The following is a 72,089-nucleotide window of genomic DNA, read 5'->3' as shown; positions in this document are numbered from 1 at the left end:
ATAATAAAATAAAACAATTATGACAATACACTATAATAAAAGTTATGTGAATGTCATCTCTCTTTCTCTCTCTCTCTCTCAAAATATCTTAATGTACTATACTCACTTATTGTCAGACTGCAGTTCACTGAGGGCAATTAACACTTCAAAATGAAAACCTCCAATAAGGGGGACTACTGTGATTTTAAGTCAAATATTCCAAGAAAATAATCCCAAGAGCACACAGAGGTTTTGTACAAAGATGCTCATGAGCAAGTTATTTTAGTGGTAAAAAATAAAATAAAATAAAATAAATAAAATAAAATAAAACTCTGAACTTCTAAAACTTGACCTCTGATCAAACTGCCAGGCTAGACCTTCCCCAACGCAAAATCCAAATAAAGTACATCTGCCTCATTATGTGGTATTGTAGGTAGAAAACTATTAGAAAAAAAAAAAAAATCTCAAAGTGACAAAAACAGAGCAACAGTTAAGTAAGTGATGGTACATTCGTAAAATACAATATTATAAAGTAGTTAAAATTGTTAGTATGGATAAATTGCAATAGTATATTATTCATATATATTTAAGTTCCATTAAAGTTAAGTTACATGAAAAAAATAGTGCAAACCTCATATACACACACACATACACATTGCCACACCCACACCTCCTCCCTAACCCCTATAATCCTACAGAACAGCACAAGATAACAAAGCCACAGGCTGCCCACAGAGTGATCCTTTCTTTTCTTTTTTGCCATACTTGACCTGAAACAAATAAAGTTATTTTTCCAAAGAAGTGGTGTGGTGAAAGGGTCCACCCACCTGTTTTAATAGGTTTCTAATTATTTAAGTGTGATAAGGCCAAGAAACGACATCACTGAAAAGATAGAGGTCACACAAGAAACCAGGACCCCCTCAGGAGGCAGAGGGAGGGGGATCTGTGGATGAACGCCTTTTTTGTGGCTTACAGGGAAGGAACTTGCCAGGCAGGGTCAAAAGGCATAGGATGGACTAGTTGGAATAATTTCAGCGGGCTCTGGGGCACAGGGGCTGGCCCTGCTTGTCTGGTACTGGCCCTGGGGTGATCGGGGTGGGTGGACAGTAGCCAGTGGAGGTAGTCAAAGCGTGAGCCAGTTGCCTGTCTAGGCAGGGAAACTGGCCTCCAGACAGGTCCTCAAAACTGGGTCAAGACATCTTTTAGAAAACAATATTATAACTCCTGAAAGAGGTTGCAAAATAAAGGTCATTACTTGAAATTCTCTAACACTATGGGTTGGGGAGGGGCGCACCCAGAGACTACAGCTGTGACACTATTTTATATATATGTTTTCATCCAAGGTTTCTGGCTCATAACTTCCATAGCCCTTGTGACAGTGTTTTATTGTAATGTTGGAGCACTTTAGATCCCAGAAGCAGGCCTGAGAAAATACAATCTCTCTCTGACCGTCTCCTGCCCTCCTTTCACCTGCTCCCTTCTTTTCCCAAGGCAGGCCTTAGGAACTAAAAATATACTCTAATTGTTCCCTACCTTTCTGTCTTGCACTGGCCAAAAAGAAATTCTCTGACCTACCTTGCCTGATTGTAGGTCATAAGACCCCATTTCAGAAGAGGTCCTGCCCCATTCCCAGGAGGAAGGAATGCTGCACAGAGAGGCCAAAAAGAATCTGAACAGACAGACCTTGCTGGGTTTAAAGCATACTCTTCTTATCCAATCACATTTCGACACAGTTGTCTCTGCTTCAATTATGGACAATCAATGCAGCCTCCAAAAAAGGCCCAAAGGACAGGGTTCGAGAGCTTCTGAGGCACTGAACACATGGAGGCTGGCAGGAAGGCGAAGAACTCGTCCACGTGCTAGAGCGGGGGCACCTATCCCAACTCCACCAGGACAGCAGCTCCTGTACTCAGGACCATTCCAGACCTCACCCTATGCATGTTTTCATGTGGCTATTTATTTGCATCCTTTCAGATATCCACCATAATAAACTGGTAAGCATAAGTAAGTGTTTCCCTGACTTCTGTAAGTCACTCCAGCAAATTAATTAAACTCAAAGAGGAGGTCATGGGAACCCCAACTTGAAGCCAGTCAGTCAGAAGTTCAGAAGGCCCGGATTTACGACTGGTAAGAAGGAAAGAGTGGTCTTGTGGGACTGAGCCCTCAACCTGTGGGATCTGATGGTACTTCCCAGTAGACAGTGTCAGATTTGAATTGGAGGACGCCCAGCTGGTGCCTGCTGCAGAAGCGATTGCTTGCTTGGTGTATAAGGGAACCCCCACCACCACATTTGGTCACAGAAGTCTTCTGTGTTAATTGTTGGGTGTGAGAGAAAAGGAAAAACAGAGTTTACTCACACTCAAGAGCAATACTTAAAATCTTTCCATTTATTTTCTTACCCACTTCTCTCACCTACCAGATCTGCTGTTCTCAAAATAACTGAGAAACATCTGCAAACCTCTAGTTAGTTTCTTCTCCGCAGTTGCTTCATTCATTTGTCCCCAGAAAGGCTGAGAACAAGTCTGGGAGAGTAAGATCCTCCTGACGGGGGCAAATGAAGGAAGAGACCGACTCTTCAAAGCTAAATAAACTCTGCCAATTGTACCAATGCCAATATCTGGGTTTTGATAATGTTCTATAGTCACGCAAAGTGTTACCATTAGAGGAAACTGGGTGAAGGGTACACAGGACCTCCCCCTACATTTTTGGTAATTTTCTGTGGAACTATAATTATTTTAAAATAAAAAGCTAAAACCAAAACATAATAATAATAAATAAAATTTAAAGAGAAAAGTTTTTTTTAAATCTTAACCTATCCCAGACCTTTTTTTTTTTCATCAACTCAGCCATTTAAGGAAGATAAGTAACAAAAAGTGTATTCAGTACTCCAGGGGTCTTTCAGAAGGTGTTGAAGTCATTCTCCTGGAAGATATGAAAACTGAATGTGTTCTTTTGCATGTGGGGTATGACTGAGGTATTATGATCCTGGCTAGGCAGACAGGAGGACTAATTCATCCCTCAGGGTGTCCTTTCTCCATACAATGTTCCTCTCAAGGGAAACTAAACAAATCTTTACTGAGAACAGAAGGAACTTGGATGGTATTGCCAGTTTAAAAGGGCTTTCCTTTCCCCACCTCAATCCATCCATATACATGCTGAGTACTGAACAAATTGAGAAATCAGATTAAAAAATACATTGAGGCAATTAAACTGTAAACTTATCACTGCTAAGGCCGATATTGGAAGATGTTGCTTATATTGCAATCCAGGGGCCTCGTAATACTGATCCTCTGCAGGCCTCCCCACGTAGACTGCATGCTCTCTGGGGCGAGTTCACACCCAAGAGAAAAAAAGAAGGGAAAAGGCTGATCTACAAGTGTCCAGTTTATCCTTCCCAGGTCAACAAGCAGATTTAAGTCATTCTTCCTCCCCAGAGTGAGTGAGTGGCCAGGTGTGTTACAGTGGAATGCCAATCACATGACAGCAATCAGAGTGAAGGAAACTCCCCCACCACTACTGTATCCACTTCCTAAGGCTGCCATAACAAATTACCACCAGCTGAGTGGCTTAAAGAACAGAAAGTTACTCTCTTACAGGTCTAGAGACTGGAAGTCCAAAATCAAGGTATCAGCAGAGCCATGCTCCCTCTGGAAATTCTAGGGTAGGATTCTTTCTTGCCTTTTCCTAGCTTCTGGAGACTCCTGGCAATCACTGGTGTTCCTTGGCTTGTAGCTGCATCACTCCAGTCTCTGCCTCCACTATCACATGGCCTTCTCCCTTCTGTGTGAGTCTGTGTGATCTCTTGGCCTTCTTATAAGGGCACCAGTCATTGGATTAGGGCGCACCTTAATCCAGTACAAATTCATCTTAACCAATTACATCTGCAAAGATCCTATTTCCAAATATGGCCACATCCTGTGATTCTCAGTGGCCATGAATTCTAAGGGAGCAGTATTCAAGCAGTCACCAGCCACCAACAAGAAGAAGTAGGTTTATCATCCTTTAGAAACATGTTTTTTTCTAAAGGGTATAGCACACAAAAGGCTACTGTCATAAATCTTTTCTCTCTTGAAGCATCTTTATATGGGAACTCTGATTTAAAAGAACATGACCAAGGTACCTACACTATCCATGAAGCAGTATTGTGTTCTTTGAAAGTGGGCTTGGATTCATTGTAAATGTATATTTCAAACTCTAGGCAAATACTTAAAAAAGTATAAAGATAAAAGGAAAAAAAAGAAGCAGAATAACGAAAATACTCAGAAAGGGGGAAACATGAAATCATATAAGATGCTCAATTAAAACCATGAAAGGCAAAAAAAGAGTGAAAGACAAAACTAGGAACAAAGAAAAGGACAACAAATAGAAAACAGAAACGAATATGGGAGATTTTAACCCAACTAGATCTATAATCACTTTAAATATCAATAGTCTAAATTCACCTATTAAAAGATGGAGATTGTCAATATGGATCAAAAAAGAAGATCAACCCATATGTTATTTATAAGAAATTCCTTTAAATGTAAATATGCATATAGATTAAAAGTAAAGCCAAGATCGCGCCATTGCACTCCAGCCTGGGCGACAGAACAAGACTCCGTCTCAAAAAAAAAAAAAAAAAAAAGTAAAGGGATACATTAATGTTCTTGTACAGAATACTATTGTAAAAAAAAAAGAAGAAGAAAAAGTAAAGGGATAGAGAAAGATATATCATGCTAACACTAATCAAAAGGAAGTGGAAGTAGCTACAGTAATTACAGACAGAAGAGAGCAAGGAAGTCATCAGGGCTAAAAAGGAGCATTACCTAATAATAAATAACTCAATTCTCTAAGAAGACATAACAGTCCCTAATGTGTATGTGCCTAACAACAAGCACCAAACTATGTGTGGCAATAACTTGCAGAATTGTAAGGAAAAATAGAAGAACCCAGTATTATAGACTTTCGCACTCCTCTATCAGAAATGGACAGATCCAGCAGGCAGAAAATTAGTAAGGACATAGTCAAATTCAACAACATCATGAATCAACTAGAATAATGGGCATCTATAAACTAATTTATCCAACAATGGCAGAATACACATTCTTCTTAGGCTCACATGGAACATTCATCAAGATAGATAACATTGTGGGCCATAAAACACACCATAACAAATTTAAAAGAAGAGAAATCAGACAACATTTGCTTTCAGACCACAATGAAATTAAACTAGAAATAAGTAACAAAATAATAACAGGAAAATCCTAAAACCTATGGAGATTAAACAACATACTTCTAAACAAACATAGGTCAGAGAAAAAAATTTCCAAAAAAAATTGTTTAATATTTTGAAGTAAATAAAAATAAAAACACAGTTTATCAAAATTTGTGGAATACAGCAAAAGCAGTGATTAGAGGGAAATTTATAGCATTGAAGGTATACATTAGAAAAGAAATCTTTCTGATTTAAATTAACAACCTAAGCTTCCACCTTAAGAAACTAGAAAAAGTAGAGCAAGTCAAATCCAAAGTAAGCAGGAAAAAAGAAATAATGAAAATGAGGGCATATTAAAAACAGAAAATTAATAGAGAAAAATAAATGAAACAAAAAGCTGAATTTTGAAAAGATAAATAAAATTGATAACCCTCTAGCAAATTCAAATTCAAAAGAGGATACAAATTATTAACATTAGAAATGAAAGAGGCAACATTACTACAGATATTATGGATATTAAGAGGATAATAAAGGAATTCTATGAACAACACCCTGCTCACAAATTTGATAACCTTGATGAAACGAACCAATTTCTTGAAAGACACAATCTGCCAAAACTCATACAAGAAGAAAGGGACAATCTGAAAAGGTCATCCTATTAAAGAAGTTGAATTAATAATTAATGACATTCTAAAACAGGAAGCAACAGGCCTACAATGGGATCACAGGTGAATGCTACCAAATATTTAAGGAAAAATTATACCAATTCTCTACAATCTCTTTAAGAAGATAGAAGCAGAGGAAGTACTTCTAAGAAGGTATAAGCAGAGGAAATACTTCTTAACTCATTCTGTCAAGCCAGTATCACCCTAATGCCAAAATCAAAGACATTACAAGAAGAGAAAACTAAAAACCAACATTTCCCATGAGCATAGATGCAAAATTCTCCACAAAATATTAGCAACTTGAATCCCACAATATGCAAAGAGGATTATACACCAGAACTGAGTGGGATTTATTCTAAGTATGCAAGGATAGCACAAAAATCAATCAATAGCACACAAGTTAATCAATAGCACAAAAATCAACCAAGTGGGATTTATACTAAGTATGCAAGGATACCACAAAAATCAATCAATGTAATCAATCACATCAGCAGGCTAAATAATAAAAAACAAATGATCACATAAAAAAATAAAGAAAAAGCACTTTGGGAGGCCAAGGTGGAGGATCACTTGAGGCCAGGACTTTGAAACCAGCCTGAGCAACATGGCAAGACCCCATCTCCATAAAAATTTTTTTTAAAAAATAGAAAACAAGTAAAAATAAATAAATGGATAAAAAGCATTCAACCAAAACAAATACTCTGTCATGATAAAAGCTCTCAGCAGCCGGGCGTGGTAGCTCACATCTGTAATCCCAGCAGTTTGGTAGGCTGAGGCGGGTGGATCACAAGGTCAGGAGTTCGAGCGAGACCAGCCTGACCAACATGGTGAAACCCCATCTCTACTAAAAATACAAAAATTAGGCGGGCATGGTGGTGAACGCCTGTAATCCCAGCTACTCGGGAGGCTGAGACAGGAGAATTGCTTGAACCCGGGAGGCGGAGGTTGTAGTGAGCCAAGATCGTGCCACTGCACTCCAGCCTGGGCAACAGAGTGAGCTCCATCAAAAAAAAAAAAAAAAAAAAAAAAAGCTCTCAGCAAACTAGGATAGAGGGGAACTTCCTCAATTTGATTTAAAAAAAATAAACAGCTACAGAAAATCTACTACTAACATCATACTTAATGTTGAGATACTGGAAGCTTTCCCACTAAGATTAAAAACAAGGCAAGGATGTCCCCTCTCATCACTCCTTTTCAACATTGTACTGGAAGTCCTAGCTAATCCAGTCAGACAGAAAAAGGAAGAAAAGGTATACCGATTGAGAGGGAAGAAATAAAATTGTTTTTGTTCACAGAAGACATGATTGTCTATATAGAAAATTTGAAAAAGCAACAAAAAAAATCCTGGAACTAATTACTGATTACAGCAAGATTTCAGGATACAAGGTTAAAATACAAAAGTGAATCACTTTCATATATACCAGCAATGAACAAGTGGAATTTGAATTTAAAACATAATACTATTTACATTAGCATCCCCAAAAATGAAATACTTGGGTATTTCATTTGGGATCTTATACAAAATGTGTATAAGATCTATATGAAGAAAACTAGAAAATGCTGATGAAAGAAAGAAAAGAGCTAACTAAATGGAGAGCTATCCCATGTTCATGGAAAGGAAGATTCAATGTTGTCAAGATGTCAGTTCTCCCAACTTGATCTATGGATCAATGCAATCTCAATCAAAATACCAACAAGTTATTTTGTGTATATTAAAAAACTGATTCTAAAGTTTATATGGAGAGGTAAAAGATAAAGAATAGCCAACACAAGATTGAAGAAGAAAAACAAAGTTAGAAGATGAATATTGCCTGACTTCAAGACTTACTATAAGGCTGCAGTAATCAAGACAGTGTGGTATTGGTGAAATAATAGACAAATCAATCAATGGAATATAAAAGAAAGCCCAGAAACAGCCCCACATAAATATAGTCAACTGCTCTTTGACAAAAGAACAAAGGCAATACAATAGAGAAAAAGCCTTTTCAACAAATGGTGCTGGAACAACTAGACAGCTAACATGTAAAAAAAATCTAGAGATAAATCTTACACTTGTCACAAAAATTAACTGAAAGTTAATCATAAAAGTAAAATGTACCTAAATTTAAAATGTAAAACTCTAGAAGATAACATAAGAGAAATTCTAGATTATGTGGGTTCAATAATGACTTTTTAGATACAACACCAAAGGCACAATTCATGAAAAAAAGGTATAAATAAGCAGGACTTTATTAAAATTAAAATTTTCTGCTCTGCGAAAGACACTGTCAAGAGAATGAAAAGACAAGCCACTGACTGGGAGAAAATATTTGCAAAAGATATATCTGATAAAGGACTCATATCCAAAATATACAAATAACTCTTGAAACTCAATAATAAGAAAACAAACCACTTGATTAAAAAATGGGCCAAAGATCTTAACAGACATCTCACTAGAGAAGATATACAGATAGAAAATAAGCATATGAAAGATGGTCCACACCACATATCATCAGGGAAAGGCAAATTAAAACAAGAAGTCACTACATGCCAATTTAGAATGGCCAAAACCCAGAACATTGACATCATCAAATGCTGGTGAGGATGTGAAGCAACAGAAATAGGAACTCTCATTGCTGGTGGAAATCAAAATGGTACAGCAACTTTAGAAGATACTTAGGCAGTTTGTTATAAAACTAAACATACTCTTACCATATGATCCAGCAACGTGCATTCCTTGATATCTATGCAACGGAGTTGAAAACTTATGTGACACAAAAACCTGCACACAGATCCTTATTGCAGCCTCATTCGTTATTTCCAAGATGTCTTTCTGTAGGTGAATAGATAAATAAACTGTGGTATGGCCAGACAACAGAATATTATTTACTACAAACAAGATATGAGCTATCAGGCCATGAAAAGACTTGGAAAAACCTCAAATACATATTACTAGATGAAAAAAGTCAATTTTAAAAGGCCACATACTGTATGAGTCCAACTATGTGATATTCTGGGAAAGGTAAAACTGTGGAGACAGTGAAAAGCCCAGGATTACTAGGGAGGGAAGGATGGAATAAGTAGAACATAGAGGATATTTTAGAGCAGGGAAAATACTCTGTATGATGCTATAATTGTGCACACAAGTCATTATACATTGGTTCAAACCAACACAATGTAAGACCCCAAGAGTGAATCCTAATGTAAACTATGGACTTTTGGTTAATAATGACATATCAACATAGGCTCATCAATTGTGACAAATGTACCACTCTGATGGAAGATGTTGATATGGGGGAGGCCATTTATGTGGAATTTAGAGTATATGAGATATCCTGCACATTTCTCTCAATTTTGCCATGAAACTAAAACTGCTCTTAAAAAAAAGGTTTTTTTTAATGACCAATAAAACTGAGGCCATAAACACTTTTAAAATGTAGTTACGTAACTGTAGCAAAGCAGAGAATGCTGTTGACATGAGTTAGGCATAGTCCCATCCAGGCTGCCTTAGTTATGGTTAGGAAGGACTTTACAGGCTCTGGTGTAGAAAGAGAAGGAGATGCAAGGGTTTGATGTGGTGATTACATATTGCTTATTCTGAATATTGCTATCAAGGAAAAGCCCAAATTATAATTTTATCAACCTCCATCTTGTTTTATTGTTAGAGGCAGGACTGTTGCACTTAACCAGACAGAGTTCTTTCCCTATGCATCGGACCTTACAAGTATAACATATATCACATACAAAAAAAATGAAGGTAGAAATTCATACCTGGTTTTGCCCAGCAGGGCCATGAGAATCTTAATTCTTAGAGTTATTTTAGGATCTATCCAGTCCCAGTACCTACCTGCTGATCTATTTACACACGTGTCTATCTATGAGCATGGGTCTACTCAACCACCCATCAGTCTCAATCAAAAAGGATAAATTCTTTAAGAGATTTTACGTAGATATCTAATCCTCAGTTTCCTCTGATTTTTCACTCCATCACATTTTGGCAATAAGAACATCACTTCTAGGCTCCTTTAGAAGCTTTTGATAAGCAGTCCAAAGCCCCATTCTGCTTGGTACAGTGTACACATGCATCTTTGGTGTCACATTTGTTATAAAAGTGTTATAATTCAAGGGTAGCACCTTGAAATTTTGGTGGGCACCATTTGGTTGGACCCCCTCTTACTTCTCATCCTCAACACTGCCACCTGTTCCCTGCATCAGTGGCAGTCCCACATTTTGCAGAGCTTAGAAAACTAGCCAGTAGTGAAACTAAGACAAAGCATTTGGCTATCAGTATCATAAAAATAGAGTAACAAACAGTGGATTACACTTACTGGGGTAAGGAGACATTTTTCTTACATAATAAGAAAGTCTGAAGGTAGGCTAACCAAGGCTGGTTCTTGTGGTCTTTCTACTCTAACTTCCTTAGTGTTCTGTGTTTTGCCCTCATAGCTGCAACATGGCTACCAAACCTCCAGGCTTCATATATATTTTCCAGGTGAGAAGAAAAGGAAAGGCTGAAAGGCCCCTTCTCATGAAGCTTTTATTTGAATTTTCCCCTTCATCTATCTCCCTTACACTGTTCATCAGAACAGGGTTATATGCAAACTCTTAGGCCAATCACTGGCTAAAGGGAATGAGAGTCCCGTAACTGATTTCAATGCTTTATCTTATATGGCTGACATAAGGGCCTATGCTCCTCAAGATCAACCTGCTACACTCCACCTGCTCCCTGAATAAATCAGGTTCTGTGAGCAGGAAAGAAGGGAGTTGAGGAAGAATAAGGCTCTGTTTAGGCAATAAGCAATGTCTGCCACAGAATGTAGAAGTGGGAGAGACCTGTGTAGCTATGTCTAAGTGGAGAGGCTGAATATGAGAATTTGGATGCTGTTGGCAGTGGCAGAGCACAAAGACGGGTGGATCGCTGACACCTTGGTGTCCCAGCCTCCTCCCCGCCCCTGCTACACACATACACATACACACACACCTATATGCATACACACATTCATGGCTGGTGGAGAAAGGACCAAAAAGCACGTGGTCAATGAGAGAAGGGTGACTCCTCACTCTCCAAGTGACCCATGGGCAAAATCTCCTGGCAGGGTCCCTTACAGCTCTACCCTCTGCTGGGCAGGGCAATTCCCCCTGCAAAGGCCAACAGCCTCTCCCCATCTCTGGGCAAGAACTTCATGTTTGCTGACCCATACTCACTTCTTTTGGCCAGAAGACATTTTTTTAAGACAGGGTCTTGCTCTGTCACCCAAACTGGAGTGCAGTGGCACAATAATAGATAACTGGAACCTTGAACTCCTGGGCTCAAGGAATCCTACTGCCTCAGCCTCCCAAGAAGCTAGGACTACAAGTGTGCACCACCATGCCCAGCTAATTGTTTATTTTTTGTAGAGGCAGGGTTTTGCTATGTTTCCCAGGCTGGTCTCCAACTCCTGGCTTCAAGTGATCCTCCTGCAACAGCCACCCACAGCACTGGGATTACAGGCGTGAGCCCCCACACCTTGTCTGATGTTGTTGATGCACAGATGTGTGTTGAAAAAAGTGAAGCCTGCTCCAGGCTTCACAGGGGAATTCATCTTACTAATCACACCTATTTAATTTTTTTCATTTTATTTTATTTTATTTTGTTCCAGGATACATGTGTGGGACATGCAGGTTTGTTACATAGGTAAACATGCACCATGGTGGTTTGCTGCACATATCAACCCATCACCCAGGTATTAAGCCCCACGTGCATTAGATATTTATCCTGATGCCCCTCCACTCCGCCCTTGGACAGGCCCAGTGTGTGTTGTTCCCCTCCCTGTGTACATGTGTTCTCATTGCTCAACTCCCATTTAGAAGTGAGAACGTGAAAACTGGCTAGCCATATGTAGAAAGCTGAAACTGGATCCCTTCCTTACACCTTATACAAAAATTAATTCAAGATGGATTAAAGACTTAAATGTTAGTCCTAAAACCATTAAAATCCTACAAGAAAACCTAGGCAATACCATTCAGGACATAGGCGTGGGCAAGGACTTCATGTCTAAAACACCAAAAGCAATGGCAACAAAAGCCAAAATTGACAAATGGGATCTAATTAAACTAAAGAGTTTCTGCACAGCAAAAGAAACTACCATCAGAGTGAACAGGCAACCTATAGAATCGGAGAAAATTTTTGCAACCTACTCATCTGACAAATGGCTAATATCCAGAATCTACAATGAACACAAACAAATTTACAAGAAAAAAACAAACAACCCCATCAAAAAGTGGGCGAAGGACATGAACAAACACTTCTCAAAAGAAGACATTTATGCAGCCAAAAAACACATGAAAACATGCTCATCATCACTGGCCATCAGAGAAATGCAAGTCAAAACCACAATGAGATACCATCTCACACCAGTTAGAATGGCCATCATTAAAAAGTCAGGAAACAACAGGTGCTGGAGAGGATGTGGAGAAATAGGAACACTTTTACACTGTTGGTGGGACTGTAAACTAGTTCAACCATTGTGGAAGTCAGTGTGGCGATTCCTCAGGGATCTAGAACTAGAAATACCATTTGACCCAGCCATCCCATTACTGGGTATATACCCAAAGGACTATAAATCATGCTGCTATAAAGACACATGCACACGTGTGTTTATTGCGGCACTATTCACAATAGCAAAGACTTGGAACCAACCCAAATGTCCAACAACGATAGACTGGATTAAGAAAATGTGGCATATAAACACCATGCAATACTATGCAGCCATAAAAAATGATGAGTTCATGTCCTTTGTAGGGACATGGATGAAACTGGAAAACATCATTCTCAGTAAATTATCGCAAGGACAAAAAACCAAACACCGCATGTTCTCACTCATAGGTGGGAATTGAACAATGAGAACTCATGGACACAGGAAGGGGAACATCACACTCCGGGGACTGTTGTGAGGTGGGGGGAGGGGGGAGGGACAGCATTAGGAGATATACCTAATGCTAAATGATGAGTTAATGGGTGCAGCAAAACAACATGGCACATGGATACATATGTAACAAACCTGCACATTGTGCACATGTACCCTAAAACCTAAAGTATAATAATAATTAAAAAAAGAAGAATCCAAAATGAGATGGATATATTATTAGAATAGCAAGACCTCAAAGGGAGACCTCAGGCAAGAATGATATCCAAAGGCATCTCTGATCCTGAAGGTTTCCTTTTTATTCACTCAGCCAATATTTGCTGAGCACCAAGTAGAGCCCTGGGAGACGGGCAGTTCTTTCCCTACTCTGGTGTGAACATAAGCCTGGGTTCTGCTGAGGGACCAAAGCTTCCTCTTAAAAGAATTTACATTTGTACGTTATAGCCTTTGGCTTAAAGTAGTGATACTTCATGAGTGTTTATGCTACAGAAGACTTTTTTCCTTAGGGAAGGTCTTGCATTTTAGACATCTTTGTGGCCTTAATACCTAGTATACTACCTAGAATGTGGCAGGTGCTCTGTTTATATTAGGTGAAGAAAGAAAGGAAGGAAGGAAGGTCAGCTATCTATAAATGGGTAAAATTTGCAAATAATAAATTTATTGATACAAAATGAAAAAAAAAAGAAGTGAGAACATGTGGTGCTTGGTTTTCTGTGCCTGTAATCACATCTATTTTAATATAAAAGGTTATATTTAGATGATTAGAAATTAGTAACCATACAGCTAGTAGAAATTATTGCTCTCTTTTCTAAAATTCTCATGATTGCAAAGATCGTTAACAGCCAACAGAGGCAAAGATAGTCCCTAAGTCCATTTTCGGTGTTTGAGCTTCCTGCACATTCCATCCAGAACGATCATCCAGCCCTTAACAGGTCAGCACACTTTCCCATCAGATGCTGCCTCGGGTGCAGCTCTGCAGCACTGTGTCCACAGGAATCACAAGAAATCCTGAGACCTTAGCAAAAACTGTACAATGGTTCTTTAAAATGAAAAAAAAAATGTAAAAAACGTGCATCAACACTATTTTGCATTAGCTGCGTCTATGCATGTCATGTAGGTTGGAAGTGAATCATCATTTAGAAATTATTTTGGTGCAAAAGCTAAACATAAAGACTCCACCAAATAAACAGTTTTTATAAAAAGGTTTTATGTGACAACAGTCCCTTCTGGGGCATCAACTCCCGGAAATGATGAAATGTGACTCACTAGCATGGAACAACTCATATTCCAAACAGAGACTGCAGTTACTGCTGGGGAACTTGTTCCCCAGAGCAATGTTCTTATCTCTCCACCTGCTGGCCAAGAGGCCAGCCTGGGTGATGATGCAGCATCCTTTGCTGTCTTGCCCTTATCTGATCAGCTTTTGCTTCAAAACTGAGCTGGATCATTTCCGCTCTGCAAAGGTTAATGGCCCAGCGTGATTCCCACTCCTTTGATGAAAGCTACAGAAATCCCTCAACCTACAGCAAGTTCTCTTTCAGGAGATCAAAGCACTAGTTCAGCTTGCTTATTGCCCACAACTATCCACTGTCTTAATAGTTAATGTCCTAAATAGTTATCTTTCCCTATAATTGGGACTCCCTGTTTCCAAATTCTAGTATAACAAGACTCTTCACCAGGAGAATTTCTTTGCTGGTTTATGTGAATTATGCAAAATGGAAATTACGTGTGTTGAAAACCAGGAAAATGGGGGAAAGCATAAGGAATAACAGAGAGTGGTGAAATGGATGGTAGAGAAAGGATGGTGGGTTCATAAGGATCATAGCAGTTAACATTAATTCTGTGCTTACTGTGTGCCACATACTGTGCTAAGCAGCTTGCATGTATTAACATTGAATCATTACTGTAACCCCATGAGGCACGGACTTCTCAGCAAACCCATTTATACAGATGAGAGTCTGGAGGGCTAGGAAGCACTGCAGAACCACCAACCATCTCCTCTTCTGGGTTCACAGCAAACTAGGCTTTTGTGGTAGGTTGGATTATTGGCCCCATTTCTTTCCCTCCCTGTGTATCCACGCCTGTTCCATGTGACTTTACAGCTCCTCACACTCCAGATAGAAGATAATTACCAATTGATGTGACTTGGTTTTGCCCATGAGATGTGAGCAGACTCATGTGTTTGCCTGTTTGGGTTTTCCCTCCCGTAGTGTGTTGAACCATGTCTCCTAAAAATTTGTGTCCACCTGGAATCTCAGAATATGACCCTATTTGGGAATAGGGTCTTTGTGGATGTAATTAAGGTAAGGATTGAAAGGACCTTATGATCATACTGTCATACTAAAGTAAGGCCCTTGTATGAGACAAGACAATAAAAGTGCCCTTGTATGAGACAAGACACAGAAACATGAGAAGAATGCCAGAGGACAGAGGTAGAGATTGGAGTAATGCTGCTATAAGCCACGGAAAACCTGCAGCCACCAAAAACTGGAAGAGACAAGAAAGGGCACTTTCCTAGAACTTTTGGGGGAATCACGGCCCTGCCTACACATTGATTTTAAACTTCTAGCCCCCAGAACTGTAGAAGAATAAATTTTCATTATTTTAAGGCACCAAGTTTGTAGTATTTTGTTATGACAGCCCTAGGAAACTAATACCTGTCCTATGCTTCTGCCATTACCTTGACAAGAGCTTCCTTCAGGTGACTGCTGCCTTTTGAGCCTATCATGATCATATGGGTGTAGACATGAGTCCAACTCACAGCAAAGGCTCAAGCCTAGCCAGGCTTGCAGCTGAAGCAGAGCCACCCAGTCAAGCCCAGCCTAGCTCAGCCAGGCTGCAGCCAACCTGCAAAGCCACGAGAGTAACAATGAATGCTTAGCATTATTCTGCTTTATTAGATTTCTTCCATAATGGGAACAAGGCAGGATAAACACCCTCATTCCCTGTGGGATGAAATGAAGTTTAGAAAGCTGGAGACACTGGGCAAAAAGGATAAGTAGAAGTCACTGCAAACACATTCACCTTCTTCATGATTTTGTCTGGGGACTCCCTGGCCAAGGTGATGCTTCTTTAGCTTTCTATACAGGCAGTCCTGCATTTATCCTCCACTAGCAAACTCAGTGGACTTGTTCACAGTGAGGATTAGAGCCTGTTCACAGCAATGGCTGGACAGGTCACTTTGGCCCAGCTGCTCTCCCTCAGTTGGTCACCATTGTCAGGTACAGAGCCACATTCACCTTGCTGGGAGGTCATCCCCTCCCAAACAGTTTGTCCATCTTTCAGAGAGAAGGGATGGGTCTCTGTGTGTCCACTTTGCCAAAAGTGGGTCAGAAATTTCCTCTATGCTCCATTTTTGCATCAACAGTCACTGCTGAGTATTGCTTCTTTCAAACTCAGTTGGCAACTGGGCCAATGACTAGAAGACCTAATAGCCAAGGAACTATAGAGAAATTGATAAATTTTCTCCAACCATTCATCATCCATCCATCTATCTATCCATCCATCCATCCGTCTTTCTTTTTTTTTATTATACTTTAAGTTTTAGGGTACATGCATACAATGTGCGGGTTTGTTACATATATATACATGTGCCATGTTGGTGTGTTGCACCCATTAACTCATCATTTAACATTAGGTATATCTCCTAATGCTATCCTTCCCCCCTACCCCCACCCCACAACAGGCCCCAGTGTGTGATGTTCCCCTTCCTGTGTCCATGTGTTCTCATTGTTCAATTCCCTCCTATGAGTGAGAACATGCAGTGTTTGGTTTTCTGTCCTTGCGATAGTTTGCTGAAAATGATGGTTTCCAGCTTCATCCATGTCCCTACAAAGGACATGAACTCATCATTTTTTATGGCTGCATAGTATTCCATGGTGTATATGTGCCACATTTTCTTAATCCAGTCTATCATTGTTGGACCATCCATCCATCTTTCCGTCTATCTATCTATCTGTCCATTCATCTATTATTTCATTCATGTGTCCAATCTACCACCTTACTCATTTCATTAATGTGTATTGAGAACTGTGCTCCTGTGCAGAACCCTGGTTAAATGCTGTGGAGGATATGGCAGTAAGTTAGATATGATCCCCACCATCAAGGAACATCTCCTTTAATGGGAGAGATAAAACATATGTACATTACATTTAAATAATCAGTGAAAATTTATTTATAATCCATTTCACCTGGATTACAATGGCAACATATTATGAATATGTTAAAAAGTTGAGGAAGACACAGTCTCTTTCTGCTTTCAATAAGCTTACAGAGTGTGGCTGGATTAGTCAAACATGAAAATAATTATGATAAAAGGCACACTATGACACATGATGTGAAAAAGACACAAAGAAAGTGCCTTGGGAATGAGAGGGAAGGTAATATATTTATTTGGATGGGGTGAGGGAGAGGAGAAAGTAAAACTAATGAAGAAAGTGGATTTGAGTGGAGTCATGAAACATAAACTAGATTAGGGAAGATGAAGATAATGGAGAAGCAAATAAATAGAAGGACACTAGGCCATGTTTAAGAAAGAATAAGGTATCCAGTTTAAATGAAGGATAGGATAATGTGTAGAGGGGAGTAATGGGAGAGTGGAAAGTTTGGAGTCAATGCGGAGCCATTGAAGGTTGTTGAGTGGGTGAGTAACATGGCAGGATCTGGAATCTGGGAAGATTAATGTGCAACAATTCCAGTAAGTAGAAGTCACTGCAAACATGTTCACCTGCTTCATACTTCTACTTCCACTTAGAAAGTCTCTGTCTTTCTAAACCTCATTTCACCCCACAGAGAATGAGGGTGTTCCCATTATGGAAGAAGTCTAAAAAGCAGATAAAAACTAATTCCCAATAATATGCTGGTGCCGTCTCAAGGGAATTATATTTTAAAACAGAATCATTGAGAAGGGACAATGTTGCAAATTATAATGGGTCTTAGATTTTAGTTAAAGATGATCATCAGAGCATCTATGGAAATCATAGGAAGGACAAGGTTTATTTTTAAACACTGTGTAGAAAAGTCTTTTTCTGTTCGTCACAAGGTTAACTGATTATCCTACTATCCCATATCTACTGGGGTAATTGGTATGGCAATTTAAAGACATGCCAAAACCCCAACATGCCTTCAGAATAATCCAAAAACATTAAATGCTCAGTGGGGTTTTTCTATTAATGAATTGTATTGTGTTCAAATTTTTGGAAAATTGCCACCCTATATGTATACATTATGCTACAAATGACAATTTTCTATAACCAAGTTATTTATTAATTAGGAAGTTAAGTAATATTTATAAAGTTAATTTTCTTTTTCTTTTAAATTTCCTACCATTTTAATCAAAAAAAGAAATCATTTCATAATCACGTGGTAAGGATTTTCACCAACCTGCTTAAGAGCCAGAGTGCAGGCTGATTGATAGATAAATAAAAGTACGCAAAGTCCCAGCAAGTAACTGCCTTAGATGAACCAAAGGAAAAAAATTTAAGTATAAAGTGTAGTCTGATCCTTATAAACTTCAATACTGCAATATAAGACATTGTTTTCCCTATCAAATTCACAGATTTCGGTAAATTTTACTTTTAACTTAATTCTTGCCTCAGAATTAGTTATTTGACATCACTTGTAAAATACATAAAAACAATGTTATGCTTTGGCCTCGTCAGTAAGGATAAAACAAATTAATTTTAATTAAGCTTTGTATCATTCAAATGTATGCGATCTTGTGACCTGTGTAGTCATTTCCTTCATTATACTAAATCTTATTGCATTATACTATTAAATCTTCTACCTTATTTCAGATTATGCGTTAATTCAAAATAAAGTGGCATGTTTCAAGTAGGAAATCTAAGGTTCTGATTATTGCTACAGACTAACTTATAAATTGGGGACCCTCTAGTGCTTGCAAATAAAATGAAGCTGGCACCACATCACAATAAAATGTGTTAATCTAATATTCTGGAGTTAATTTTCTATAACAAAATTGCTTTTAGATAGATATGTCATCTCTCATCCTCAAAACAACCCTGTAAGTTGGGGATTATTACTTTATTTTATTAACACCATTACTATTTTATAGGTTTGAAAACTATGCTAATCAACCTCCCTGAAGTCACAGCAGCTAGTAAATGATGAATTCTAGGGTCTTATAATTCAGTATTTCACATTCTTTTCACTGTACTATAATTATTTCAAAAAATCTTTCTGCATTTTCCCATTTCCTGCTAGGTTAGTGGTTCTGCAGACTCCTACATATAAGTCTTCTAAAAGGGACTATTACTTTCAGTAGTCCCCAAACAGCCATATACTAATCAGTGCACTCTGCCTAGCTCTGGGGCCCTCAATAAATGCTCATAACCCCAATAAATGTTCTCTGAATAAGTGAATTCATCTGCATTGAGACTAAATATGCTTACTCATAAAAACTCAATCATTTTCTAGGAAGGAGGAACATTTTGGAGTATAAATACACATATATATGCGTTTGTGTGTATGTGTGCGCACGCACGTGCATGCATGTGTGCACATACCAAATCACCTCTCTCAATAAATTACCACCAAACTCCTCCAGGGGTTAATCAGGACCAAATTTGTATGAAGTGTCAAACTATAATTTAAGGATCTCTGATGTTCATGAACCCCACAATTACTTTTAGTGACTAAACTAGAGGTGCTGACAGCCACATAAAATCTCTTGTTTTATCAACATCTCTGTAAAATACAGTGGAAACTGCACCTGCAACTTGAATTCCTTAATCTGTGTTGCTTCTCTCTTTCTCTCGCTCTCTCTCTCTCTCTCTCTGGACAATACAGCTCCATGTGTTGCTTTTTGAAAAGCTCTAATAAATGTCAATGATGTGATGGGCATAGATTATAGGCTTCTTTCTTCTCATAGAAAAATACTACTAACTACTGGCTGAAAACCAGCAGCGTGTCATTAACTAGGATTGTTAAGCCACGGCACTGCTTGCCACTTCAGACATAGGTGTTTATGAGGAACCAGAAGCTAAGCCTCTGTGTGTTCTTGGAAATCCATTCAGTCCCGCAAAAGCTCACTCGTAAACAGCACCAAAAGCTCACTCATAAATCAGAATCTGCATATACAATTGTATGGAAATGCAGTCATATTAGCCAGGGTTATTTGAGTTGCCCATCTCTTCAGGTATATGAGTCTCTGAAATTAACCTATTGACTCAAGTCCATTAAAGGGGGAGAGGCACGCATACTAGACCAAGAACACCGTGCCACTGTTTTTTAGAGATCAGGGTGGAGGGTTTCTCCCTGCAAGATCAGCTCCCACTCAAGCAGCCCTTCCCAGAGACCAATCAGGAAGTGCAGCACCGTAAAAAACTCACTATTCCTGTTCACCCAGAAATAATAACTGGAGGAAGATAAAACTTAGATCCAGGTTTCCCAGCTGAGAATTCAGCTTTCTCTTCAATACATAGGTGATTTTCAATGGAATTGTATCATACTCTAAAAAGGTGTTCTCGATTGTCACAATGACTGGGGGTGCTATTGGAATTTAATGAGCAGGAGTCAGGGATGCTAACCCCTGAAAACTAAGAACTTTTCTGGGTCACCATGACTGTTGAATTAAAATGAAAAAAAAATCTGTTTCTAATTATCTGAGCCTAGAATCTAACTCTAGTTTATATAAATATGTTTGTAATGTTTGCATATACATTTAGTTTTCCAGGAATACAACTACCACATAAATCCAGGGAAGATTGTGCTTGCTTTTATTCCCAACTATACCAAAAATTATTCATTTCAGAAGATTATGTCACAAATAGCAACAACTTTCATAGTATTTGAGTCACGAAAATAGCACACCTGTATTACTCTGCATTTTGTAGGGCTCACTCCACCATTAATCTAAGTGCACATGTGTATATGTGTACGTGCATGTGTGGGGACGGGGCATGCCAGGACAGCCAGTCACTTATGTAGATGCTTTGTGACCATTTTAAGAAGGCTCCAGTAGACAAAGTCCCAGGGGCCCACAGCTTTGAAAGAAAAGCAAGAGCTGCATCGACCACTGGTCCCTCTGCCAGGTGCCCTGGTGCAGCACAGACTGCTTACCCGAACACAGATGCCTGGATAGGAAGGTGCCGTGTTTCTCTCGCCCTTATTACACACTGTCACATATATTTTTTTTCTTTTTTTTATTGTACTTTAAGTTTTAGGGTACATGTGCACAATGTGCAGGTTTATTACATATATATCCATGTGCCATGTTGGTGTGCTGCACCCATTAACTCGTCATTTAGCATTAGGTGTATCTCCTAATGCTATCCCTCCCCCCTCCCCCCCACCCCACAACAGTCCCCGGAGTGTGATGTTCCCCTTCCTGTGTCCATGTGTTCTCATTGTTCAATTCCCACCTATGAGTGAGAACATGCAGTGTTTGGTTTTTTGTCCTTGCGATAGTTTACTGAGAATGATGATTTCCAGTTTCATCCATGTCCCTACAAAGGACATGAACTCATCATTTTTTATGGCTGCATAGTATTCCATGGTGTATACTGTCACATATATTTTTAAGTATCAACAATATCCAGTCGAATGTTGTCTGCTTCTCTGACAAGCATATTCATTATGTGCCAACATCTGTTTCCTTCTATATGACTTCTAATACAGCTGTGCCTGAGCATTTACATCATTTTATTTTACAGTGGTTTCCTTTTGTTTCTTCTTTATATTACAAATAGACTATTAGATTAATTTTTAAATTATATGTGTTGAGAATCTATAACCTACAAATTTCATTTCAGGATAAAGGGGTCATTACAAATATGTTTTAAAGGGTAGGCATTGACAGGGTTGAGAATCTCTGAACTACAGCAAGCTCAGGGGAGGTCCCTGGAGAGAGAGGCAGAAGAAGGAACCGGAACAAAACAGAGGATAAGCTATGATGGAGACAGAGAAGGACTGTATATGGGCAGAAGGAGAAAGCTAAGGAAGAAAGAGTCAGGGCAAGGCTGGGAGGGGAAGTCGTCTTCCCCAGCCTTCCATCTCTCCCCCTTCTCTCCCACTCTACAGCACTGCTCCTCTTGCTCCTTTATCACCCCCAGCCTGAGGGTGGCATGAGACACCCAGTGACAGCATATCCCTGGCAAGAACATCTACAAGCAAGTATCTTCAAGATCCTAAGCAAACTTCCCACTGGCTCTACCTCTAGGCTGCAAGATGATAACCATGCAGAGAGAATCAGAAGTCAGTGGCCAGTTGCAAGAAACGAGAAGAAACCCCTACTGGAATATTATAGAGTAATTTCAAAAGATAATCATGAAGACTAAGTAGGAATAGTGACATGTGTTAGGCATGCCTGAAGTCATGCAGCATAAAATGATGCAAAATACTTCATTTTGTCTCCCATGTTGCAACAATGTTTCTGAAAAATGCGTGATTTGGATTTAAAACTTGGTAAGGCAAGGACAGGATATTTTCAAAAAGCAAAAATAACTGCTGTCAGCCAGGTGTGGTGGCGAGCACCTGTAGCCCCAGCTACTTGGGAGGCTGAGACGGGAGGATCACTTGAGCACAGGAGTTCAAGACTGCAGTGAGTGATGATTGCACCACTGCACTCCAGCCTGGGTAAGGGAGTAAAACACCATCTCTTTTTTAAAAATTCAAAAGATAATAATAATTGCTAGGATACTATGGTAAGATTTGTATCTTTTTTTCTTTAATGTTTTTCTACTACAATTTAATATTTTCAAAATAATCTCCTCATTTTGCTTTTCTTCTACCTCCCTTATCAAATCATTTCTTTATTACTGGACTTTCTAAAACTTCCAAATAAATTGAGTCCTTCTTCCATTTGATGGTTCTTTTCCATTTCCATACAAATAGATTCTTAAGAGCTTTACTGGGATGTTAGCAATTAGTATCAGTTGCATCAATATTTCAACCTCAAAATTGTTTCCCACAAATTTCTCTTAGAATGCTAACATCCATCAAACTCCTCTGCCTAATATCAAAATAAGGCACTCAATTTTAATAAGAGGCGGCAGTAACGCTTTAACATAATAAAATCCTACAGAACACATACACCAGTTATATGCATCTCGGGGGAGGGAAAACCACAGCTGAGTTTAATTTTTAACATATGTATAGATGACAGTTAAATGTCTTAATCACATAAACAGGAATCATAGAAGAGTGTATTCGAGCTTGTGAAGGAGAGCTGACAATGGCTGACTCATAGTATCTGCTCTCCCTTAATCCAAGAAGAAGCTAATATGTAGTTCTACTTTACTGACCATAGAAGATTAGACACATCTAACCTGATTCTCCCTGATTTCTCCACATCCATGAAAACTGTTGACCATTCTCTCCTTTTTAATATCCTTTCTTCTTTTGATTTTCACAAAACTGTACTGTCCCAGTTTGCTTCAGGCTACTTCTTGTAGGCAAGAACAATTTCACTGTTCAGAAGGAGGAAACAGTGAAGGAACTACGTCTCTAATTGGAATTCTGATCAGTAAGAAATTGGGCGGTAAAGTTGAACCTCTGACTGGTCATCATAACGACCTAGGAAGGGATTGCCAGGCAGGGTCAGATGTTTACCTCTGACTGAAGCAAATTAAATGTCACAGAATTCAGAGAAAAAGGAACTTGTTCCCTTGGTCACAGACTCTAAAAACCGGTGAGGTTGACATTCCATGGATCCTTGCAGGGAATCTTCCACATAGCTAGTCCACCACAGTTGGGTGCCTCTAGTACCCCCAATTACTCCATGCATTCCCCAACCTCCCTCTTGTCTTTCAGACTGGAAATCACCTTCCTACACCTCCCACATGCATGAATCCTATCTTTCTTCAAAGTCCAACTCGCGGTCTTTTTCTATGAAATTTCCACTCCCCACCACAGCCTGGGTGATGGCTCCTCCTCTGAACTTCCTATCTGCATTTTTGTATTTGGCACCTAACATAGGGTAGGTTCACGTACTTCTCAGTTTTGCATGTGAGACAAAACTCCCAAACTGATCAGAAGCTCCTATAGCAGAAACTCTGCCCCTTCACTGTGTAGAATCCTCATACCCAAATTAAGGGCCAGTTGATGTCATAGCGATAACAATGGTGCTCACTGTCATTTCTCAACATCCCATTCTATGCCAGGTTAATTTGGAGGGAGATTTGGAACCCGGGGTCTGTATCTGTTCATTCCCCAGCCTCCCTTTCAGCCACAAGGTCAAACTTGGCGGAATTTGGTTTCTTAATCTTTAAGTGAGCCACAGATACAACATAGGTGTGGCTCACAGCTCAATGAGTAAGTCTTCATGAATGCTTTGAGTGCTTCTGATGAAAGATGCCACTTATTAATGCTGTTCCTCAGCGGATGTTGTCTTGCTCCTGGAGTGTTTTGTGGAAAAACAAACAGACCAGCTAGGTTCTCCACCTATCTCACTGACCCTGCTAGAGTTCCCCTTGGACTTCACGCTCTTGACCCGCTATGTAAATAAGACCTAAACTCATTCCTACAGGTGGCTGGTTCCCCTTCCTCCTCTTCCTGCTCAAGACAGTTATCAGGCTCAAACAGAGAGAATCAATCCAAAAGGGAGAGTGGACCCATATTCCAGGGCCATTCGGCTAAATCCCCCAAAAAAAATCACACAAAGAAAGTTTCTAACTGTAAGGAACATTTTAACTGTGACTTATGGCCTAGAGTACCTTACCCTGCTAATGACACCAGATGCAGATGCTCCAGGACTCTCCAAGGGCCATCGTGCCTGGGGGCCCATGCACATTAGAACAGACTGGAACTTTTTAATCAAATTAAGAAAAGTAATGTAAAACCTGAAACTATAATTTGCCACTCTGAAAATTTTCTTGGATAAATTTGTGAACCACCTTGAGCTTCAGGTCTTTGTTCTTTAAAAAGGGAAGAGTCTAAGCGCTTGTGAAAAGGGTGGCCAAAAATGGGTTTTAAAACGCCTTCTTTTGGTAAGCATTTTCCTCCTATCTACAGCTATCCTGTTGGACTGGGGATCATAGAAGCAATTCATCAGAGATGAGGATGATTCCCCCAGATTTGTTTAACAGATTCTCAATTAAACTAATAATACAAGTTTTAAAACTTTCAGACTTTTAGAAAATGCAGATAGATGTTTCACTTGAAGAGTGTGTTTTGAGCCCTAATTTGTTGTTTTCATTGTTGTGCGTTAGCCACTCTTTGAGGGTAATATATATTGTCCCAGTGTTGTATTCTTTGTCTTATTTTGACTCCCCATTCATGATGATGCAAGGCTACTATGTTGCCTGATGCTCTCTGGTTCCAGTGTTTAGGAGAGTTAACAGCTCATAAGCCAGGATTGGTGGCATGCACCAGTAATCCCAGCTACTCTGGAGGCTGAGGTGGGAGGATAACTTGAGCCCAGGAGTTTGAGGCTAGCCTGGACAGCATAGTGAGACCCTATATCTAAAAATAAATAAATAACCACATAGACCCTAAATAAATGTTAACAAACTGTCACTCATAAATTGTTTGAAAATGAGAGCATCTTTTGAGTTCATATTTAGTAAATATTCATATCTTGAAGAATATTAATTTTTATCATTCATGCAGCAAAAATTATTGAGTAACTTGATATCCTGGATATGGGATTGGGTACTATTGCTCCCTTCAAGGAACTCACAGTCTAGTGAGAAAGACAACCAGTAAGCAAGCTTTGCACTACAAATGGCATAAACAATGAATGCAAACAAACAAAAAAAAAAAAAAAAAAAACTAAGTGCTTAAAAGACACATCACATAAAAGATTTGGGAAGACAATCTGTCCCAATGGGGGACAGAGAAAAGTCAGGGAAGACTTCCATAGTTCAATGACTCCTGAATTGAGTCTTTAAAATAAGTCATAGAAATAATAATAATAGTAATAATAGCCCAACTGTGGACAAAGCATTTTCACATGTATCATCTCATTTGTCACGGTAACAATTCAGATAAGATCTCCATGTTACAGATGAGAAAACTAAGTCTTTGAAAAGGCAAGATACTTGAAAAGGATCACATGGCGAGTATGTGGTTCTTCTAAATGAAATCAGTGAACCAGCCAGAGAAACATGAACTGGGGCACATCCAGATTTTCCCTAACTCATCACCAAGGCCAGTTGAATCGAGCTCTTATTACTAGACACATTCAAAAAAGAAAGAGGTCAAAGGAGAAAAGGGGAAAGAAATGTATTTAGTGTTTCATCCCACCACTTGTGCCCACCTCACCTCGCCCCAAACATCCTACCAGGACCCAAGGACAAAATACTTTCATTCTGAACAATCTTTCCACGACAGATTCTGTGAGGTAGGTGAGATTTTATTTATTCAAAAGAAACCACTCAAATCCAAACTATATTCAATATCTTAACCTAAACTTTTTCAGAATGATTTTCACCCTACTTTTTCCAAAGGCAAAATTATATATATATATATATATATTTAGAATTCCCCTGCAGTGGTGAAAGTAGGATTTGAATCTAGGTCTGCTTGAATTCAGAGTCTTATAATAATCAGTTACAGACTTCCACCCGCCCTCTGGCCTGCTGCCCAGCTCCTGTGCATTTCACACCCACTGACAATGCCTGAGGCATGTCTCTGTCCATCTGAAAATGCTTGCAGCCAGCCTCCTGGCCATGTGCACAAGGGGCTGAATTACAGGTCCCACCCACCAGATCTGATAATACCTGAAATTCCACCAAAGCCTGGAGAACTCAAAATGGAGTTTTGGGGACTGAAAGAGCAACAACAAAACCTCACATTTCTCAGCAGTAGAAACTTAAGTAAAACTACCATGAATCTGCAAAGAATAAGCCTTAAGTGTGTATTTTTTATTTATTGAATCAAACTACTTGTCCTTAAGCACCTAGTCCAATGCTAGCTGCAAGAGGGGTGCTTGGTAAATATTAACTGATACATTGAAATTTTATTATAGTTTGACCACTGTTTCTTGGAAACTACCAAATGCATATCATCAGCTTCTTGAGTGTGATTCAGAAGATCTATAGTCTTGAATATTACTTGAGATAGAGTATTTGCTAGGATACCACATGAGTTGACTTGATTTAATACAGGTCAAGAGTAAAATCATTTTAAAATTAAAACAATCCATTATAAAAGCACTTGTTATGTATAAACACACACACACATATCTTGCCAACCACCTTTTAGTTTGTATATATATCAGTCCAATACCTTTATTCTTTTCTCCTAGATTCTGTTTTCCAAAACTTCAGTCATCTGTGTATCTGCTTCTGGCCCTCTCCATGGAGTTCATAGCCCTTGATGTACATATCCCAGAATGATCCACAAACACCATCTGAAAAATATTATATCGAGAGGTGGAAAAGAAAACTATAGAAAATAGATATTGTTGTATAAAACTTTTTAAATGCAAAACTAAATAATATATTGTTTAAAAATGATACATATGTGGGAAAATACAAAGAAAATCGATGTAATGATAAATACAGAATTGAGGATAGTGGTTTCCTGGGGAGGTGTGTGGAATGGAAAAGAAATGAGATTGGGGTGAAAGATTGACATGGAAGGAGCTAATTCTTATCAGTAATGTTCTAGTTTTTATGCTGAATATTGAATACATGAGTGCTATTTTGCTAGTCTTTATATTGTCAATATTTGCTTGTATGTACAAAAAATTCATAATTTTTAAAACAAGCCACTAAGTTGTTCACTGCAAGAAAAATATCAATATTTACCCTTTACACGGAAGCTTACATGTCACCATCTTGAAATCATTTCTACCCAGATGGTCATCAGGTAAAATCTCCCCAAAAGAAGCCACTGTGGCTTTGAGCAGACAAAACCCAGTAAAGGCTCCTGGTTGTCCATTATCACAAAACGGCTACTTTGACGACTGCTAAAACCAATACTGAGCACTACCGAAACGTTGGCTGGTTATTCATTCTATCTCCAAAGCATTAAAGAGGAAATATAAAATTTTAGAGGCTACTATCAACAGACAAGCCAAATGATACCCTTGATTTTTGTTTTGTTTTATTTTGTTTACTAGACTCACTTAGCCATCTGTGGAAAATTTTTCCGGGAACACAGCCATTATTTTATTTGGTTTTTTGTTCTTTGGCTTTAATAAATTAATGAGGTGCTAACCAAATTCACACATGATAGACCACAACAAATTCACAAGGTCTGAGAATCTGGACCACCCTGCAGACGATTATAACCATCCAGGTGTGTCTCTTCTCCCCCTCCTATAATGTTTTGATGTGCCAAACGACCAAAATCTATCATGCATACAAATCTTAAAAGAAATGTCCTGTATGTCTTACAGACTAAGAGTGCCTCATTAGGGACATCAATAATTTTATCACCTGCACATAATAAGCATGTTAGCTTTGCAACAAGTTTCTAAGGGAGAATGATAGAAAGGGGGAAATATTAAATAAGTGAAAAACTGAGTTCTGAACAAGGATCTTACATAAGAGGAAAGGTGAATTTGTTTTATTTATTCCATCCAGATCCAGAAAGCAGTGAACTTTCCTAGCCATCCATAGCGGGGGAAAAAAGCAGACTCTTTTTTGGCTAAGCCAAAGCAATCTGGCTCTAGTGGAGAGAAGGGCCCTCAAATCAGACCAAGCAATTTCTAATTGGTTCTACTGAACTCTCCCACCCTCATAAAGATTGTTTCTCTCACTACCCCACAGCCATCCAAAGGGACATACTTTTTTTTTTTTTTTTTTTTTTTTGAGACAGGGTCTCACTCTGTCACCCAGGCTGGAGTGTATTGGAGCAATTTTGGCTCACTGTAGCCTCTGCCTCCTGGGCTCAGGCGATCCTCCCACCTCAGCCTCCTGTGTAGCTGAGACTACTGGTATACACCACCACACCTGGCTAATTTTGCTTCTTTTTCGTAGAGACGAGATCTTACTATGTTGCCAGGCTGGTCTCAAACCCCTGGCTCAAGCTATCTGCCTGCCTTGGCCTCCCAAACTGCTGGGATTACAGGCCTAAGCCCCAACGCCCCATTGACTTTTTCTGGACATTTGAAAATAACTTTCCCACCAAACAAACATTCCTTCAATAATGCAGAGATCATTTGTTTTCTTATTGTTTGTTTATTTATTTTAATATATACCTACTAACATCAAGACATGATCTCTTTTGGGCCACAAAATGTGAGTTTTATTGATCAACTTGCATAGCAGAATTAATTATCCATCATAATCATTGTTAACATCAATAACTCATTTTTGAACACTGTGTGATTTTCAAAATAATATTATAAGGATGAAAAAATCTCTGGATTCAAAATTAAGTTTTCATCCAAATCACAACTACTCTTTTAAAAGGCATGATCACAAGGCAGACATCAGTCCAGTGAATCAGCCTCAAGGGATGTGTGAACACATGTTCGTGGGGACCCCGTATATAGAATGCAGTAAATATAAAGATAATATGTAGGTGTCGTGGGTGACCTTGAAGGAGGAAAATCCATTTCCTGTTTGATCCAAAGTAGCACAACCTGAGAGCAGATACTCAACCTCAAAACACAAGACTGAATCCTTGTCTTTGCCACATGAGGCAACATACTTGCCCACTGTGAGTCCCTTTCTCCATCTGAAAGTGAAGAGGTTTAAACCATAGGTTGTTGAGAATTAAATGAGATGGTTTATGTAGGGTTCTGGCAGAAAGTAGGTGTTCAAATGTGCTGATTATCCTCTGTGGGATTTCTTTTGCTTACTCACCAAGGCTTCCACCTGCAGACTCATTTTCAAATTATGCTCAAACTCTGTCTCTCTATTGAAGGACAGGACTCCTTCAATTGCAAACAACAGATACTCAACACAGAGTAACTTAAGCAAAAAAAAAAGAACATACAGCTGTAAAAGACTGAATATACAAACAGATCATACATAAAAGATGAACTCTGTCTTTACAACCTCTGCAGCAACCGTCCTAGAAAGCCAAACCACAACCTCTGCAGCAATCAGCCCAAAACATTCAACATTTGTTCAATAACTTCCAGCTTTCCTTCTTTCACCCTGCTTCCAACTTAGGACCAACAAGGAAAAAAAATATGTGTATATATATGTTCCCCTAGCCAACCTCAAAGGAGGCCCCACTTCTAGTTAGCCTGCCTCCAGTTTCCCCATGCCAGCAACTTCCAATCAGGAAGTCATTTTTCCATTGTAAAGCTTTCCCACTCCTCTGCCTGCCTGTGAGTCTCTGCCAAACACAAATGATGGTAGCTGACTCCTTTGCAAGCACTGAACAAATAGTCTTTGCTTGTTCTCATTTGAGTGGTCTTTATTCCCACAGCTTGAAATCGATGGAAGGATGAAGCTAGGGCTCCCCTGGATCCAGCAGTTCAAGTGAGGCCCCCAAAACTCTTTCTCTCCATTGCTTGCCTCTGAGTATCAGTGCTATTCTCCCCTTCTAGAGTCTGCCTTCTTCCAAGTAGGTGTGCAAAGTACCAGACTTACATCTTACAACTTAAGAACCAGATCAGAAAAAGAACTCTCCTCTGCCAGTTTCTCTCATTGGTAATATCCTCAACCACTGCTGTCACCACCAGCACCTGCCCCCTCCTCCAGCCTTAATTCTACCATCAACATATTAGAGAAGTGCACAGAGCTCCTGCTCCTGGAGGGATAGTTCCTTCCCCAGCCTCAACACTACCCGCCTCACCCCTACAAACTGCCTCAGAGAAGTCTCTGGCCAACGTCACCAATGACCTCCACTTTTCCAAATCCAGTGGTCTATTTACACTCCTCACATTATCCAAACTGACTGTCTACCTTACCCTAGGAAAGCACCACAGCTAATCCCACAGCCAGTGATCTTATTTCTTATTCCACTAAGAAACTAAAAGCAATTAATACAAAATTGCCTCATTTTCTTATCAGCAACTTTATCAACCTGGCTTCAACTGTACTGTATACTGTGACACATCCCAATGACAAAAAATAAGCCATACTTAATCCTACCTAAGCCCAAACTCTCCACTTGATACTGATTCCGTCCTCTCTTTACTATAACAGTTATTCCCTCTCTGCCCTACATCTTCAATTTTCCCCCTTCCTATGGGATCATTCCCAGCAGCATATATGCATACTGTAATACCTCCTTATTAAAAAGCAAAACAAAACAAAACAAAACCTCTCCTTTGTGTTCATTCCTCTTCCAATTACTGCTCCATTTCTCTGCTCCCCTTTGGAGCAAAACTCCTCAAAAGATAACTATGCTTCCTGCCTCCTCTTCTACAACCCACTCTCTCAATCCACTCTAGGGAGGCTTTTAATTTCCACCTCTCCACCAAAATTGCTCTTATTGAAGCCAATGACTTCCACCTTGCCAAATCCAATCATTAATACAGTCCTCAATTCACTTGACCTCCAGCATCATTTTCACAGCTGATCCCTCCACCAGGCTGGAGTACAGAGGCATGGCACAGTCTGCTCAGTGTAACTTCCAACTTCTGGGGGGATCCTCCCATCTCAGCCTCCCAAGTAGCTAGGATTCCAGCCATGTGCCACCATACTGAGCTAATTTTCTTTTTGCTTTTTTTTTAGAGATGGGGGTCTTGCTGTATTACCCAGGCTGGTCTCCAACTCCTGGCTTCAAGCTATCCTCTCCCCTTGACCTCCCTCTTTGCTTTCTTCACATGCCTTCAATAAAATCCATATTCTCCAGGCTATTGTGTTTGTTTTTCACTAAGACAGGGTCTCACACTGTCACCCAAGCTTGTTTGTTTTTCACCGAGGCAGGGTCTCACACTGTCACCCAAGCTGGAGTACAGTGGTGCTGTCCAGCTCACTGCAGCTTCAATCTCCCGGGCAGAAGCAAACCTCACACCTCATCCTCCAGAGTAGCTGAGTAGCCAGGACTATAAGCATGCACCACTGTGCCCTGGGGCTAATTTTTTGTTTGTTTTTTGTAGAGACGAATTCTCATTACATTGACCAGGCTGGTCTCTAACTCCTGGGCTCAAGTAAGCCTACCACCTTGACCTCCCAAAGTGTTGGGATTGCAGGCTTGAACCACCACACCCAACCTACTTCCCAGGTTTATTCCTAGCTCAGAATATTTTTCTCCTCTTCCTCATCTTTTAGTGCTGAATGATGCACCAGGACTTATTTTTTCCTTCATTTTAAATTTTATTTATTTATTAGAGACAGCATCTGGCTCTGTTACCCAAGCTGGAGTGTAGTGGCGCAATCACAGTTCACTGCAGCCTTGAACTCCCCGGGACTTCTTGTTTGGCCCTCCCTCCAACTAACAGAGACTAACCCTATAGATGATCTCATCCAGTTCTAGGTCATGCCATTTACTCAGATGACGTCTAACCTCTCCCCTGAGCTCTGAACTTATATATCCAACTTCCTATGTAACATTTCCTTTTGGATGTGTAACAGACATCTTAAATCTAATAGGACCCAAACTAACCTTCTGATTCTATTCACTTACTCTTACAGCAGGCTTCCTCCATTCAGCAAATGACCCAGTTTGGGTCACATACCAAATCCTGTGATCCACAGGGGAGAGCTCCCCCAATGAAAGAGGATGTTGTTACCAGAAGGGAGATGGGAAAGTCTGCAGGGCAAACCAAAAGCAAGAGTTGTCAAGCCCATTACTAACCCAGCTTCAACTATCCTTGCCCACTCAGCAGGCCACTTTTTCCTCCTGGCTCACTGAGAAAATTAAGACTATTTTACCTACACCTGCATCAGTTTTAATCTCCTTTCCTCCAACTCGAAGCCAACTCTCCACCTGAGCACTTGCTCTTGTTCTTTCATTTTTCTTCATTGGTACTGCTCTGTTGGTAATCTCCCTTTCCTGCATTTTCGTCTTTTCTCCCAGCTGATGCTCTCCTGCTAGCCCACAAACATGTCAAATCTGCACCATCCTAAAAAGTTTCAAACATCTAGCTCTTGTGTGTATTTACTCTCCTCTTCTCTGTCAGGCTTCTTCGAGGTACAATCCTTACTCTCTGCACTTGCTTCTCATTGTACCCGCAATGTCACAGCAAACTGGCTTCTGTACTCACTGTCCATCTGCTTCCAGGGACTTGAATCACGCAAAGCACTCTCAACCCACCTTCTCTAATACCCACACCATTTTGGCATTACCACTTTCTCTTCTCTCCACCAAGTGTGGACCTTTGGTATCCAGCACATAAAGTCATTCGAAACGAACAGAATGATTGGATTCTCAAAATAATAGGCCAATCAGCCTAATAGGTCAGCCTTGGAATAGCTGAGAAGTATTGCTCCAGTGTCTTCATGGATTAGCTGAGAAAAATATCATATAAACTCTTAATTTGCATTAAATTTATAATAAATATGACCACTAGAAATAGTAAACTCAACATAACTGACAAACTAAAAATGTACATAGAGAATTTTTAATAGATTTTTTTAATTTTTTTTTGCACACAAAACAATAAACATTTTCTAAAAATACATACAAACAAAAAGATGCATATCAAACATATTAGGAAGGTTGCACATGGGAAGATGGGGAATAGAAATGGGGAGTGGGAATTAAAGAAAATAAATAAGAAAGGGACTTTGTATGGATTAATGATAATAACTCAATCCTCTATGTCTTTGACAAAGAAGGAGAAGGAAGAGAAGAAAAAGAAAGTGGGATAAAGGATCAGAAAGGGAGGAAAATAGAAAAAATTAGAGTATGACTCCAGGGTAGACCTGTTTTGTTGTTGCTGGGTTGGTTGGTTGGTTGGTTGGTTGGTTGTATTTTTCATATGTTTCGCCATGTTGGCCAGGCTGGTCTCGAACTCCTAGCCTCAAGTGATCAACTCACCTCTGCCTCCCAGAGTGCTGGGACTACAGGCGCAAGCCACCACGTCCAGCCCCCACACTGCGTCTGGCCTCCGTGGTAGACCTCCCAGACGGGAAGGCCGGGCAGAGGTGCTCCCCACATCCCAGACGGGGCGGCCGGGCAGAGGTGCTCCTCACTTCCCAGACGGGGCGGCCGGGCAGAGGTGCTCCTCACTTCCCAGACGATGGGCAGCCAGGCAGAGGCGCTCCTCACTTCCTAGACAGGGTGGCGGCCGGGCAGAGGTGCTCCTCACTTCCCAGACAGGGCGGCCGGGCAGAGGCGCTCCTCACATCCCAGACGGGGCGGCCAGGCAGAGGCGCTCCTCACTTCCCAGACGGGGTGGCCAGGCAGAGGTGCTCCTCACTTCCCAGACACTGGGCGGCCGGGCAGAGGCGCTCCTCACTTCCCAGACGATGGGCGGCCGGGCAGAGACGCTCCTCACTTCCCAGACGGGGCGGCCGGGCAGAGATGTTCCTCATTTCTTCCCAGATGGGGCGGCCAGGCAGAGGCGCTCCTCACTTCCCAGACGGGGCGGCGGGGCAGAGGCGCTCCTCACTTCCCAGACGGGGCGGCCGGGCAGAGGCGCTCCTCACTTCCCAGACGATGGGCGGCCAGGCAGAGATGCTCCTCACTTCTTCCCAGACAGGGTGGCCGGGCAGAGACGCTCCTCACTTCTTCCCAGACGGGGCAGCCGGGCAGAGGCGCTCCTCACTTCTTCCCAGACGGGGTGGCTGGGCAGAGGCGCTCCTCACTTCCTAGACAGGGTGGCGGCCGGGCAGAGGCGCTCCTCACTTCCCAGACGGGGCGGCCGGGCAGAGGTGCTCCTCACTTCCCAGACGATGGGCGGCCGGGCAGAGATGCTCCTCACTTCCCAGACGGCGCAGCCGGGCAGAAACGCTCCTCACTTCTTCCCAGACGGGGCGGCCGGGCAGAGGTGCTCCTCACTTCCCAGACGGGGAGGCTGGGCAGAGGCGCTCCTCACTTCCCAGACGATGGGTGGCCAGGCAGAGGCGCTCCTCACTTCCCAGATGGGGTGGCCGGGCAGAGGCGCTCCTCACATCCCAGACGGGGCGGCCAGGCAGAGGCACTCCTCACTTCCCAGACGATGGGCCGCCGGGCAGAGGCGCTCCTCACTTCCCAGACGGGGCGGGCAGGCAGAGATGCCCCTCACTTCCTAGATGGGGTGGTGGCCGGGCAGAGGAGCTCCTCACATCCCAGACGATGGGCGGCCAGGCAGAGACGCTCCTCACTTCCAGACAGGGCGGCCGGGCAGAGGTGCTCCTCACATCCCAGACGATGGGTGGCCAGGCAGAGACGCTCCCCACCTCCCAGACGGGGCGGCGGCCGGGCAGAGGCTGCAATCCTAGCACCCTGGGAGGCCAAGGCAGGCGGCTGGGAGGCAGAGGCTGCAGCGAGCCGACACCATGCCACCGCACTCCAGCCCGGGCAACACCGAGCACCGAGTGAGCGAGACTCAGTCTGCAGTCCCAGCACCTCGGGAGGCCGAGGCAGGCAGACCACTCGAGGTCAGGAGCTGGAGACCAGCCCGGCCAACATGGCGAACCCCGCCTCCACCAAAAGTACAAAAACCAGCCAGAGGTGGTGGCGCGCGGCCGCAATCCCAGCCAGCCGGCAGGCCGAGGCAGGAGAATCATGGGAGCCGCAGCCGCCAGGCCGAAGCACGAGAATCACGGGAGCCGGAGGTAGGGAGTCTGCAGCGAGCCGACTACACTCCAGCCTGGGCAACAGAGGGAAGAAAAGGAAGAAGGAAGGAAGGAAGGGAGGAGGGGAGGGAGGGAGAATGCTTATTATATTTTTGAGACAGAGTGTCGCTCTTGTTGCCCAGGCTGGAGTGCAATCTTGGCTCACCGCAACCTCGGCCTCCCAAGTTGAAGTGATTCTCCTGCCTCAGCCTCCCGAGTAGCCGAGACTACAGGCATGCGCCACCATGCCTGACTAATTTTGTATCTTCTTAGTAGAGACAAGGTTTCTCCATGCTGGCCAGGCTGGTCTCGAACTCCTAACCTCAGGTGATCCGCCCGCCTCAGGCTCCCAAAGTGCTCCAAAGTGCTGGAATTCTTCATTTCTTACTTACGAGTAGGTCTGCTCCGTCATGGCGCTGCCTCTCGTGGGCTCCGCTGCAGGCTGTGGCCGGGCCCGGCTGCGGCGGGCTCGCTCGGGCCGTAGCTGAAGGTGCGGCCGGAGTCCGGTGCTTGCTCGCTCGCTGGCTCACTGGCTGCACGGCGGGCCGGGAAGGCGGCTGGCGGGGAGAGGCCGGGCTCCAAGGCGGCCCCGCTCCCTGGGCCCCGGGGCGGGGCGGGCTCCGCTCTCGGCCTCCCTCACCCGCACCCGCGGCGGCGGCGGCGGCTTCGCTGCAGCTCCAAACCCAACATGGCGGCGGCCGCGGCGCGGAGAGCAAGAGAACAGATTTATTTTTAAGCTTGGTTGAATAATCACATTTTCTCAATAACTAAAAACTGACATGGGGAAATATTCATCAAAAGAATATGAAACTAGCCACAACTAAAACTTCATATGGTAAACAGTTGACAGACAAGTCCTTCTTGACTAAATTTGGATCTGTAACATTTTAATTGGGCACATTGGGCTTCGTTGTCATGAAACAATATGACAATAACTATAAACTGGTAAATTGTCCTGTGAATTTCCCATGAAAAATAATGCTGGTAAAATCATAATAAAAATTGAAAATAATGGATAATTTTAACTGTCCAGAAGATAAAATTGATTAAGGCATTGAGGTAGCTTTACAGAATTAGCTCCACAAAGTATGTGGTCACGAAACGTTATCAAAATTGGTGTAATGCTGTTTAAAAGTTTACATTCACAAATACAGAAAAGGAACATCTATGAAGTCAAATTAGCGGGATAAAAACATATATTTGATTGAAACTGTGTAATTCACATAGCCTTCCCTTCCAGGTAGAGTTTCTTGATCTCTCAGACTGGCCTACTGCTTCGCTAACCTTTTTTTATTTTTAAAGCAATTACCACCTTGTGCTGAAATTGCCACCAGAATGTAAGCCCCTCAAGAGCAAAGTGGTTTTATTCATCTTTGCATCCACAATGCCTAATGCAGTGCTTAGCCCTTAGTAAATGCTCAGTGATTGCCCAACAAAAACGAACTCGGTGAGCCAACACCCGATTAAGAATTCTCAAATTGGAACGTGCATCAGAATCACCTAGGGAACTTCTTTCACATACAGATTCAAAGACCCCACTCCCAGAGATTTCTGAGTCACTGGCTGGAGCCCAAAGTGATTTTAAGGCAGGTGTTCTAAAAACCACATTTTGAGAAACACAGGACTAGGACAAAAAGAGTGATAACTCTGGAGTATCTACCATACATATCAGTTAAGAAGCATGCTTTCCGCTGTGAGTAACAGAAAGCCTGACCTACTGAAGCAAGGAGTATGTAATATTTAGGTTTTGGCACTGGTTCAGCAGTTCATGGATGTTAGGATTGGCATCTCTGAGATTATCTTGGCTTCTTGTTTGCTTGTCATCTCATGGTTGATAAATGCCTGCCATAGTTCCAGACATCACATCATGTTCAAGGCAAGAAGAGGAGCAAGCAGTGCAGCTTGCAACTGTCCCTTTTATGGGGAGAGTTTCACTTATGTTTCATTGGCTGTGTAAATAGCCATCACCAGCTGCAAGGGCAAACAAATGGGTAAATGTTAGCTTGTCTTGCCTCTGTGGTGAAAAGCTTGAGGAAAGAAAGGGATGGAGAATGACTGCCAGTGTAGCCAAAGAACCTCTGCCATATTGTAGTCCCCAGCAATTCTTCATCCACCGAGCTCACCAAAGAATAATCCTCCTAACTGGATAGATGGAGTCTATTACTATTCCTAACTTACAGAAGAAGAAACAGGCACAGATAAGGTAAGTAGCTTTCCCAAAGTCACTCAGCTGATAAGTGATAGAGTCAAATCCGGGCAGTTTAGTTTCAGAATCCATGCTCTTAACCCCTGAATTCCACGAATTTAGAACTAAACTCATGGTGACTGAGTCTCTAAGTAGCTGTGTCCAGCGCAGCTGTTGTCAACTTTCATTGCACTATAACATCTCCTAGTAAAACAGACCTTCAAATACCTACATTTATCTTTATGCCTTTCTTTGAAATGCAGCCCCAGGATAGGGCAACATTTTTAATACGCATTAAAATTCAAAACTTGTCCTACTGCCTGGTTTATTTTGGGTCTGGTTATCTTTCTTCCTACACCTTGGCACATGAACCCTGTCCAAACTGCAAGCATGCTAAGAAAGTGTTGCAAATGAGATCCCAAGACGACTGTAGGCTTGTCCTTATTATAGCCTGTCTTCCAAACTGGAGGACATATTCAAATTCTCAGTAACACTTAGTCCCTGAGGTCCCTCTAACAATGAAAGCCATTTATTCCAACTAGGCTGTATTCAGGAAGTTCAAACGTCCAAAAAAGATAACTTTTCCCTGGAGCTATGCACATGGCAATGAAAATTAAACAAGGCAAAATTATAAAAATAAGATTTACCTCCTTTAGAGAGCCTGAAAAGTTTTCCCTTCCCTAATTGTAGCTAAATGACATTATCTCCAAATTATTTCTGTGTTATGGAAATTGTAACATTAAGAATCAGGAATGTGGCCGGGCGCGGTGGCTCACACCTGTAATCCCAGCACTTTGGGAGACCAAGGTGGGCAGATCACCTGAGGTCAGGAGTTCGAGACCAGCCTGACCAATATAGTGATACACTGTCTCTACTAAAAATACAAAAATTAGTCTGAAGTGGTGGTGCTTGCCTGTAGTCCCAGCTACTCAGGAGGCTGAGGGAGGAGGATCACTTGAACCCAGGAGGTGGAGGTTGCAGTGAACCAAGATCACACCACTGCACTCTAGCCAAGCGAGATTCCATCTCAAAAAAATAAAAAAAGAATCAGGAATGCATGCCATTGTTTCTCATTGTAGAAAAGGAAGAGTTGCTACACATTTTTTTTAACTAAAAATAACTTTCCGTACACATTATTTCATCACAAACCCTTGAGTCACGAGTTTACCCATACAATAAACCTGCCCATGTACCTCTGAAACTAAAAGTAAAAATATTTTTTAAATAAATAATGTGTCCCCCAAAAGTTCATGTGTTGGAAGCTTGATCCCCAATGCAGCAGTGTTGAGAGGTGGAACACTTGGGAGATGATTGGATTATGTGGACTCTGTCTTCACCAGTTGATTGATCCATTCATGAATTAATGGATTAGTGGGTTGACATGTGAATGGGTTATCAAAGGAGTGGACTGGTTATCAAGAGGGTGAGTCCGCTGTAAAGCCAGTGTGGCTGCCTATCATAAGTCCCCTCACCATGTGATGCACTGCACCATCTCAGGACTCTTCAGAAGGTCCCCACCAACAAGAGACCCTCCAGATGCAGCCCCTTGACCCTGGAATTTCCAGCCTCCAAAACTGTAAAAAATAAATTTCTTTTCTTTATTAAAAAAATGAAAACAACTTTTTTTCTTATAACAAAAGTAATGTATATGTATTGTAGAAAATTTAACACAAAAGAGTAAAAAAGAATAAATATTTTTAAATCCACAGTCACCACTGCGAATACCTGCTCATTTGCCCTCTACTTGTTCTGAGAAAAGGGCAGAGCAAATACAGTTGGCGTTCATTCTGAACAACAAGAAAAGGCTAGGACTGGGGTAGAGACCATTTGATGTGGGCCAGTGGGTCATAGCATCCAGATCATCATCATGACTGAGCCAAATAAGGTGAACATATGGTTGTTTTCTGGCATATTCTAATCATTAGGAGTAGAATGGACATTACCTTATCATCCACCGTGCTGCCTATGGTCCCTATGTCAGGTGAACTTGCCAAAATGTCATTTCAGGCACACAGTATCAATACTCATCAGCTATTGTCAGAGTGGAAGCCTGATGAGCCAAGTATACTGGAACCAGCAAGAGAAACCCCCTTCCTCCAGCAATGCCCCTCCAGGGCTCAGCATCATCATGTTTGCTGCAGAGGAGAAATGCTAAAAAGGGTCCAGGTTCATTATCTCAGAGCAGGTAATGAAGGGCTCATATGGAACTGAGAAGCAATAAGTTGATAACTTAACCAACACCCTTCAGAGGTTTGTAGAATTTGAGTCTCTTTTTCATGTTTCTGTTGTTATTGTTGTTTTAAGGAAAACATTTCGATGTCTACAAAGATTTTCATTGCCAAACATTTCACTATCCTCAAAGCCGTAGGGTCATCTCTAGCCCTTGAAATGTGAGTGTATTTTATCTTGAAGTATGTGGATTCCAACTACCTCCTCCCACTTCCACCACTCCCACCCTGGTCCAAGCCCTGGTTATCTCTCACCTAAATTGCTGCAATAGCCATCTGACTCATCTCCCCGCTTCTACTCTTGTCATTCTGTCCCCTAGAAACTAAATCAGTTCATTATGTTCATCATCCACTCAAAGCCCTTCAGTGGCTCCCAATTTCACTCAGAGTAAAACCCAAAGTCTTACAATGGCCTACTGAGGCCAGTAATGATCTTACCTCACCCCACTAGAATATAATCTCTGAGAAAGCAGAGATTTTTGTCAGTTTTATCTATTTTATCTATTTCCATGTTTCTAGCCATGTTTCTACAATGCCTGGCTCATGGTAGATATATTTGTTTAATAAGCAAATGTCCCATGCCTAGAACTGCCTCACCTCTGAACTTCTCATTTGTGAAGTCATACCTGTCTTTATCAAAGCACTCGACTTGAATAAGACACTGTGTTACTTGTAGCCCATTGTATTCTAATTGGTAAAATGAACATCATATATACTATTCTATGTAATCCCAGGAAATCACCCAAGTAGAATTTACTAGATGTCATTGTTCTCTATAAAAATAGGTAGAAATAGAAAGAAAAGAAAAAAAAACATTAGTTTGACCCAAAAAACTTTCTAGTATTTGGCCATTGGATACTTCATTTTCCAATAGGTGGTGTTTTCTATAGCCTGGAGCCATTACTGAAGAGTTCAGTGTCACAAAGCAAGGTAAGCAAAGAACTAATGGAATAGAATTTTAAGTATTCAGACAACATATCTTTTTTTTCCTTTGCCTCTCATTCAAACACTCCCTTCTACTTTACCTAAAACATTTATCTTATAGTTATATGAGACTTTCATTATAAATAAATGACAATAGATATTTATTCTATTGTCTTCGGTTGATCTCCATATGTAAATACTGTTCACAGTTCTGCTCATATACCCATCCTACTAGCCACTGTGGAACATGCACTACACCCAGCCCCACAGTTTATCACATTTAAGCAATATTAATCACAATGAATGCCTGAGAGTCATAATTTTACCTTTCGCAATTACTAATGTGAGCCAATTATCAAAAGTCTAGGAATATACCTGTAATGGAGGCTATTATTACTTTCTAGAGAAGCAGTAGGAAAATAATGTTGGCCTACTCGAAATCATTTGTTCATCTAAGTAATATTTATTGAACACATAATATATGCTCTAATGAATAAAACAGAAATATCCCCTGCCGTCATGGAGTTTACAATCTAGAGAAGAGTCAGCATAATTTTTCTATAAAGAGCCAGATAGTAAATATCTAAGCTTTGCAGTCCATGAGGTCACATACTCTGCCACTGTAACATGAAAGCATCCATAGACAATACATAGATGAACAAGCATGGATATATTTGCAGATCATACAAAGTAGATGGGATGCCCAGTATGGCATATGGCCATAGTTTGCCAATCTCTGTTCTACCAGAACAGAGATATTAATTAAATAATTAAATATTAAATTAAATGTTAATTAAATAATCCATGAAACAGGTATATAATTGCATACTGTGATGAGTGCTACAAAAAAATCATAGGGTTGAAAAAACTGGCATAGACATCCCCACAAAGCTAAGATGCAATTGAGGAGTAGTTGTCAGGTAGGTTTCCTGGAAGAGTGAGCAGCATGTGCAAAGGCCCTGAAGCAGGGCAGGCCTAACCTATTCAAGAAAGGTCAAGCTGGTTTTTGCCCAATGCTCAAGCAGGAGAAGAGGAGAGGAGCTAAAGCTAGAGAGATTATATGGGCCAGTGTGTACAGGGCCTCATGGGTTGTGCCACAGATTTGCTCCGTATCCTGAGACCAGTGGGAAAGCATGGAAAGGGAGTAAGACCTTTCATGGAACAAATGCTCAGTGCATGCCTACCAGCACCAGACACTCATCTACAGTGAATAAAACAAAGTTCTTGCCCTCATGGAGCTTATATTCCAGTGGGAAAGCCAGACCATAACCAAAAAATATGCAACGTAATGTCAACTAATATATTTGTCAAGTCTGTCAAGCAAAATAAATATCAAAAAGAATATGCTAGAATCAATGACTAGAGAGGGGTGGATAATGCTATAATTAGATTTGTGTTTTAATTGTTCTGTATAGCACAGGGTATACTAGTGAGATCAGAAAACTAGTTAAGAGATTGTTGCGGTGGCCCAGTTTAAAAAAATACGTATGTATATATGTGTGTGTGTGTTTTAAAAGATATATATATATATATATATATAACCACTTGAATCAGAGCATTGGCAGTGGACATGAGAGAAATAGATGGGTTGGAGATAAATTTATAAAGTATAGCTGACTGGCCTTGGTGATAGATTCCAAAGTGGTGTCGAGGATGGCTTTCAGATTTTTTTGTTTTATGCAACCATAGAAACCATGGTACTCTTCTCCAAGAAAGGAAAGCTGGCAGGGGACAGCTTGGGAGAGGAAGATGCTAAGCTTACTGTTGGACATTTGAGTTTGAGCATCCTTTAGGAGCTCCAGACAAAAGATGTTGAGTAGCCAGTCGAATAATCAGTGGACTTGTGTGTCCATGAGCAGTGTTCTAACCAAGTCAGGCAATGTCCATGTGGCAAGAACTGCTCTGCCCTTGGACTGGGCTGAGAGGTCCCCACCTGAACTGAGGCTCAAGCTCAAAGATAGAGTCCTGTAGCTAGGGATGTTGGCTAGAATCATGACAAATGCTGTGGTTTCATATTTAATATTAATATGAAAGCAGCTAAAATGTACTGAGTGTTCATTATATGTTAGACACATTAATTATCTTATTAAATCTTAACACAGTCCTATAAGATATAAACTATTTTCTCTTTTTAGAAATAAGGAACCTGAGCCTGAGAATTTAACCAGCAAAGTCACTTGGCAAGCAAGAGAGGCAAGATCTACCCCAAGTCTGTCAGACCACCAAATCTGAGCTATTACATGCTGCCAGCAACCCAGCTAGTGATGCACTCACAAGAAAGTTCTGGTAGCCTGGGCTAGGGGCAAAGCTGCGCCATGCAGATGAGGAAGCAGACAGTGAGGGGAGCCAGAGCTGGGAGCCATCAACAACAATGACAGCTTCAGAGGGGACACTTCCGACATTTGGGAAGATGAGGCCTCTTCATTGCTGCTAGTGTTATTTTGACACAGATTCCTCCGTTTTAGCACACTTGGGATGATGGAGTCTGGAGAAAAACCTGGTAATATGTAGGCAGACGCTAAGGATTAAGTTAAAATGAGGACCCCTAACCTAGTGGTTATTAAACTTTAGCATGCTTAAGACTCCACAGGGAGGTTGTTAACATTTTAGATTCCACAATCCCACCTCTAGAGAGGCCCACTCAGGGGCTCCAGTATCTGCATTTTTTACAAGCACCAGGTGATCTGGACTGGACAATACTCAGTACTTTGAGAGCTTTCTCTTCTTGGCCTTTCATCAAGAGCAGTTCCAGGCCCCCTGTTAATTCTGGTGAGGTTTTCAACTTATCCCTATGTACTGATGGAGAAGAAGGAAATTTGCAACAATGTGCAACAACATTCACAGTAGTAGGGAGTTGGGTCTCAGAATCTCTTGCATAGCCTAAGTGGTCCAAGCTTACGATAAAGTATCACAAGGACTTTCTTCCTCACAGAGCAAAAAAGTCTCTGGTATCTATGGATCAGTTAATGATGCTCAGAAATGATCAACAGTATTTCTGGAAATTCTTTCACTGACCCATGGGAAAGAAATTTCAGTTGCGGAAGTCACTTTTTTAACGGAATAACCTAGAGTCTAAGTACCCAGGAACTGGATTCTAGATTGTCAACTAAATGGCAGGTTCTCTTCCTGGTGGCTGGCAACAGGGTGGCCAACTCAAGATGAATAACAAGTACGCAGCAGATTGAGCCTGCCACAGCTCTCAGGTGAACAACGACTGGGTGTCTCTCTTTAGTGTGTAGACTTCTCCTTTGCTATGTGTCTATTTGGTCTTCCCCATCTGCCACGTAGGCATTTTTTCCAACGTGGCAGCGCATAAGGGTGAAAACTGTTTGCTTCAAAACACAGGCAACTTAGTTTCATCTTTGTAGTAGGATTTCTTGTTCTGGTAGATTCAGGTACAAGTTATGTCCACCAATCCATCCCAAAAGAAGAAAAGTAAAATGAGTCAGGCACAGTGGCTCACGACTGTAATCCCAGTGCTTTGGGAGGCCTAGGCAGGAGGATCACTTGAGCCCAGGAGTTCAAGACCAGCCTGGGCAACATAGTGAGACCCTGTCTCTATGAAACAAAAAATAAAAAATTAATCAGTCAGGCATGGTGGTGCTCACCTGCAGTCCCAGCTAATTGAGAAGCTGATGTGGGGGGATTAGTTGAGCCCAGGAGTTTAGGCTGCAGGAGTGAGCTGTATTCACACCATTACACTGCAGTCTAGGCAACAGAGCAAGACCTTGTCTCAAAAAAAAAAAAAGAAAAGAAAAAGAAAAAACAGTAAAAAGAGGGATAATAAATAGGAGAGCAACAGCTCATCGAAAGCTATGAAGAAATAAAATGAAAGCACTAGCTTTATTCTCCTAATTAAGCAGCCAGTGCCAGCATTCATTTACTTGGCTAAACAGTTCACAGCATTTTGTACATGGGGCTACCTAAAGTGTTGTTCTCACACCACTGCCAGTCCCCACTAGTGATCTGCAAAATGGCAGTGCTTAGAAATGTCTACAGCAACTAGACCGTGACACGATACCCAAGTACAAACTCCAGCACATTCATCTTGTTGAAAAAGGTATAGGCCAGTTCAGGTGTGGAGCTTTCTTGGTGAGTTTCAGGTAGGGTGAACTGAGTATTAGCATTGGTGTGTGACAGATTGGGAAAAACCAACCTGGTCCTCTAGCAGAGCCATAAATAACACACGGTATCAGAAGAGCTGAGGCGTTGTGATGTTGTGAAATAGTGAGGCACTATCAGAGGAGCTAAAGACTAGGAATGTAGGGACTCACATTTCTATTATACATGGTGGTTTTCTCCAACTTCCAATTCTCAAGTATTATCTTGATGATTTCATGTTCCAGAAAACAACATCCGATACTTACAAGAGAGAAAGCTCTCATGGCCCTGGTTTAGGAATTATGGGGGAAGATGGGAAATAACCTTATGATCCAGAAAGCAAATTCCTAATCCTCAAGCATAATGTCAGGCAGAAGAAGGGAAAGACTTAGGGGCCATGCACGGTGGCTCATGCCTGTAATCCCAGCAATTTTGGGAGGCCAAGGCAGGCAGATCACTTGAGGCTAGGAGTTCAAGACCAGCCTGACCAACAAGGCAAAATTCCATCTCTACTAAAAATATAAAAATTATCTGGGCGTGGTCGTGCGCATCTATAATCCAAGCTACTGCTTGAGAGGCTGAGACATTAAAATTGCTTGAGCCTGGGAGGCAGAGGTTGCAGTGAGCCGAGATAGCTCCACTGCACTCCAGCCTGAGTGACAGAGCAAGACTCTGTCTCAAAAAAAAAAAAAAAAAAAAACACCAAGAGAAAGACCATAGATAGAAAGCAAAAGCGGATCAAGATTAAGTGACAACTTTAACACCAGAAGTAAACCAGAAATGAAAGGGCGAGCTATCCAAAATCCCTGCTTCCTTAATGAAGTCATTCTCAGGAGTAATTTAACCTGCATGAATTATTTTTGTCACATTGATACAAAGGTTAAGAATGTGGCTCTTGGGTAAGCTTAGCTGCCTTGCTTCAAATCCCGGCTTGGACATGTACTCTATGTGTGCTTGTGGGTAAATTACTTAACCCTTCTGAGACTTAGTTTTCTCAGCTATAAAAAATGGATAATAATAATACCTCTATGGCCAGGCGCGGTGGCTCAAGCCTGTAATCCCAGCACTTTGGGAGGCCGAGGCGGGCGGATCACAAGGTCAGGAGATCGAGACCATCCTGGCTAACACGGTGAAACCCCGTCTCTACTAAAAATACAAAAAAATTAGCTGGGCGTGTTGGCGGGCGCCTGTAGTCCCAGCTACTCGGGAGGCTGAGGCAGGAGAATGGCATGAACCCGGGAGGTGGAGCTTGCAGTGACCCGAGATCGCGCCACTGCACTCCAGCCTGGGGGACAGAGCAAGACTCCGTCTCAAAAAAAAAAAAAAAAAAAATACCTCTATCATAGCTTTATTGTGAGAATTAATGAAACATTACACAAAAAGTACTTAGAATGGTAACTGGCCTTATTTAGTAAATCACTAAATAACTATTATCTATTATTATTAGAAAAAAATCCTATAGTAAGAACTTTTTAAAAACACCTGTGTTACTTTTAAGATCTAAAGTGCAAAGAGATTGTCTTTTATATTTAAAAAGCTAAAATAGGCTGGGTGCCGTGGTGCACACCTGTAATCCCAACACTTTGGGAGGCCAAGAAAGGTGGATCACCTAAGGTCAGAAGTTTGAGACCAGCCTGGCCAACATGGTGAAACCTCATTTCTACTAAAAATACAAAAATTAGCCAGGCCTGGAGGCGGGCACCTGTAATCCCAGCTATTTGGGAGGCTAAGGCAAGAGAATCGCTTGAACCCAGGAGGTGGAGGTTGTGATGAGCCAAGATCGCACCACTGCACTCCAGCCTGAGTGACAGAGTGAGACTCCATCAAGAAAAAAAGAAAAAAAAGCTAAAATATACCATTTAGATTCCCAAAAGCAAAGCCACAAAGATTAGGTATATTTCTCACAAAACCCCAAGTGGAATTACTTACCAACTTCTCCAAGCCCACTTCTCTAGGGTATTTCCACTGTCTTATATTTTTTTAAGTCCATCTGGGAAGGGGACAATATACATTTATGCTTTAAAATGCCGAGAATATCCCAAAGAAGACATGAGAAACAGGGAATTGTGGTCATATCCAGAAAGGGCAATACATTCTTAAGAGAGTAGAAAAGAAGGAAGAGGGCTTAATTTTGGCTATATATCCTTTCGTACCTTTTTAAATTTGAAACCATGAATACACATTATATATTCATTAATAAAATTTTTTTAAAGAATGTGAATGCTCAAGATGATGCAGTGTAAAGTAAAAAATGCTAGACCAGTACCCAGGAGACCTGGACTCTATCACTTACATGTTATGAGATCATGGCGAGACACTTAATATCTTCTGGGATTTCGTAGCTGTAAAATAAAGGAATGAATGCCTCCCAAGCCACCTCACTGGGTTTATGTGAGGGTCAAATGAGATTATAGAGCTGCTTTCCAAAGTACAAAGCATTATACAAATATAAGATATCACTATTATTACTGGAACCAGGTCTTCCTTGCTTGTTTTGGCTCCTGGAATCACAAAAGAAGACTGAAAAATTTGGCTTCAAGAATCAGGAGTCACCTAATAGAGGGAGTAGATTATATCCCTTTTCAAGTTAAAGCCCACATTATAACATCCTTCACTTCCACTCCCTAATCCCATCACCATAGAAAATAATGTCTAGGCGGGTACGGTGGCTCAAACCTGGAATCCCAGCTCTTTGGGAGGCCAAGGTGGGAGGCCAAGGTAGGAGGCTTGCTTGAGCCCAGAAGCTGCCTGAGCAACATGATGAGACCTCATCTCTACAAAAAATTTTAAAAATTAGCTGGCCATGGTGGTGTGCACTTGTAGTCCCAGACAAAGTATGATTCTGGAAAAAAAAAAAAAAAAAAACTTTGGTCTAAATCCTAATCCTCCCCCAACATATTTAACACCAATAGATGCAATGTCACAATGTGCTATGTACCAATTAGAATAGAGGTGAAAGATCCCAGGTCTATCTGATTTCTCTAATCAGAAGAGGATGCTGTGCAAACATTCAAAGGCAAAGAAGAATACCTCTTTGCCAGTTGGCCCTGTCGATAAATAGGAAAACTCAAGATGTCAGAGAAAAGGGCAAAAGCCAAGAATAGTTTTGAACCCTCTGGGGATCAGGCCTGTGCCCCTGGAACTGAATGTCATGTGCAATTAGCCTCAAGCCCAGCTAACCAACTCTCTCCAGCCTCCCAAACAGTTTCTGCTGCATTAAAAAAATCTATTGTAAGCTGGTGCTTGAGAGGCTCACCTATTAATCTTTTCTGAAAATGTCACTTTTACAGGTTTTGCCTTGTAAGAGTAAACCAATATTTACTCAGCATTTATTGTGTGTAAGGCTCTTTCAAATATGTAATCTTGTTTATTCATCAAAACCTATAAGAAAGCTACTATTCACCCTATTTTACAGTTAAGAAGCCTGAGATTCTGAGAGTCCCGACGGAACTGCTTCATGATTGTTCTGCCAAGGTTTGAATCCAGGTACCCAGCACTAGATCCAGTGCTTCTTCTCTTTGTCTTGGTACTCCCAAAATTAAATTTGCCATAGAATATTCTCAAACATTGAGACATCATATGTGAAATATTTAGCTGCAATATACGAAGAGCTACAGTAAAAGCAAAATTCACACCATGAATCAGATATTTGAGGTTAAGGCATAAGCTTAAAATGCAGGTAACCAGACGCAGTGTGGGCAACGGTTAAACTCCACCTTTTTCTGCCCATCGGTACTGGAGGTGATTATGGCCCCTCCTAGGGTCACTGCACACAGTTGTGCAGGTTGCATGCCAATTCACAGTATATATGAATGGTGCCCCCTGCAGGTATCCGTGCACATCCTCAACAACTGTCTGCAGCAGTCCAACTTCCCTTTAGGTATCACTTGCAATTGTGACTACGAAATGTCAAAGTCTAATTCTGTTTGGAAAGATAAACTCACCAAACTCTACATTCAGCGAATTTGCACTGTTATTTACAGTATGTTGGGGGAGACAAAAAAAAAACTGTGGAGTTTTGCTCTTGTTGCCCAGGCTGGAGTGCAATGGCACCATCTCGGCTCACTGCAACCTCTGCCTCCCAGGTTCAAGCAATTATCTTGCCTCGGCCTCCTGAGTAGCTGGGACTACAGGCATGCGCTACCATGCCCAGCTAATCTTTTGTATTTTTAGTAGACAGGGTTTCATCATATTGGCCAAGCTGGTCCCAAACTCCTGACCTCAGGTGATCCACCTGCTTTGGCCTCCCAAAGTGTAGGGATTACAGGCATAAGCCACCACTCCCAGCCAAAAATAGTTTTTAAGACTAATTTTAGCCTACAAATTATCTGTGATTTTGTTATTTTAGGTAAGTTGGAGAGGCTGACTAATAAGAGATATAGAAACAACCATTACTAAGTCACTTATTCAAATGAACACTGAAGCCCAACACATCACTTTACAAACAAATCACAGTCCTTGTCCCAGACCTAGCGCTCCAAATTCCCAAAAATCAAATCAGTATTTTTTCTTGTTGTTGTTTGTTTTGTTTTGTTTTGGGACAGAGTCTCACTCTGTCACCCAGGCTGGAGTGCAGTGGCGTGATCTCGGCTCACTGAAACCTCTGTCTCTTGGGTTCAAGCAATTCTCCTGCCTCAGCCTCCTGAGTAGCTGGGATTACAGTCATGTGCCACCACACCTGGCTAATTTTTGTATTTTTAGTAGAGACAGCGTTTTCCCATGTTGGCCAGGCTGGTCTCAAACTCCTGACCTCAGGTGATCTGCCCACCTCGGCCTCCCAAAGTGCTGGGATTACAGGCGTGAGCCACCGCGCCGAGTCCGAAAATCAATGTTCTAAACTCATCCAAATCTCTGACACCCAGAAGAAATCAGGGAATTAGGTCATCATTGTCAGGGCTTTGCATTTACCTCCTGAAATTCAGGGCTAAAGGAACTGAACCAGGGTAATTCCAATTTCTCAAACTCTATAGCAGATAACATCTTCCATGAAAATGGGAGTATCTGGTCCCCGAACATCAGGGTTCCACTGAGAAGCAGATGGCACCCTTGAAATAGCATACTCTCAGGAGGATATACTTACAAACCTGTAGGCATAGAGGAGCCACAGAGATAGTGCAGTTTAATAGTTAGTAGAACTGTGACTGACTAGGCCTAAAAAGAAGAGGAGAAGTTACCAAAGAAGAGACTATGCAGAGACCACACCTTGAGAAGAGCTGTGACCTTCCATAGATGCACACAGCAGTTCCAGGCAACCTAGCAGGCAGGAAGCCAGGGGAACCAATATTTGACCTCATTCATCCCTTCCTTCTCATCTCCTCCTGGAATTCCTTCTTCACTGGACAAACCCAGAGGATGAAGACATGGAAACCCTTTGTGGGTCCATATGGGCCAGTTTTTCTGAGCAGAAAGACAGATGCAGAAAGGTGGAGAATGGGAAGGGGAGATGGAGGGACCAGGGGCAAAAGGAGGCTGGCACAGCAGTTGAACTATCTTTAGAACAGAATCTGTCCCTCTTGAATTTCTTCATCTGTCTCTGAATCTCTTTCCCACCTTTATGTATATGACCTGTTAGCAGACTTTTAGAGTTAAGTACTAAGTTTATTCTGCTTTTTTTATTTTTTCAATGTTGAGGACAGAGGTCTAAAGACATCTCACAAATTCACGCCACACTCAAGTCATTTTTCCATCAGCATATGGCCCTCGGGAAGATCATATTTGAAAAGGGGTATTTTCAAAAGAGGTATTTCAAATACTTTCAAAAAGATCATATTTCTTGCCATTTGGGGAAATAGGTGTGTGTAAGTACCTTCAACTCTTCCTAAATAAAGTGCTTTGAATCTGCAGCCTGGGTCTGAGGGGCAGCCTTATTGGTAATTCCCTCCCCAGCTTACCCAGCAGGGCCACAGGACACAGGTGGTCTTGCACTGAAAGCTTGGAAGAAAACAGCAGTAATGCCCTGGGTTGAATGTTCCTCTCCACTGAATTGTTACTTGATTGCCCCCTAATTTCTTTCTAGAATTATATTTTAAGGCCTATTCTGTTATTCCATCAGGACCATGAGATAAAATGTTCAATTACCCCAGCTAAGGAGAACATTCCTGGGGCAGCAGTCTTCTCTCTACACCAGCACATTCAGCAAGCCTTTGGCCTCTGAGAGGTCCTAGACTCCCCTGGAGGTTCAGTAACTCATCAACTTTCAAATTTCAAACACTTAGAGTATGTGGGATCTGGGGCTGGAAGAAGGAGACTTAAGAATCACATCCTCCACCAGCCTGGAGATGAATGCTATGCCTTTGCTTCTCTGTAAATTCGCCAGAGAGGTAAGACTGGAGTCAATAAATGGGCTAGAGCCCAGAAAATAGCATTCTAGAAAATACCATAGCTCATCAAATCTAAGATGTCAACAATTTGTAAGGCACACCATTATTGTATGTGCCACTAAGAAAGTAAAAAAATAAAAAACACTGCCAATCAATGACAACAACTCCTTGCTTCTTTGAAATTTCTTTGATTTATTCCAAAGGATTTGGGAATTCCTACTTCCTTTAGTCACATTGCTCATCCTATTATTGGCAATCCTTTTGCACATATCTCAGTAACACATATAACTCAGTTCCAACTACTTATGAGTATCTTCCTTTTTTAAGTCCCATAAAGCCTTTTAAAAAATATGGAATTTCCTCCATTCTGCCAAGATGGATATTTGCTTCACTGACATCAAAATTATGCTTTGCTGCTCTGTTTCATGCCTCTGTGTAAATAATGACTTCATTCCAGAGCTGAATCATAATGTAAACCTACCAAAATACTTTAAACACCATTGAGTAGTACCAACAACAAACATAACCCCATTAAAATGAGGACTCCGTGACCAGCAACGAATGACCAAGTTCATACATGCACAAGAAAACACCCACAGATGCCAAGCCAGTGGCAAGAGTAAAAGATCACCATTTGCAAATCTCATCCTGATTTCAGAGGTGCTAAAATATGTGTGTGGGGGGTACATCTTAGAAACATTAAAATATGATGAATATTAAAATATACCTGCATTTAGCTGGCTAGTGCCCTAATAACCAGGGTACATTTTTAAAACATTTGATCTTAGAGAGTATGTGGGTAGGGTCCCAGTAGGAAATAGATGGCAGACACAAAAAGGGGTGATTTTAAATAATTTCGATGAAAAGACTATTTATCAAAGTGTGGGCAGGATCAAGGGAAACCAACAAGCACCTCTGGGCTAGAAATAGCAGAAAATTGCTACAATCCCCGACCTGAAGATGTAAGAGGAAAGAGAGGTCACCTGAACCCAGAGAAACCAGCAATGTAGAGGAGGCCACCACAACAGGAGCTGTGGCCTTTGGTAGAGAAAGGTGGCTGGATAGGGAGGAAGCAGAAGGAATACATAGCCTGATCTCTCAGTCTCTCTGTCCTCCAGTCTCCTGTGTTTGGCCACATCATCCAGCAGTCAGAAGGGATGTGGTCCGTGGAGGTCAGCCCCCAGCACAGACAGCAGAGTACAGAACAAAAGGAGGTGGAAGAAAATGTCCAACATTGATAGTTTTAGCTTAAAGTTTAGTATTCTATGGTGGCCTTGCATGAATTTTATGACCAAAGTGGATATTTCATAGCCCCTGGATGAAAATGATAACAACAGCAAGGACCTGGGAACTTGGAACTTGACTGCCCATTTGTCTGACTGTTGGATTAGATCCAAATTTGTGTTCTGAGAAAAATCTTAACCCTACCTCTGGCTACTCCAGTTATATATAAAGATGACTGAGATAGAGGTAGGCAGACAGGTAGGTAGAGAGACATAGGCACACAAACACAATCTGACCTCACCTTGTAAGGCAGCTCCAAGTGGCTATGGCAAGAACAGCCAAAGTTAGAATAAGGTGGGCTCAATGGCTTTGAAGCCAGCTTTACATGTAGATGAATAACAATGTGCCCTGAACTTGCTGTGTGCTAGACACTGGGCCAAGTGCATTATATTCAGGCCTCAATTAACCCTCACACAACCCTCTGAAGTAGGTACTATGGACTATTCCCACTATACAGAGGTTTAAGAATAACAGCAAGCACGAATGTCTTTTAAAATAAACTGGATTATATCACTTTCCTGCCGAAAGTGCCTTCTTCTGCACTTAGAAGAGACTCTGAAGTCCCCATCAGAGCCCACACAACTTCATGTGATGGGACTCCAACCTGGCTCCTGGCTTCAGCTCATCCCCAGACATCCTGTTTCACAGGCTCCAGCTGCACTGAGCCTCCTTCGCTTCCTTGGGTGCTCCCAGTTCATTCCCTCCTCAGTCCCTTTGCATAGGCTGTTCTTGGTTATCATATTGAATGCTCTGCTCCTGTTGCTGAAGGGCAGCCTTCTCATCTTCTATCAGCTCGATGGTCGCCCCCTAGAGGCCTCCCCTGACCAACCCACCTAAAGTGGATTCATCCACCTGCATCCCCGGCCTTTTTCCTCTCTTAGGCCCTTGTTTGTTTTCTTTGCAGCATTCCACCACGTGTGCAGGTGTGTATGTATGTCTCACTCCCACTAGGACATGAGTCCCCTGAATGTAGCAAGTATATCTGACTTGGTCCTCTTCCCAGCTCACCCCAGCCTCACTCTTTCAGCCCCTCAGTGTCCTTTGAAATCTTTATTAAAATTTGCCATTCTTTTCTTTTCTTGCTACTTATTCTTAGACTGTTTCCCCGCAAGAACCAAAGTTCCTTTGTTCACCACCCTATCCTCAGCACTGGAAATTCTCCCTGGCAATTTGATAGTGAAATATGCCCAAGGTCTTGGGATCACTGAATGGGCAGGATCTGCACCCAGGTCCTCTTTCTCCAGAGCCCTGCCCCTGCTTCAGCTCAGGAGACTATGTTCATGAGACTTCCTCACCCTGCAGGGAAGCAGGACACAAATGTCAGGTAGTCTTCCCATGTGGCCTGCCCCTATGGATGAAGAACAGCAGTCACACTTCTATCTCCAGTGTCCCCCAGCCGAGTTGGTAGAACTAACTAAAAAGGCACTGAGCCAAAAAAAAAAGGAAATCCCTGCACCTTCTCTTCAACCCCAGCTATTCTAAGCTGCATGGAAACTGGTTATGTTTCTCCATTAGGCAGAAGGGGTGGCTCCTGTCAGCATTAAAAAGGCACAGACGGAGGCAGCGTCATTACCCCAAGGTATCAGGCTCTGGTCTTCCTTCAGCTTTCCTGCCTTCCCAACATCATTAATTTTTTTCAGTTTAATCACAAGAAGAAACAGGATATACAAAGCCCCAAACAGCATTGTCTCCTTCTCCTGGGGAATATATCACCATTTCATTTGTATAATGTACTGAAGCTTTCATGTACATCCTTCCTCTGGTGCTGCCTTCTGCTTTTCTCTGCCTTTCTAACTCCTCCACCACTTTCTTTCTGCCAGGGAATTTGTTCAGTGTAAGCACATGCACACGTGTCTTTTAAAGCACAACTCTAGCTGCATTCCTAGCAAAGGAAGAAGAAGCCTTTGTGGCCCAACTAATTCAACAGGATTCAATTACTCATGGAACATTTATTAAGTGGGAAGAAAGCAGTGGTCCAACCATTTGTTATTAATCCCATGATCTGTCACCACAGAGGTCACTTTATCCTCAAATGCGGGAGTGGTTAATAACCAAAACTTGGAAACTGTTTTACAAAGGAGTCATAGACACACATCATTTATGCCTCATGATACAGATAGAAAATAGGCTTTGTGGGAGGGGGAAGATGACAAGCAGAGAAGTAGCACAGGGCACATAGTTCCCTGAGGCCTCATTATCCCAAAAGCTTTGGTCAGGCATAGGTAAGTCCCAAGCCCATGGTCAATTGTTTTGCATTCTTTTATGAAATGTTCAGCCAGGTGCCCACCACAAGAGAAGACAGAGGAGAGGCTCAGGAAAACAAAGTGTATTATACTCACAGTTCCTAGAGACAGGAGCTACAGCAGGCCACTCAGGGCCACAAGGAAAGACACCCGGGTGGTCAGGAAGCAGAAGATAGAAGCAAGTAAATGGTTTATGCTAGAGTCTTTATTGAAGTTTCCATAGGAAAGACAAACTAGGATTGGCTAGTTTGAATAATTTCAGCAAGCTGTAAGCTATAAGCATGTCCCTAGTTGCCTGGTACCTGGCCCTGGGATGATTAAGGCAGAGGAATATTGCTTCCTGGGGTGCATGGACCAGATAGAGGAGATATGGCCCTGGATTGGGCAGTTGGGATACCTAGGGCACGCTCCCAGCTGAGCCCTTTGCTGTATCCCAGAATTGGCCAGCAACGGGAGGGGCAGTCTATCCTAAGATGGAAACATGTTTTTGTCTTTTTGGTTTTTTTGTTTTACAAGATAGAGTCTTGCTCTATTGCCCAGGTTAGAGCGCAGTGGTGCGATCTCGGCTCACTGCAACCTCTGCCTCCTGGGTTCAAGCAATTCTTCTGCCTCAATCTCCCAAGTAACTGAGATTACAGGTGCGTGCCACCACTCCTGGGGGGTTTCACCATGTTGGCCAGGCTGGTCTCAAACACCTGACCTCATGATCCACCCACCTTGGCCTCCCAAAGTGCTGGGATTATAGGCATAAGCCACCATGCCCAGCTGGAAACATTTTTTAAGATGCCAAAACATTAGCATACAGAAATTTTAAATATATATACAATACATGTGATGCTTAATTTTATGTGTCAACGTGACTGGGCCATGGAATGCCCAGATTGCTGGTTAAAGTTTTTTTTTTTTTTTAGATGAAGTCTCACTCTGTTGCCCAGCCTGGAGTGCAGTGGTGTGATCTGGGCTCGCTGCAACCTCCAGCTCCCAGGTTTAAGCGATTCTTCTGCCTCAGCCTCTCAAGTAGCTGGGACTACAGGCACCCTCCACCACACCTGGCTAATTTTTGTATTTTTAGTAGAGACAGGGTTTTGCCAAGTTGGCCAGGCTGGTCTCAAACTCCTGACCTCAAATGATCCACCCGCCTTGGCCTCCCATAGTGTTGGAATTACAAGCAGGAGCCACCGCACCCAGCCTGATTAAACATTATTTCTAAGTGTGTCTATGAGGGTGTTTCTGGAAGAGATGAGCATTTGAATTGGTGGAATGAGGAAAGCAGATGGCCCTCCCCAATGTGGGTGGGCATGATGCAATCTGTAGAGGGACCAAATAGAAGAAAAAGGCAGAGGAAGGTCCCATTCACTCTCTGTCTGACTGCTTGAGCTGGAATATTGATCTCTGCCCTTGCCACTCTTTGTTCTCAGGTCTTCAGACCCAGACTGGAATCTACACCACCAGCTCTTTGGCTCTCAAACATTAGGACTACACCAACAGCTTTCCTGGGTCTTCCGTCTGCAGTCCCGTGGCAGATCATGGGACTTCTCAGCCTCCATAATTATATGGGCCAAGACCATAAAATAAATTTCTTCCTAGATACAGATGTAGATATATGGGATATAGATACGTATCCTATTGGTTCTGTTTCTCTGAAGAACCCTGATCAATGCAATACATTGGTGTTCTGGTAGAATAGAGCTCAGCAGCATCAAGCTCCAAACATTTTTGGGGACAAGGACAGGAAATATCTATATAGCTATAATACTGGATGCTGTCTTGTCAAGGAAGTGTGCTTATTGGAAATGGGGCCTCTGGAGCCCAGGGCTGGAATCAGCCTGTTCTTTAATCAAGCTAGTGCAGACCCACTGAGCCAGATGTCTGCTAATTTACTGAAAGATCAAAAGAAATGAACCCCTAGGGCCATCACATTTTTCTTTCCTCAGAGGTGGAATGGTAATCTCCTGGGAAACAGGGCCTGAAGCTATTGAGTGCACTGGAGAAGCAACCAAACGAGAATGAATCATCCACCAGCTCTTCAATCTCAGAACACAGTCACTGCTTGGTTTGGGATTACTGGTATTTGGGGTTTGGCCTGAATCCCCAGGCTGATTGCAGAAACATGCGAAACTTAATCCACATGAATGAAGGATTGAATCCATGCAAGGGGCAACGATCTGGGACTCCTCAACAGGGTGACAGAGAAATCTACCTAGCACTTGAACTGGGCCCTTATTAGTACAGAGGATTCAAAGACCGAACTGGAGATGCAGAGCTGGGAATGGGAAGGAGGCAGGAGGAAGGGAGGGAAGAACACATTTCAGGCAGTGCACATGGTATGAAGATGAAGAAGCAAAAGGGAGTCCTGGTACTTGGTCATCAGAAAAGCCATTTCTTTCCTCCAACCCTTTTGTAGATTAAATATTTAATATGTGCAAACAGAATATTAAAACAAATGTCTGAGGTAAAATGAAACACCCCCCACTACCTCTACCATGTTAAATGAAGTGACACCTCTACAATGGCCAGCACCATGACTGCATGCAGCAATGCCCACTAGAGATCAGCTTCTGGCTCGCCCCTTCTCCTTCTTCCCTTCCCTGATTCTCCCCTGCCCCTGCCCTCACATCCACCTCTATCCACACCAAACCTCTTGTTAATCAGCCAGTACCATTCTTAGTGAGGCAGAATCTCCTGTTATGGATTGAATGTTTGGGTTCTGCAAAAAGTCGTATGTTGAAGCCCTAACCCCTGGTGTGATGGTATTTCACATGGAGCCTTTGGGAGGCCATTTGGTTGAGAAGAGATCATGAGGATGAAATTCTCATGATGAGATTAATGTCCTTATAAGAAGAGAAAGAGATGGGAGCTCACTCCCTCTCTGCCATGTGGGAACACAGCAAGGAGGTGGCTATAGAAGGAGGCTATCTGCAAGCCAGGAAGAGAGCCCTTGCCAAAATCCAACCACGCTGGCACCCTGATCTCAGATTTCCACTCTTCAGAGCTGTGAGAAAAACATGTCTATTATCTAAGCCACTGCATTCATGGCCTTTTGTTATGGCAGCTGAGCTAAGACACCCTCAAACTTCCTGCAAAAACAAAACCCTTAACTCCAAAATGCAGGAAAATGTACCTTTGATAAAATTTTCCTGAGCCACAAAGATTAGCAATATGTGTCTCCTTTAATGAATTAAACCAGACTATCTAAAACTCACATATCTCAGAACACCAGGATCTCTGTAAACTTACGATCTGAGAGGTCGAGACCCTCACCCACACAGACTGCCTAGGCACAGGGTACCAATATTTCTCAAAATGCTGCTCCTTGACCACCTTTACCAGAAATTACTCAGAGTGGCTGTTATAAAAATCAGACATCTGTTACTGTATACCTGTATACTGTATACTTGTTACATTTAAAGCGACTGTCAGGATCCTAGAAGTCTGTATTTTACCAAGCTCCATAAAGGCATTCTTATGAACAGTAGTATATGAAAACCACTGACAGATATACTGGTCACTACCACCCCCATTGAAACCACCTTTGCAAAATTATGATGGTAAGAGAAATCTGACACAGCTGACTCCATCCTGCTTCTAACCTCTAGGCTGTCCTTTTTCATTCCTGGGCATAGGCCAAGCTAACTTTGGAAGGAATTTAGTTTATGGTTTACCTTAAAGCAAGGATGGCAATAGCCGTTCCCAAAACTACCCACTTCTTGTTGGGAACAGAAACTGCCTGTGTAAAACTAAAGGAAGGCCACAAGATTAGAATTACGGGAGGGGCCTGAACTCTGCTAAAAGTGGGCATAGTGAAACAATAACCAGCCATTGCAAGAGGTCACAAGATTTGTAACTTCCCTAATTGCCCCTATAGATAACATCACTAGAGTATTACCTAAGATGGGTCTTTTGATATTTTTTTTTCAGACCTTTGCATTCTGGTGACCAGCTGACTCTACATGAACTGGTGACTCATGACTCAACCCGTCCTGAGGCCTCCACCCAGAAGCTGACTCAGTGCAAGAGGACCATTTTCCACACCTCTCTGATTTCATCCTCAACCAATCAGCATTTTCCATTCCCTACCCCTCTTCCTGCCAAACTATCTCTGAAAGACCCTAGCCTCTGACCTTTTAGGGAAGCTGTTCTGAGTAATAGACTCCCATCCTTCTGGCTTGGCTAGGTCTGCATTTATTAAGCTCTTTCTCTACTGCAACAGCACTGTCTCAGTGAATAGGCTCTATCTGTACAGCAGGCAAGAAGAACTCATTGGGCAATTACGCTATCCCTTCCTGAATATCCTACTACAAACTGGGACTCAGACAGCCATAGAGAACTTTCTCTAAACCTTTGCACTGAAAACATGGTCTGTGCAGTGCAGCACTGCATCACTAGGGACCTTGTTAGAAATGTAGAATTTCAGGCCCTAGCCCAGACCTCCTGCCTCACAGTGCATTTTTCCATTAGAGTTTGAAAGCAGTTTTCTTCTCCTGGGAACCTAGGCTGCCTCCAAGAGTCTAGTGAACACTTTCAGGGTCTGCCAAGATGTTCCTACTGTCAGAATTTCAAAATCAAGTTAAAACTGAGAGAAAAACCAAGGTGAGTGTAGAGTGATTCCCTTTGGTGCCTGCTTTCAAATGAGAAGCTAACAATGAACAGTTAGAAGGAAAGTAATGTTTTCATGGCCAGGGTCACAAGCCTTCTCATTAAACCTCTTAGATGCCTCTTTTACCTTCATGGTAGAGACTGCAAGTCCCTTCCAACCAAACTCCTCTGCTTTCTTCATAATAGAGTCCCTCGTATTTCACTAGCGCTTAATGTCCAAAATAGAGACCACATCACTAGCCTTCCCTGAAAGTAGGATGTCTATGTGTAAGTTTTAGCCAATGCTATAAAAGCAAAGGTGCTTCTTGCAACTTCTAGGAAGTGTCCTTGTAAGAATAGAATATAACTGGGCATGGTGGCTCACACCTATAATCCCGGCACTTTGGGAGGCCAAGACAGGCAGATTGCTTGAGCTCAGGAGTTCGAGACCAGCCTAGGCAACATGTTGAAACCCATCGCTACTAAAAATATGAAAATTAGCCAGGCATGGTGGCACATGCCTGCAGTCCCAGCTACTCGGGAGGCTGAGGTGGGAGGTCACCTGAGCCCAGGAGAGGTGAAGACTGCAGTGAGTTGTGATTATGGCACGGCACTCCAGCCTGGGTAGCAGAGCAAGTCCCTGTCTCAAAAAAAAAAAAAAGAAAGAAATATAGCTTTCTTTCCTCCTTGCTAGAATGTGGACATGATGGCTGGAGCTCAAGCAACCACCTTGGACCATGAGGTAGAGAAGCCACAACGTGAAAAAGGTGGCTCCTGACAATGTCATGAACAGGATACTTTCCTCTGAACTTCTTCAATTTCTATTTTGTTTATGCCATTTTATTCGGGGTTTGCCTTCATTCTCAGCTAAACCAATCCCTAACTGATATGTATCCCTTTTATACCATAACATGGTTCAGGCAACATCAGCTGCGTGATGCTTGTGTCCTCAAAAAGACTGAGCATCTTGACCAAGAGAAAGAGTTCCATCATTCCGGTAGATTTAGTATAATTCTAGGTGGCTGTGTCTCTCACAAAGTAGTAAATGAAAAGGCACGCAGGAAAGGGGTAAGGAGCAGATTTTACGGTGGTTCATGCCTGTAATCCCAGCACTTTGGGAGGCCGAGGCAGGTGGATCACCTGAGGTCAGGAGTTCAAGACCAGCCTGGCCAACATGGTGAAACACCATCTCTACTAAAAATACAAAAAATTAGCTGGGCGTGGTGATGCATGCCTGTAATCCCAGCTACTTAGGAGGCTGAGGCAGGAAAATCACTTGAACCTGGGAGGCGGAGGTTGCAGTGAACCGAGATTGCACCATTGCACTCCAGCCTGGGCAACAAGAGTGAAACTCTGTCTCAAAAAAAAAAAAAAGATCTACCCTATTCTTCTACATAGTACACAGGGCCATGTTTAGCCTTTCTGTTGCCATAGATACTCCAGAAAGAACTTCATTAACCCTCTTGAAGCTCTTACCAAGATTTCTTTCTGCTTGCAGCTGGGAATTCTAACCTATTTTCACTTATTGCAATTCAGACAAGGCTCTCTTCATCATCTTCAAGTGGAAAAAGAAGTATAGGAATTGTCTGCTACAAACAACATTTCAATATAAAATCCTCTGTTCATCCATTACGCAAACTCTTATTTCAGGTCATACTATGTGCAAGTCACTGTGGTAGGCTTGGGGTAAAGTGACATCTCTCTGAAAGCTGTTTTTGATTATTGTTTTGTCTCTAAAAGCCAAAGCCCTGACTCCAGGCAACAGGCCAATTATTCCAAAGCCAGGGTTTGGACCTTGATCTTAAAAACATTACTCAGGGATTAGACCCTTCTGTAAATCAGAAAAATGTGATTGTTGGGTTTAGGGTTTTGGGATACATAATTACCCCTCTTCTGTTGCCCCTCAAACTCCTAAATGACTTCATGACACTCTTATAAATTACCCTTCTTTAATAATTCAGGACAAATTCTCCAAATGGATCTATTCATATTCCTCTCTCTTCTCCCAAGATACGAATACACAATAAAGAACTTAGTGCATTTCCTGGCTCATTGTAGACCTTCCATAAATTGTACCCTAATCTGACTTCCTTCAGTTTTATGCTTTATTTTCTGTATTCTCTCTTGCACCTTACCATTTAAGAAATATTTTAAGAGTAGGAATTATTACTTTTTGGTTACTTTTTGTAATTTTTTGTTACTTTTTCTATTTGATTTCCTAATATTACTGCAAATTACCAATTATACACATTGATCTTTAGGAGGTTTGTCCAGAAAGCACCATAATTCAAAATACGAGGCAATCCTTATATGATGAACATTTATCATTGCTATATGTTCCTAAGGTTACATTTAAATGTGGACGCGCCTCTTCTGAAACTGTTGCAAGAAACCACTTCAACTAAGTCAGACCATGAAGCCATGAATATCTGCACCAGAAGCAACTGGAAGGCTGGCCAGCCTCCCTGGGATTGTGGTTTAGGTTAAAAAGGAGAAATCCAACTGACACCCTGTTAATGGGGTGTGAAACTGGGATGCTTGTGCTAACTAGGAGTCAACCTCCTTCCCAGACCCAAGCAAATGGAGCTGCCTTTTACACAGCTTGCCTCACCAATTCCCTGGCAGCTAATGAAATATTTTTATTTAAAAGGGCTTTTACAGAGCCAATAGATGTGGTTGCTGTCAAGCATCCACAGGATAATAGGAAATAGCAGTAACTAAGTGGGGCACCCTGCGTTCAGCGAATCCAAAATTATTCTCCAGGGCCAGGCCCACCTCCTGCTTTCTGGGTGGACTGGCTTGGAGTAGATCAGCTCTTACACCTGAAACTTGACCCCCCTACTTTACAGGCTGGGGCAGCTAGGCACATAAGCTACTAACACAAGAAGTCTCCATTAAAATCCTGAAGATAGAATTTCAGTGCGTGTCCCCATAACTAAAAGGAACAACTGGGGTGATTTTCTGAAGGCAACCCTTTGTATAAACAATTTAGACACACTTAACAGCATGTTCACTTATGAGAAATTCTCTTACTCGTTCCCTTTTTACAGTTCTGAAGTTACATGCATAAAAAGAAACAGAGGTTTTTCCATTCATCTGGTCTGATGTATTAGTTTTTTCTTATTCATTCTCACAACATCCTGTTGGGCCTACGCTGCTAAGAAAGTCTCTTACATATTTGGGGTGTGTGGGGAGGGGGCAGGACACTGGAAAGGGAGGATGTAGAGAAGCTTGTGATGAATTTTAACAGGAAATGTCTTTAACAAATGAAACCTCTCTTCCCTTGCCTAGTTCTGAAATGCCTCTGGCTTGAAAATTCCCCATATGCTCGTTATTTATGTACACCACGCAAAGTCTAAACAAAGAGCTCCATTCTTGATCCCCCTACACAGCCTGGAGCAGCTAGGAAATTTTCCACCAGAGAGATATAGGGGGATCCGGAGCAGAAGCACACCAAGGGTCACTGTACAAACCGTTACTGGCAAAAGCCAAATATAAGGCCATAGGGACAATGTGAAGTAGATCCACCTGCCAGGGAAAAGTTTGTTTATTTCCAGTAAGTCCAAACCTTCAAGTTGGTGCCTGTATTTGTTTGCGATGGCTGTTGTAACAAAGTACCACAAAGTGGTGGGTTAAAACAGCAGGCATTCCTTGTTTCACAGTTCTGGAGTTTTGGAGGTTAGAAGGCGGTGAGGAAGAATTTGTTCTCTCTCCTAGCTTCTGGTGGTGTGTTGGCAATCCTTGGTATCTCTTGACTTGTAGAAGCATCACCCTGATCTCTGCCTTCATCTGCATGTGGCATTCTCCCCGTGTGCATGTGTCTGCATCCAAATTTCCCTGCCACACCCGCCTTTATTTTTTTATTTTTATTTTTTGAGACGGAGTCTTGCTCTGTGACCCAGGTTGGAGTGCAGTGGTGCAATCTCGGCTCACTGCAAGCTCCACTTCCCAGGTTCACGCCATTCTCCTGCCTCAGCCTCCAGAGTAGCTGGGTTTACAGGCGCCTGCCACCACGCCCAGCTAATTTTTTTTTGTATTTTTTAGTAGAGACAGGGTTTCACTTTGTTAGCCAGGCTGGTCTCGATCTTCTGACCTCGTGATCTGCCCACCTCAGCCTCCCAAAGTGCTGGGATTACAGTCGTGAGCTACCACGCCTGGTCCAAATTCCCCCTTTTTTTAAGGATACCAGTCACTGCAAATGAGGGCCTGCCTTAAAGACTTCATCTTAACTAACAACATCTGCAAAAATCCTATTTCCAAATAAGGTTACATTCACTGCTGCTAAGGGTTAGGACTTCAACACATAAATTGTAGGGGACACAACTCAACCTATAACAGTGTCCAACATAAAACATCCTGACAACAAAGCTGACAACCCTCCCAGGGCAGCCAGTGGGAGGGTCACAGATTGGCCTTTGCAAAAAAAAAAAAAGAAAGAAATGGCCAGGCACGGTGGCTCACACCTGTAATCCCAGCACTTTGGGAGACTGAGGCAGGTGGATCACCTGAGGTCAGGAGTTCAAAACCAGCCTGTCGAACATGGTGAAAACCGGTCTCTACTAAAAATACAAAAATTAGCCGGGCATGGTGATGCATGCCTGTAGTCCCAGCTGCTCGGGAGGCTGAGGCAGGAGAATTGCTTGAAACCAGGAGGCAGAGGTTGCAATGAGCCAAGATGGCGCCACTTCACTCCAGCCTGCTGGGCAACAGAGCTAGACTCCATCTCAAAAAATTTAAAAAAAAAAGTGGCCATCCTGGGCTTCAAAGGGCAGGTTTCTGAGCTGCAGAAATTCTCAAGGAAGAGCTAACCCCTGAAAGATTCTCTTTGAGAATGAGGAATGAGATCATTCAAGACAGAGTGGCCCTGCCTGAGCCCTCTGGTTCTTCGTTTCCTGCTTTTCTTTCAGCAAACAGCTGGGCAAAAATCTTGCTAAATCTGATGACAGCAGCGGGACTGCTCTGCCTTTGCTTCCCTTACTCAGAACCGACCTTTTTTGTTGCTTCCCCTTAGACATTAATGGAAGGAGAGAAGTAAGAGATGGAGCCTTAATCGCCAGCCTTCAACCACCAGTCTTAATTCAACTTTGCTCCCCCTTGAAATATTTTCTTCCTATTTCCCTTCTCCCTCTATCTCTTCTGCCCCAAAAACCAAGAATATCATCCATGGGAAATTTCAAGGAAAACAGTAAAGTGAAAAAGTGAAACTTCTTTTTTATGGCTGCATAGTCCTTTGCAGGGACATGGATGAAGCTGGAAACCATCATTCTCAGCAAACTATCGCAAGGACAAAAAAACAAACACCGCATGTTCTCACTCAGAGGTGGGAATTGAACAATGAGAACACATGGACACAGGAAGGGGAACATCACACACCGGGGCCTGTTGTGGGGTGGGGGGAGGGGGGAAGGACAGCATTAGGAGATATACCTAATGCTAAATGACGAGTTAATGGGTGCAGCACACCAACATGGCACATGTATACATATGTAACTAACCTGCACATTGTGCACATGTACCCTAAAACTTAAAGTATAATAAATAAATAAAAAGAAAAAGTGAAACTTCTGCAGTCAGCAACATGTTTGACATCCCCGAGTCCTCTCTCTCTCTTGGATTCCAAAGCCCACGAGCCCCTGCCTGTGGTGGCCAGTACTGGCATTCTTTAATTCTGGTTTTGATTGAACTTTCTCAGGCCTCAAGAGAGCAGGCAAGAGTTGCTGTGTAGAATTGTTTTCCAACCATTTGTTTGTGTGTTGGTTGTGTATTATTTGCTCCCTTCAAAGTATCTGTGCCATCCCTCTGCTACACAGTGGAAAAGGAGGTTCCAGGGAGAGCAGGTGGATGAGCCACTGCCAGGGCTAAGACAGGTGATGGTCTTTTCCTTCCTCGGCCATGCCCAATTCAGCTTTCATCATTGAATTGGGCTGTTGGTTTGGTCTCTCCCACCATTACTGCCCCTAAAGACAGTCCTGGCCTGCAGCTTATACCTGCTCCTGATTCTGCCCCTCCTGTGCCATTTTAACCACACCCTTAGTCCAGACTGTCACCTCCTGACTGAATCGCTGTTATCACCTCCATGTCAGAGGGATTGCTGGTTTATTCTGTGGCATCCCAGCCCCCTGCTCTGGTAAAACTTCTATTTTACCCAACTTACAGTTAGCACCTACCCAACGAATACGAAGTTAGATGATCAGTCAGTGCCAAGTTTATGAAAACCATCTGACACTTTTTCCAGGCCATCATATACCTTCAGCATGTGCAGGCCCTGGGAGGGTGGAATGCTTTGCAATAGCAGTTAAAAATCAGCCCTGGAGACATTGAGGGCTGTTTGGTAAATGCATGTTCGTTTTTAGGATACCTGTTCCCTGTTATGATTTAGCTCCAGACTCCAAAGTCTGTTTAGTTGCAGTCCAATGTGTGAATTTAGAGATTTCAGCTTAAGATGGCAGGTGTTATTTTTATTTATTTACCAAATATAGTATTCACCATTCACCTAAACTGTTCTATGTGCTTTACAAATATTAAATCACTTAAGTCAGCACAACTGTATGAGGTGGGTATAAGCATTATCATTCTTATTTTAAAGGTGAAGAACAGGACACACAAAAAGTTTTAGTAACTTGCTGGTGAGAGGTGACAACATGCTGGCAGTCCTCACAGCCCTCGCTTGCTCTCGGCACCTCCTCTGCCTGGGCTCCCACTTTGGCGGCACTTGAGGAGCCCTTCAGCCCACCGCTGCACTGTAGGAGCCCCTTTCTGGGCTGGCCAAGGAGGGAGCCGGCTCCCTCAGCTTGCAGGGAGTGTGGAGGGAGAGGCGCGAGCGGAAACCGGGGCTGCACGCGACGCTTGCGGGCCCGCTGGAGTTCCGGGTGGGCATGGGCTTGGCAGCCCCCCCACTCAGAGCAGCCAGCAGGCCCTGCTGGCCCCTGGCAATGAGGGGCTTAGCACCCAGGCCAGCGGCTGCGGAGGGTGTACTGGGTCCCCCAGCAGTGCCAGCCCATGGCGCTGTGCTCGATTTCTCACCAGACCTTGGCTGCCTTCCTGTGGGGCAGGGCTTGGGACCTGCAGCCCGCCATGTCTGAGCCTCCCACCCCCTCCATGGGCTCCTGTGCAGCCGGAGCCTCCCCGGCGAGTGCCACCCCCTACTCCACCACACCCAGTCCCATCGACCACCCAAGGGCTGAGGAGTGCGAGCACACGGCGCGGGACTGGCAGGCAGCTCCACCTGCGGCCCCGGGGCAGGATCCACTGGGTGAAGCCAGCTGGGCTCCTGAGTCTGGTGGAGATATGGAGAACCTTTATGTCTAGCTCAGGGATTGTAAATACACCAATCAGCACCCTGTGTCTAGCTCAGGGTCTGTGAGTACACCAATCGACACTCTGTATCTAGATGCTCTGGTGGGGCCTTGGAGAACCTTTATGTCTAGCTCAAGGATTGTAAATACACCAATCAGCACTCTGTATCTAGCTCAGGGTTTGCAAACACAGCAATCAGCACCCTGTGTCTAGCTCAGGGTTTGTGAGTGCACCAATCGACACTCTGTATCTAGCTGCTCTGGTGGGGCCTTGGAGAACCTTTGTGTCCATACTCTGTATCTAACTGATCTGATGGGGATGTGGAGAACTTTTGTGTCTAGCTCAGGGATTGTAAACACACCAATCAGTGCCCTGTCAAAACAGACCACTGGGCTCTACCAATCAGCAGGACGTGGGTGGGGGCCAGATAAGAGAAGAAAAGCAGGCTGCCCAAGCCAGCAGCGGCAACCTACTCGGGTCCCCTTCCACACTGTGGAAGCTTTGTGCTTTCTCTCTTTGCAATAAATCTTGCTACTGCTCACTCTTTGGGTCCACCCTGCTTTTATGAGCTGTAACACTCACCGCGAAGGTCTGCAGCTTCGCTCCTGAAGCCAGCGAGACCACTAGGCCACCGGGAGGAACGAACAACTCCAGACGTGCTGCCTTAAGAGCTGTAACACTCACTGCGAAGGTCTGCAGCTTCACTCCTGAGCCAGCAAGACCACAAACCCACCAGAAGGAAGAAACTCCAAACACATCCGAACATCAGAAGGAAGGAACAACTCCAGACGTGCTGCCTTAAGAGCTGTAACACTCACCGCGAAGGTCTGCAGCTTCACTCATGAGCCAGCGAGACCACGAACCCACCAGAAGGAAGAAACTCCAAACACATCTGAACATCAGAAGGAACAAACTCCCGACACGCCGCCTTTAGAACTGTAACACTCACCGCGAGGGTCCGCGGCTTCATTCTTGAAGTCAGTGAGACCAAGAACCCACCAATTCCGGACACACTGGGATTCAAACTTTGCTAGTCTAATCTAGAGTCTGAACTGTTAATCACTGCACTGAGGACGAACTATAACTCTACTATGTCAATGGAACAAAAAACCAGAGGAAATTAAGTTGCAGCTGAAAGGTGAACCACCTGGATGAAAACTCACTTGTTTCCCTTTGAGGCATTTACGGCACTTAAACACAACCTTTCTCTAGCTCAACTGGGCTGGCCAGAGATTAGACAAAACAGCAAATTTTGGCACTGAGGGATAGTTACAGTTATCAAAAAGGGATGCATCCATTCGATTGGTGGTACTCGAGATAGTACCGGATCTCTGAGTGCTGCTGGGCTAGACTATATTTCCACTTACTACTAAGAACCTTCATTCTTTCCCTGGTCTTCTGTAGATGGGAATTCTAATATGGCAAACACACACACAAAAAAAAAGCTTGTACAATTTTTATTAAAGAGTATTATTTTAACTATGGGAAGAAAAATAATATCCAAATCTTCCACATTTTATTCTTTAATTTGTAATTATTTTATTACATATATTCATGGAGTACAATGTTTTCCAATCATTTGTTTGTGTGTTGGTTCTGTATTATTTGTTCCCTTCAGAGTATCTGTGCCATCCTTCTGCTATTCAGTGGAAAAGGAGGCAATGTGATGTTTTGATCTATGCATATGTTATAGAAAGATACAATCAAACTAGTTAACGTATGCATTGCCTCACTAATTTATCATTTTTTTGTGATGAGAACATTAAAACTCTATTTTAGCAATTTTGAAATATGCAATACATTATTGGCCAGCCGTGGTGGCTCACCTCTGTAATCCCAGCACTTTGGGAGGCCAAGATGGGAGGATCACTTGAGTCCAGGAGTTCAAGACCAGCCTGGACAACATAATGTGACCCCGACTTTACAAAAAAAATAAATAAATAAAGAATAAAATGAAATAAATACAGTGGGCTGACTCTGTACACGTGAGCTGCGGCATGGCAGCCCACCACTCCAGCCCACTCAAGACACAGCATAAAGCTCATAAAAGTGGGTGGCATCGGGGTCGGGGATCTGCACATCAGGATGGCAAGGGCCGTCTAGCACTGAAAACCCTCCGCAAGAAGGTGAGAAAAGAACTCAGCAGAGTAGACCAGAGGCATCCCGCCAGCCAGCTCCAAAAGCAGAAGGAGGAGGCGGTTCTGGCGGAGAAGAAACAGCTGGGTAGCAGGATGGCTCTCCTCGTTAGCACTAGCTGTCCAGGGATTATCTGGCCTCCCACTGAAGAAACAAATAGATGCCAGAAAGAAGCTAAGTAAAGCAGTGGAGAGGCACTTTCTGGATGACAAACTCCTCTTGTTAGACACTCAACAGGAGGCAGGGATGCTGCTTAGGTAGTTGGCTAACCAGAAGCAACGGCATCTTGCTTTTCGAGATCAGCAGGCCTACCTATTTGCCCATACTGCTGATTTTGTTCCTAGTGAAAAGAATAATTTGGTGGACACCTTGGAAATTTCAGGCTATGTTCATGGGCAGACTCTGAATGTAAATAGGTTGCTGCATATCATTGGATGTGGTGATTTCCAGATGAAACACATGGATGACCCCATGGACCCTTTCCCTTTAAATCCTACAGTAATTAAATCCCAAAAGGACACAGACATGGCAATAGAGATTTGTGCTATGGATATTGTCGATGATGTGGAAGAAGACCTTAAAGTCCTAATGAAGGCAGATCCTGCTAGACAGGAATCCTGACAAACAGAGGTTATCCCAGATCCAATGCAGGGGGAGCAAACCTGGCCCAGTGAGGAGGAGTTGAGTGAGACAAAGGATTTCTTGAAGGGAGATTCTAAGGTGGTAAAGAATATGATGATATAGAACATGAAGATTTTATGAAGGAGGAATCTCAGCATGAAAGTGTGAAGATGAAGAAGAGGAGGAATGTGAAACTATGACTACAAGGGAGTCTGTGCATGATGATCTCTCTGATGAGAAAGTGGATGAAGAAGCTGAGGCAAAAATGTTGGAAAAATGTAAACAAGAAAGACTGGAAGAGATGTTTCCAGATGAAGTGGACACCCCCCGTGATGTAGCTGCCAGAATTCAATTTCAGAAATACAAAGACCTGAAAAGCTTCCAGACATCTCCATGGGATCCTAAGGAAAAATATTCCTCAAGATCATGCTTGAATATTTCAGTTTCAGAACTTTACTAGTACTAGGAAAAGCATCTTTAAAGAGATTGAAGAAAAGGAGGTTGAAGGAGCTGATGTTGGCTAGTATGTCACACTTCATGTCTCTAACGTCCCTGTCTCAGTGGTTGAGTGATTCAGGCAAGGAGCGCCCTTGATTGCATTTTCTTCACTACCTCATGAACAGAAGATGTCAGTATTGAATATGGTGGTGAGGCATGACCCTGGCAGCACTGAATCTGTGAAAGCCAAGGAGGAGCTCATATTCCACTGTAGATCCAGGCACTTCCGAGCCTCAGGTTTATTCTCTCAGCATGCTGCTGCAGACGAACATAAATTTCAGAGATTCCTGACTGCTGATATAGCCCTGGCGGTGACAGTATATGCACCAACCACTTTTCCTCCTTCATCTTTGCTGCTTTTCAAGCAGGAAAGCAATGGAATGCACAATCTCATTGCTACAGGCCATCTTTTGTTGGTGGATCCAAACAGAATGGTCAGCAAGAGAGTTGTCCTGAGTGATCATCCTTTCAAAATTTGTACTAAGATGGCAGTGGTATGTTACATGTTCTTTAATAGAGAGGATGTGCAGTGGTTTAAACCGGTGGAACTGAGAACAAAGGAGCTGCAGAGGACACATCCAGGAGCCTTTAGGTACCCATGGCCACATGAAGTGCTGCTTTGACAGGATGCTAAAATCTAAGAACACAGAACTGATGAACCTCTACAAACGAGTTTTCCCCAAATGGACTTATGATCCAAGTGTACCAGAATCAGCACCTTGGGTAAACAGTGAGATTTATTCAACAGTGCCTCAGGTGGGCATGGAATAATGGATTTAAAGAGATTCTGTCTTACTGAGGCCAGTCAGCACTCCAGGGATGGGAGTCACAAGTTGTGACTGGGCAAAGTTTATATTCTACGTCAGCTTGTCAGTCTGCTGCGCCATTTTGCAAGACTTTTTTTAGCCTTGACAAAAAGTCTCAGTGAAGTATGGAAGTTTTTCTACTGCTTAATGCAAAAAGCTATTAAATCTTACTGAAATAAAATAAATGCATAAATACAATGCATTATTAACTGTGGTCACCATGCTGTACAATAGATCACTAAAAGATATTCCTCCAGTGTCGGTGAAACTTTGTACCCTTTGACCACATGTCCTTTCAACTTAGTCACTGACTTGCTGATGTTTCGCTTTGACAGAAATGCGTTTCCAGAATGTGTTTCCATTCCTCCCTCAGAGCAGGGAGGGCAGTTAAGCTTGCTTCTTTCACTTTTCAGTTGATTCTTTCCTCTGAGGGACGGAGTCTGTCATCCTTACATTCATCATCCACTGGGGTAGCACTCCAAAGTCACCCTCACCATTTGGCAAATCCACCATTTGGCAAATCCACCATTTGGCAAATCCGGCTTCTGTCAGATGTGCCCACATGTTTGTTGCTTCTCAACAAATGGAAGAACTATGGTGATTACTGCTGCTCACTAAATTAAACTTAACAACTTAGTTTATTCCAGCAGGTTCCTGGTAAACAGCACTGCAGCTGAAAAGGCTTATCCTGTTTATGTTAACATGAAATATCCTGGGTTGAGGCTCCCAGAGCAGGGCAGAGGCTGCACTCCCTGAATGTCAGCTGTTTGAAGAGCTTTCTGTTTTGACAAATGGTGTTTAGATAAGAAAGCCACTGTTGATGTGATGTTTTGTATCAACTTTGAGCTTTTGACGTAGATGGAGGTTGTTCTATTTCAGTATATGCCAGGCCTTCTTAAAGAGGAGAATCATCACTCTATGTAATGGTTGGAAGTTCCCCATTGGCTAACCCTCCATACACAGCATGACCTTCTTGAGTTGCTGTCTCCGCATCAGGTTTCTCAAGCTCAGCACTATTACCACAAGATTGAGTCATGCTTTGTTGTGGGCCGTCCAGTGCATTGCAGGATGTTTAGTAGCAACCTGACCTCTACCCATTAAATGCCAGTAGCACCCTCCCACAAGTCCTGACAACCAAAACTGCCTACAGACATTGCCAAATGTCCTCTGGGGAGGGCACAAAACCACCCCCGACCCACCCACCTGCAATGAGAACCACTACTCAAAGTTAAAAAGAACATGTTTTTTATGAAGGCCAGGAAGGGACAGGACCATTTGTAGAACATTCAGGAACTCTCAAAGCATCTTCAGATTGGTCTCTTCTTTCATTCATGTCCACAGGGAATCTGACCAGTCCAGCTTATTGAAACTAGAAAACACAAATATTTAAAAGACATTACGAGAAAAATTAAAGTCATCCAATGAGTATTCACTAAGTGTTCTCTATGTGCCCCCAACGTGGTCTGCTCCCTAGATTCTTTAAAAGCTTTCTGTCCCATCACCCTTAAAAAGGAGGGAGGCCAGTCACAGTGGCTCATGTCTGTAATGCCAACACTTTGGGAAGCCAAGGCGGGAGGATCACTTGATCCCAGGAGTTCGAGACTGGCCTGGGCAATATAGTGAGACCTTGTCA

The 72,089-nt window shown here is 42.4% G+C and overlaps 1 pseudogene; it reads left to right on the top strand.

The window, feature by feature from the left end:
• The first annotated feature begins 35,649 nt into the window (after positions 1-35,649).
• Positions 35,650-70,421, top strand: LOC100607947 (annotated as a pseudogene).
• Positions 70,422-72,089: the final 1,668 nt, after the last annotated feature.

Source organism: Nomascus leucogenys, chromosome 18 (genome assembly GCF_006542625.1).
Source record: "Nomascus leucogenys isolate Asia chromosome 18, Asia_NLE_v1, whole genome shotgun sequence".
NCBI classification, from domain to species: Eukaryota; Metazoa; Chordata; class Mammalia; order Primates; family Hylobatidae; genus Nomascus; species Nomascus leucogenys.
This window is presented reverse-complemented; position numbering and strand designations above follow the sequence as displayed.